General features: G+C 42.6%; 4 protein-coding genes across 10 annotated transcripts; 1 reads left to right on the forward strand and 3 right to left on the reverse strand.

Annotated features, from left to right (window-relative positions):
- Positions 1 to 10175: 10175 nt before the first annotated feature.
- Positions 10176 to 28302, reverse strand: LOC135515927 (death domain-containing protein CRADD-like). The gene is made up of 2 exons (XM_064939794.1): positions 27664 to 28302; positions 10176 to 13958 (listed from the first exon to the last, which is right to left on the reverse strand). Exons 1-2 carry the CDS (start codon positions 27968 to 27970, stop codon positions 13663 to 13665), a joined length of 603 nt encoding a protein of 200 aa, XP_064795866.1. The 5' UTR covers positions 27971 to 28302; the 3' UTR covers positions 10176 to 13662.
- A 3959-nt stretch (positions 28303 to 32261) lies between these two features.
- On the reverse strand, positions 32262 to 41325 carry LOC135515928 (suppressor of cytokine signaling 2-like). Of its 5 annotated transcripts, XM_064939798.1 has the most exons (4): positions 41063 to 41325; positions 40778 to 40841; positions 39378 to 39639; positions 32262 to 35846 (listed from the first exon to the last, which is right to left on the reverse strand). In XM_064939798.1, exons 3-4 carry the CDS (start codon positions 39502 to 39504, stop codon positions 35368 to 35370), a joined length of 606 nt encoding a protein of 201 aa, XP_064795870.1. In that variant the 5' UTR covers positions 39505 to 39639; positions 40778 to 40841; positions 41063 to 41325; the 3' UTR covers positions 32262 to 35367. The 5 variants fall into 5 exon arrangements, with proteins under 5 accessions (XP_064795870.1, XP_064795871.1, XP_064795869.1 ...); XM_064939799.1 differs by lacking the exon at positions 40778 to 40841 and having other exon boundaries at positions 41174 to 41325; XM_064939797.1 differs by having other exon boundaries at positions 39378 to 40841.
- Positions 41326 to 43449: 2124 nt separating this feature from the next.
- LOC135515929 (condensin-2 complex subunit H2-like) lies at positions 43450 to 54520 on the forward strand. 2 transcript variants are annotated; one of them, XM_064939801.1, is made up of 19 exons: positions 43450 to 43591; positions 43875 to 43995; positions 44229 to 44330; positions 45112 to 45173; positions 46184 to 46262; positions 46412 to 46480; positions 46628 to 46707; positions 46872 to 47038; positions 48129 to 48271; positions 51669 to 51770; positions 51879 to 51942; positions 52064 to 52165; positions 52252 to 52296; positions 52384 to 52454; positions 52561 to 52756; positions 52964 to 53013; positions 53120 to 53221; positions 53364 to 53513; positions 53740 to 54520. In XM_064939801.1, exons 2-19 carry the CDS (start codon positions 43882 to 43884, stop codon positions 53905 to 53907), a joined length of 1866 nt encoding a protein of 621 aa, XP_064795873.1. In that variant the 5' UTR covers positions 43450 to 43591; positions 43875 to 43881; the 3' UTR covers positions 53908 to 54520. The 2 variants fall into 2 exon arrangements, with proteins under 2 accessions (XP_064795873.1, XP_064795874.1); XM_064939802.1 differs by having other exon boundaries at positions 52970 to 53013.
- LOC135515930 (protein SCO2 homolog, mitochondrial-like) lies at positions 54303 to 56395 on the reverse strand. Of its 2 annotated transcripts, none has more exons than XM_064939803.1 (2): positions 56334 to 56395; positions 54303 to 55801 (listed from the first exon to the last, which is right to left on the reverse strand). In XM_064939803.1, exon 2 carries the CDS (start codon positions 55783 to 55785, stop codon positions 54832 to 54834), a length of 954 nt encoding a protein of 317 aa, XP_064795875.1. In that variant the 5' UTR covers positions 55786 to 55801; positions 56334 to 56395; the 3' UTR covers positions 54303 to 54831. The 2 variants fall into 2 exon arrangements, with proteins under 2 accessions (XP_064795875.1, XP_064795876.1); XM_064939804.1 differs by lacking the exon at positions 56334 to 56395 and adding an exon at positions 56219 to 56311.
- Positions 56396 to 64445: the final 8050 nt, after the last annotated feature.

Raw genomic sequence — 64445 nt, forward strand, 5'->3', positions numbered from 1 at the left:
ACCAATGTCTGGGTCTGAGACAGCTCATTAGGAATGGAATCAGCGCTCCTGACTGAGATGTTATGTGGTGGCGGTTATGTCATAATGACATTAGATTATGCCACAGGACTAATCCCGTGGGTCACCTCACAGAAAGGCCAGTGAGGTATGGATTCATCAGTGGCCCACTTACAATCCCCCAGTAGTTCCAGATTTCCACATGGCGTTCCCAGTTCAGGGAACTCAGCCGGGGGAAGGAGGTCCATCGGCAGCCAGGCCAGCGGGGGTCCAGCCTCCTCAGCGAGAGAGAGAGCGAGAAGACAACTCTCATCCTGACCCAGTAGAGAAATCCCTCTGCTGAGAGACAGCTGCTTCCAATAACTCCACATTATACCTGTAATTGCCAATGGGGCTGAGGCAGGCTGGGGTAGCCTGCTGCTTCTGAGAATAAGGGCTACTGGTCAATGATTTCTCTTCCTTTCCTTGCTGCTCTGCTGCAGTATTTCTCAGATGTCGCTGGCACAGGACTAGGGATTCATTATTCACTTACTGTAATTTAGATTTCCAAATTTCCCTTACACACACACACACACACACACACACACATTTTTCCCCTGCTGAAAGTACACAGCCTCAAAATTGACCTTCTTCAGATGCTCTGAGGTTAGGGTTGTTATCAATGCTGAGCTGTGTGACCCACTGACACACAGCATCAACATTGGTTCTCCTCCAGTTACAAAATCTATAAATGAGTGTGTGTGTGGTGTGTTTGTGGATGTCGGTGTGTGGTCTCATGCACTTGTCACCTTTGCATAAGTTTGGATTTGTGTATGTGATCATTCTTGTCTGAGTGTCTGTTATGTATGCACAGTACTGTATGTCTGTGTGAGAGAATGCAGGTTCAATTATGCATATGAGCCCGCCGGTCAATGTGTGTGTGTGCGCGAGGCGGAAACATGGGAGTGTAAAACAGTGCTCTCTGAGACGTAGTTATCCCTGTGGTGTGTGTTGTCAAGTTGAAGAGCTGAGTAAAAGATTTGCTTCCTCCTCTCGCTACGGCACTATATGGAATATTTTCTTCTTGTATAATTCACCCCTTTCCCATTTAAATCAGAAAACATAGTCATAACACAACATACAAGAATAAATAGACACTACTAATACCTGGCTAATGGGCTTGCCTGTGTTTGTGTAGCCTATGCTAAGTGCCGTGTATATCGTACACACTAGACTACTAATACTCTTACCCAGGGGATAAGGATTCTTTATAATACTCTTTTTCTCCCCAATTTCGATCTTGTCTCATCGCTGCAACTCCCCAACTGGCTCGGGAGGTGAAGGTCGAGTCATGCATCCTCCAAAACGTGACACGCCAAACCACGCTTCTTAACATCGGCCCGCTTAACCTGGAAGCAAGACGCACCAATGTGTCGGAGAAAACACCGTTCACCTGACGACTGAGGTCAGCCTGCAGGCACCTGGCCCACCACAAGGAGTCGCAAGAGCGCGCTGAGCCAAGTAAAGCCCCCCCCCGGCCAAACCCGGACGACGCTGGGCCAATTGTGTGCCGCCCTATGGGCATCCCTGGCAGTGCCCTCTTTATTATACTCCTATTAGTGTTTAGTATCAAGGTGTACCCCATCATTGACCCCCATTCACAGGGGACAACCAGAGGACTGAGGGTTTGTCACCGTCTGTCACTCTCTGTGAAGATAGGGTGGGTGTGTAGCCTAAACAACAAATTCATAGATACTCATAGAGGTTCTTGGGACTGTTGTGATCGCACGGACTTAACTGGGCCATGCAGATTCCAGGAGAACATTTTAAGAGAAAATAAGAAAAGAATGTAATTGAACTGGGACTGTAAAACTATTTATCCGAAGGCAAGCACACTTATCAGGAGTCGTCTCTACTGCACAATCAAGCTAACTCATTCAGCTGGATCACTAATCAGATAGTAGTTCATCGGACTCTTTTCCAGATACAGAAGGAACTGTTCCCTGAAACCTATCAGGATAATAAAACCTGAGTTGGAAAGCTGGCTAATTCGGAGAAAACATCCCGTTGGGATTTAAACAGATGAGGATGTAATTACACACTGAGCCAACCGTGTCTAACACGCAGCCACTTTCCTCTTCCTCCCTCTATTCATCCCCCCTCTCTCTTTTCCCTTTCCCCTCGGGGTCAGGGAATAAGGCCAGGAGCCGACAGACGCACCAATTAAAGCGAGAGCTTGTCTGGAAGCCAACAAACAGGTTTTTACTGACGTTCAATTTAAATCTCAATAATTCTCCATCACACCTCATAGGGTTAGATCCTTCAGAGCCCTTCAATCTCCTGAACAGGGAGAGTAAGAAAGGAGGAGGAGGGAGGGATGCTTGAGTCTACCTTGTACACAAAGAACAGATGGAAAGAGAGAGAGAAAGAAGGGAAAGGTTTGGAGGAACAATGGGATTGATGAATGCCAAAACCAAGACACATGAAGTGGAGGAGACAGGGAAGTAGACAGAGGATATTAAAGTGATTAGGAGGAGAGAGAGAACATGAGGGACGGGAGAGACAGGGGGACAGGAAAGAGAACACAGTATGAACCGATTCATGACTAGCCAAACTCACATCCAGCTTTAATATATTGTTTATCTCTAAAAGGAAGGAGGAGAAAGAGAGGGCAGGGAAAAAAGGAGAGAGGATAATATCTGTGTCCCATCTCAGTGAAATCCACTGCCACACATTCAGAGGGAAAGGCTTGTGGTATCAGGTACCTCAACATGGCCTGGGTCCAGCTAACCTAACCACTCATCTACAGGGAATTGGCCTATTTACATTTAAATACACTACCTTTTCAAATGTTACCTTTATTTAACTAGGCAAGTCAGTTAAGAACAAATTCTTATTTACAATAACGGCCTACTGGGAAACAGTGGGTTAACTGCCTTGTTCAGGGGCAGAACGACAGAGTTCTACCTTGTCAGCTTGGGGACTTGATCCAGCAACCTTTCGATTACTGGCCCAACACTTACTGGCCCTACACGCCAGACAACCTACACCTAACGCACATCACATGTAAACATACCTGGCTAATGTGCTTGACTGTGTTTCTGTGTACACACTAGACTACTAATACTCTTACTCAGGTGATAGGGATTCTTTATAATACTCTTATTAGTGTTTAGTGTCATGGTGACCCCCACAGGGCAGAGAGAGAGACATGATTGGACTGCGGATTGTCACCGACTGTCTGTCTGTCTCTGTGAGGTTAGGGTGAGTGTGTGTGATGGCGATGTGTGTGTTCATAAATGATGCAAATGTATGAGTGCATTTGTGTGTGTGGGTGGTTGAAAATACGTGGAATCATGTATGATTTAATGCGTGTGTCTGTCAGAGTGTGTGATTTAATTACTGTGTGTGTGTGTACGTCCTAGCTGCAGCACGGCAGCGTGGCCTGTGGATGGATTCTGGCTGGCTGGCACTTTGCCACTTTCCTCTAATCAGGCTTCTGGGAAAGCCGTTTCCATGCGCTGACTGGGGCATTCTGGGAAGTGGTCGCTAGGTAATCCCGCTGAAATTCCTCCCATGATTTCTGGCCTCCTTCAGCACTGTAAGGAGACTCCCTCTCCTGGCCTGGGTCAATCAATCAGACAGCGGCGTGTGCATGTGCGCATGTATGAGAGGTAGAGTAGGTGTGTTTCAGTCTGTACTGTTTGAGTGTTTCTATGAGCGTTTTATGTGAATGCGGGTGTGTGTGTCAGGAAGTGTGTGTGTATGCATGTATATGTGAGGGGGTGAGTGTTTAAGAGACTCTGTAGCATTGCTGCAGCACAAGGTTTTACTGGGAAGGCAGATGCTCTTCTGGGAAGCTGGGTTCGCGGTGGCATGGGACCAGAAAACAAGCTTTGAAGACAAAACAAGATTTCATTTACATCTATTCTGCTGCTTCTCTTGGAGATCTAGAGTCCTCGCTGAAAACGGGTTTCTCCCCGTCCATGTCGTAAATCCGTGAGGAAACATGACTGAAATTACTGCATTATTTGTTTACGTAAACAGACACAACAAAGCAAATTTTTATCTCCATTTTTGGGCATATGCTCGGTCATATGGCCCGAGGTATTGTACAGACTGAGTGTGCTCACTGCTCGTTAAACACATGAGGAGATCTGAAGAGGTGTTGCGTAACATTTCTCCTAATTCCTTCACCCATCCCCCTCTTCTTTGTACTCTCCCTATTTTTCCTTGTACTTCCTGGGTTGGGAGGTTTTAAATATAGCCTCCAGCTTTGAACAGATTAGAATGAATATCCGCTCAAAACAAACCTAGTCCCCTCTGTGTGTGTTTGGTTATTGTATGACTGCTTATAAACCGTCCTGAACTGTATACACACCGTATACGACGCAAAGTTCATTGAAGTCTAGACTTCATTCAGGCCTTATGTGTGGAGTAGAAGGGGTGGGGAGGTGCATAAATCATGAAGAAAATCTTCAACAGGTCTAATGTATAGAAAATAACAGTGTCAGTGGACGACTATGATTTAGACGGCAAATTTAGAACAGAGTGCACACCAGCGGGAGCCGCAGTCGTAGACTGATATAAAGCCGTGCCACTGAGGGAGGGACGGGTAATGGAGGGAGTGGATGAGTTCTTCAGAGATGGGAGATATGCTCCAGGGAAGAATTCTGGGCTCACACAAACACACGGCCACGTGGTGGGGTGACTAGAGCTAGGTATTCAGAAGTAGAGGAATGAGTTGTGGGGTGACTAGAGCTAGGTATTCAGAAGTAGAGGAATGAGTTGTGGGGTGACTAGAGCTAGGTATTCAGAAGTAGAGGAATGAGTGGTGGGGTGACTAGAGCTAGGTATTCAGAAGTAGAGGAATGAGTGGTGGGGTGACTAGAGCTAGGTATTCAGAAGTAGAGGAATGAGTTGTGGGGTGACTAGAGCTAGGTATTCAGAAGTAGAGGAATGAGTGGTGGGGTGACTAGAGCTAGGTATTCAGAAGTAGAGGAATGAGTTGTGGGGTGACAAGAGCTAGGTATTCAGAGAGGAATGTACTAGAGCTAGGTATTCAGAATGAGGAATGAGTGGTGGGGTGACTAGAGCTAGGTATTCAGAAGTAGAGGAATGAGTTGTGGGGTGACAAGAGCTAGGTATTCAGAAGTAGAGGAATGAGTTGTGGGGTGACAAGAGCTAGGTATTCAGAAGTAGAGGAATGAGTGGTGGGGTGACTAGAGCTAGGTATTCAGAAGTAGAGGAATGAGGTATGAGTTGTGGGGTGACAAGAGCTAGGTATTCAGAAGTAGAGAATGAGTTGTGGGGTGACAAGAGCTAGGTATTCAGAAGTAGAGGAATGAGTTGTGGGGTGACTAGGTATTTCAGAAGTAGAGGAATGAGTTGTGGGGTGACAAGAGCTAGGTATTCAGAAGTAGAGGAATGAGTTGTGGGGTGACAAGAGCTAGGTATTCAGAAGTAGAGGAATGAGTTGTGGGGTGAGGCATACCCTTAAAAACCTCACACACACCGAACCAACACTCCATTCAGCCAGTCTCACCCAGAACTGACACACACGCGCCTTATGCAGAACAGAGACAGAGACGCACACACACACGCACACACACACACACACACACATACATAGCTAAGTGTGTGCATTGTGTGTGAATGAAGCGTACAAAGCCTCTTTTCATGAGCTACTTCATGAGGTACTGTATTTGTTATTTGTCCAGTTGCTGAATTGCACCTTGCAGTGTAAAGCAAACATAAGTGTGAACAGGTGCTTTGAGAAGAGCAACGTTGGCGTCCATGTGAGAGTGGCACAAATGTCGAAACTTCACTCTGGACATTTGCCATGGTCTACAATTTGAGCCGGTTTAGCTATCTTGTTTGTTTTTGAGCCGGGTCTGGTTACACACATAGATACTCTCACTTTTCCTCTCTCTCTTGGTTCGGGTCTTATTTCCTGTTATTCTAGTGCTGTGCTCCATGTTGTTTTCTCTCTAATTACAGGGTGGGGAGAACTAAGGTTTCTCTCCTCAGCTTCGTAAGTGTGGCCTCTGTGTGTGTGTGTGTGTGGGTAGTTGACAACTGATCCAGAGTACGTGGATGTGTTTCAGTGTGTGTGTGTGTGTGTGTCCACATGATTTCCCTCTCTGTGAAAGGACCTTTGATACCCGTTGAAGCTTGTGTCCTCAAATGAACTCACACGAAATCCTTGTCAATAAACACATCAAGGCACAAGTCCTAACTTGGGATTAGGGACAGCTTGAAATGTACTGTGGTGTGGGGGTTGGTCCAAAATAAGGGACAGTTCTCTAACTTTTTTTTGCTTTTGGGAGGGTAGTGCACTTTTCTTCCCTGATTTACATTCACCATTTTTCAGGTTTTATTAATGAAGGTCTTCCATATAGAAATATTTCCTCATCTGCTTGCATACTTCCCTTATGCACTTCACTTATTCATGCACTTACAATACTAAAGGTTAATATGGTCTACCAGTAAACTGTCTCTCCTACCATCTATCCATAGTGACAAGTGGTAGGTGGATCGTTTGTCCAGATCTGCAATCATACCACACATACAGTGCCTTCAGGATAATATTCAGACCTGTTGACTTTTTCCACGTTGTTATCTTTCAGCCTTATTCTAAAATGTATTAAATCGTTTTTTCCCCTCATCAATCTACACACAATTCTCCCATTCGTCTCCGGAGATCCTCTCAAGCTCTGGCAGGTTGGATGGGGAGCATTGCTGCACAGCTATTTTCAGGTCTCTGCAGAGATCGGGTTCAAGTCCAGGCTCTGGCTGGGCCACTCAACGACATTGAGTCCCGAAGCTTCTCCTGCGCTGTCTTGGTTGTGTGATTAGGGTTGTTGTCCTGTTGGAAGGTGAACCTTCACCCCAGTCTGAGGTCCTGAGTGCTCTGGAGCAGGTTTTCATTAAGTATCTCTCAGTTATTTGCTCCGTTCACATTTCCCTCGATCCTGACTTGTCTCCCAGTCCTTGAATCTGAAAACATCCCCACAGCATGCTGCCACCACCATGATTCACCGTAGGGATGGTGCCAGGGTTTCCTCCAGACATGACGCTTGGCATTCAGGCCAAAGAGTTCAATCTTGATTTCATCAGAACAGAGAATCTTGTTTGTCATGGTTTGAGTCTCCAAGCGGGCTGTCATGTGCCCTTTAATGAGGAGTGGCTTATGTCTGGTCACTCTACCATAAAGGCCTGATTGGTGGAGTGCTGCAGATACGGTTGTCCTTCTGGAAGGTTCTCCCATCTTCACAGAGGAACTCTAGAGCTCTGTCAGAGTGACTATCAGGTTCTTAGTCACCTCCCTGACCAAGACCCTTCTCCCCGGATTGCTCAGTTTGGCTGGGTGGCCAGCTCCCGAAAGAGTATTGGTGGTGGTTCCAAACTTCTTCCATTTAAGAATGATGGAGACCACTGTGTTCTTGGAGACCTTCTATAGGTGCAGACATTTTTTGGTACCCTTCCCCAGATCTGTGCCTCGACACAATCCTGTCTCGGAGCTCTACGGACAATTCCTTCAACCTCATGGCTTGGATTTTGTCCTGACATGCACTGTCAACTGTGGGACCTTATATAGACAGGTGTGTGCCTTTCCAAATCATGTCCAATCAATTGAATATACCACAGGTGTACTCCAATCAAGTTGTAGATACATCTCAAGGATGATGAATAGAAACAGAATGCACTCGAGCTAACTTGAGTCTCATAGCAAAGGGTCTGAATACTTACGTAAACAAGGTATTTGTTTTTTATATATTTGCAAAGGAATAAATAATACAAAACCTGTTTTAATTTTGTCACTATTGGGTATTGTGTGTATATTGCTGCGAATTATGATTATTTTTATCCATTTAAGAAAAAGGCTGTAACTTAACATTTGGAAAAAGTCAAGGGGTCTGAATACTTTCCGAAGGCTCTCTAAAATCATTCAAATCTGAACCAATTTTCTATATAAATACACAAGAGAGGAATAGCTGATAGGCAGCGGAGGCCAGATGCTTCATTGTGCATTAAAGAACAGTTGAAGATACGCAGCTCAAAATGCTCCCCTATTGATCTCATTTAGGGACCATGACATGATCCTACCTAGACTACCCAACAACAGCACAATCTAATTAAGAAATTGCATTACTTTTTTTCAAGTGAGTACAGTTGAGTAGGCTGTAAACTGCAGTGAAAATTACATTTGTCATACGGTTCTCTCTGCTACCGCATGGCAAAGGGTAGTGATGCACCAAGTCTGGAACCAACAGGACACTGGCCTGAACAGCTTTTACCCCCAAGATTGCTAAATATAATGAGCAAAAATATAAAAACGCAAACATGTAAAGTTTGTCCCATGTTTCATGAGCTAAAATAAACAATCCCAGAATTTTTCCATACACACAACAATATTATTTCTCTCAAATTCTGTGAACTAATTTGTTTACATCCCTGTTAGTGAGCATTTTATCCTTCATCAAGATAATCTATCCACCTGACAGGTGTGGCATATCAAGAAGCTGATTAAACAGCATGATCATTACACAGGTGCACCTTGTGCTGGGGATAATAAAAAGGCCACTCTAAAATGTGTTTTGTCACACAGCACAATGCCACAGATGTCTCAAGTTGAGGGAGCGTGCAATTGGCCTGCTAACTGCAGGAATGTCCACCAAAGTTGTTACCAGAGAAATGAACATTAATTTCTCAACCATAAGCTGCCTCCAATGTCGTTTTGGAGAATTTGGCAATACGTCCAACCGGCCTGTGTGTGTTTCCCTACGCTCCCAGTAGGCCCAGCTATTCAGGAAATCTTAAGTTCCGCCTACTTTCAGATCAGAGTGGCTATTCCTCGACCTAATGTTCAATATAGCCTAAATATTTGTCATTTTACTTTGAAAATGTATTACCTTTTGTGTGGCATTAACACAACTAGTCAAAATGTTTTCATCTGATTGGGCTACTTCAAAAGTCTTATGTAGGCTACCTGCTCACGCTCATCCACTCCACTCAAATATAATTCCAGCATCCAAACTGCGCAACTGCCATTCGATTAATCTGTTACAAAACACCAACAAGTTTAATGACATTCGGAGACTGTCAAACCAAGTCTTTAATACTGAGTAGGGAGGGATGCATTTTCTGTTGGTCGAGAATGACATACAGTGGGGCAAAAGTGTTTAGTCAGCCACCAATTGTGCAAGTCCTCCCACTTAAAAAGATGAGAGGGGCCTGTAATTTATCATCATAGGTACACTTCAACTATGACAGACAAAATTAGATTTTTTTTTCTCTCCAGAAAATCACATTGTAGGATTTTTAATGAATTTATTGGCAAATTATGGTGGAAAATAAGTATTTGGTCACCTACAAACAAGCAAGATTTTGGCTCTCACAGACCTGTAACTTCTTCTTTAAGAGGCTCCTCTGTCCTCCACTCATTACCTGCATTAATGGCACCTGTTTGAACTTGTTATCAGTATAAAAGACACCTGTCCACAACCTCAAACAGTCACACTCCAAACTCCACTATGGCCAAGACCAAAGAGCTGTCAAAGGACACCAGAAACAAAATTGTAGACCTGCACCAGGCTGGGAAGACTGAATCTACAATAGGTAAGCAGCTTGGTTTGAAGAAATCAACTGTGGGAGCAATTATTAGGAAATCAGTCTCCAGATCTCAACCCCATAGAAAATCTGTGGAGGGAGTTGAAAGTCAGCCCCAAAACATCACTGCTCTAGAGGAGATCTGCATGGAGGAATGGGCCAAAATACCAGCAAGGGTGTGAAAACCTTGTGAAGACTTAGAGAAAACGTTTGACCTCTGTCATTGCCAACAAAGGGTATATAACAAAGTATTGAGAAACTTTCGTTGACTTATTTTCCACCATAATTTGCAAATAAATTCATTAAAAATATCCTACAATGTGATTTTCTGGATTTTTCTCTCTCATTTTGTCTGTCATAGTTGAAGTGTACCTATGATGAAAATTACAGGCCTCATCTTTTTAAGTGGGAGAACTTGCACAATTGGTGGCTGACTAAATACTTTTTTGCCCCACTGTACTCAATTGTGGGATTGACATACTTGATTGTGATGTTGAAACCGCAAACCATAATGAAAGTTCAAAGTCAGTAATTGGTATGTATTGCTTATTGGTTGTGTGGTGCATTGGCACATAAACCTGCTGGTGGAAAATGTGTTTTATTTATTATATAAATATAGCCCATGGTTGTCTGCAGCTGGCTCTGATGTAATGTAATGATACAGGCAGGGAGAGAGTGAGCAAGTCCGTGGTGATCGGCGATCCCTCAACCTTCTGTTCCGTTAGCCCAGTGTGGCATCAACAGTCTAAAAAAAAACATGCTGAAATGGTAAAGTCGATATCCACAATTATAAACTCAGGGTTGCTACAATTGTTATTTATGATGGTACTATGTTAAAATGTACTCTGAGGGGGGAGCAATTTTTTTTTTACAGTACCTTTCACATACTGTATGGGCCACAACACTCCTCACAAAGGCACTATAGACAAAATTGTAGTAACATGCTCATGCTGCTTTGTGACAACAGCAGCCAAAACATCTTCCATTATTCAACACTCCCATCTAACAACTCCCCCGCAGAGAGTTACCCAACATCCCTCCTCCTGTTCAGTCTAAACTGACGAAAAAAGTCAAAGGCAAAATGCTTGGCTGGAGTGATGTCAGCGTGCAGCGTTCCAAAGAGCATCCGGGAATGTCTTAGACACAGTTGATCCCTGGCCTGGAAGGTCACCGTGGCTTTGTCTCAACCAACCAGGAGAGGGATTTACGCTCAGGCCATGTGGTTCACGGCCTGTGATCCTCTCAGGGGGTCGTGATGGTGACAGCGGACAGGCTGAGAGGGGTCTCTGACCTTTTCCTCCAAAGCCACCACTCACCAACCATACCAACAGATAGCGGAGACTGTGAAAGAGAAAGGGATGGTGATGTAGATATCTCAAAGAGAAGGACTGCCACACAACTGGGTTGTAGTCATTAGGGCACACCAAAAAACAAGTATTTATTATTGGACAAGTTCAGGGGAGGTAGTCCCTCCCACTTTCAGTCTGATGCCTAATAAATACAAAGGCAGGGGTAGGTAGACTTTCCTCTCCCCCTCTAGCCTTGCCCAGTGACTAGTGTTAAGTAAAAAGTCACAGAGTACATCCAGTTTGATTGGACTGCTGCCAAGCTGCAGTCACTGCACCCTACCTGTGCTAGCCTAGTTTCCCTGGCTCGGCGTTTCTGGGGCAACCCAGTCAATCCACAAAAACAGATGTGTAAAAATCCCTGCAGCGAGGTGTGTACGTATGAGAGTCACCTAGTTGTACTTCAAAGCTTCCCAGGAACACCGTGGCTTTTCATTCACAAAAAAAAAGAAAAAAAAAAAGTCAACTGTAACTGACACTCACTTTGTGCATGTGGCTGTGCTATGAATTACCTTAAAATTAATCCTAATAACAATTATACTAGCATTGGCTGAGGTGCAGACAGAACTCACACGTCGTGCATGTCAGAGAAGAGCAGGTTCTTAAAATGTTCTTACATTTACTTAGAGTAGTTAAGAGAATTTGTTTGGCATTAACCTTGTGGTCATGAACAGCAAGACACATGCAGATGAAACAGTATGGCTTGTGTTTTTACAACTGTAAACATTTGGAAAGGAAACATTTTGTAAAATAGCCCTACATGAAGAAACGCCAACCTGACATCAAGACCAATAAAGCACTAAATAAGAGGCAATCACAGAAAAATACAATCATTGTAATGCCATTTGAAGAGAAAAGAACCTGTTCCAGTTCCACCTTTAAACAAAATAGGTGGCCAAATAGAGAATGCTTTTTCAAGGCAAATCATAGGCAAAAAGTACAAGAATATAGTTCATGTACAAACTCTAATTTCAGCTCCACTTAAAAAATAAAATAAGAAGTGGAAAAATCCTGGAGAGGTCTTGTTGGGCATGCAGCCTTGACCTTGTTGAGGCATTTCGCTTTTCTAAAAACCGAGTGCAGCGGTGCTCAACTATTGTTACTGGCCATAAATGTCGCTGATTCATTGTGATGTAATGTTACAACAATATGTTGTGAAAATAAGACTAGATGTTACGTAATTCCATGGTCCACTTAATGGACATGAAAGAAGAAAAAAAATACTATCAGAGAATTTGTTTTCCACAGAGTGAATGACGCAACGTCGTGTTTGTTGACTTTTCAGGGTCTGAGTCACTGAGTTTCCAGGAGTGTGTGTAGGCCTGTGTTTTCGAAATCGGCTTATTCTAATCTTACAGTAACAAATCAGTGTCCTCTGTCCTCCAGCCTGGCGTCAATCACTATGAAGATCAACAGATACGAGAACAATTCATAACACAGACCATCAACCAGAAAGAGGTTCTCCAAATAAAAACACTGTAAATCACGTGTATTACAGAACGAGAAAACAGAAATATGCTCAGCATTGTGTTAATTACTCTTTTCTGAATATTAACTTTATTCATCTTAAAATTTCTCCATTTCAAAACACACAAAACAGGGCCTGGCCAATGATGCATTGCGCTCAGGGTTTCCGTTAGCCGGTAATGGACGGCTTTTGGCCTATATTTTTTTGTTGATAAATAAAACATTGGCCCTGGCCAATTGTCCTGGAAAAGAAAAATATATAATATATATTGCGAAATAATGCCTTTTAGCCTCTTCATTGATGGAAATACATTTGACTGGTCATATTTATCATTCTATTAGGTTATTTTACATCATTTAGTGGAATTAAATTGGCAAATGTGTAGGCTACAGTATATTTGTTATGCATCTTATTTATCATACCCGTACAGCATAGAGCTTTTGAGAAGATAATCTGTCAAAGAATGAGAGCTGCTGTTGGGTCACACACCACTTTGCAATGAGCTGGAGGCAGTAGGCTATGCATTTCCTTTTAATACATGAGGCATGTCTTACCTTTCTGGAAAGTAGCCAATTAGATCTCTAAATTTCTAATGGACATTTTCATCTCCGTCACATGAAACCTCTCAAGTGTGTGGTGGCCTTTTGACAACTGCGTTTTCCCGCTAATTGCATTATGGAACAACATTTGTGAGTAGCCTACTGCCTTCGCTTAGGTGAATAAATAGTTTATTAACATTTTAAACTAAACGTTCTGTTGCGTCAGACTCATTGCTTTTTAATGTTTTTATTTCATGTAGCCGAAGCCTACTGGATGTATGAATTTAGGCTCCATCGTCCCACGACTGTCCTGGAGTCGGTTTGGAATAGAATTTTTCAAGTTGACCAATAGAACGGGTAAACTTTTGTACTATGGGGGATAGTAGATTGACAGGCTAGTGATTCTGCTGTTAGTTACTTGTCTAGCTGGCTGAGGAAAAGTAAACTATAGACAGTTATTCTAGCTTTACCGTTGCATCCTCGACTTTTCATATTCTGTTACTATGAATTACCATAATCTAAATGTGAGTCGTCATTGTGAGCACCGTGGGTGGACACTAATCAGGTTACACACCCAATGCACACGGGATCGGCAGATTACACAAATGTCTGGTAAAAAAAAATGTTGCTGGTTACATTTTCCTAACGGAAACTCTGGTCTGGCTGAGCTAACGACTGTCATCCATTCAGCATTTCACCCACGATCCAGTGTCCGCTCCCCTCACTGGAACACCTCGTCCAGGGTAGAGGGGTGGACGTCAGTGGCCTGCAGGCTCTGGAGGAGCCTGTGGACTGTAGCACTCCTCCCCTGGCTCTGCCTCCACTGGATCAGCCCTGCTAGCACCTGCCCGTGCAAGCTCAGAGGATGGTCGGCACGGCAACGGTACAGCGCCCCCGTGGATAGGCCCAGGTCGAGGAGAACCGACTCCCACTCCGACCCGATACGGGATGCCAGCCGGGACAACTGTCTGTCGGACGGGACCTCTCGGAGCTTCACCTCTGGAATGTTCCACTCATCTTTGGAAGGGAAGGAGGGAAAGGTGGTGGGTATGCATGGAAAGAGGGAAATGCAGAGAAAAGAGATGGGAGGAAGAGAGGTGGAGTAAGGAAAAGGTGAAGAGAGAGAGAGAGATTATCAATATCCATTTAAGAAAAACATGTTGCTGATTCATTGTGATGTAATGCTACAACAATGTTGTGAAAATAAGATTAGATGTTATGTAAATCCGTGTCCATTTATTGGACATGAAAGGAGGAGGAAAAATACTTCCACAGAGAGTGAACGTCACAATGCCATCGTGTTTGTTTACTTTTCAGGGTCGAAAGAAAAGGCGTGTTTAGGAGTGCGTGTAGGCCTGCATGTTTTCAAAATCAGCTTGTCTGATAATGACCCCCGTTTAGGAGAGAGGGAGCGATAGTGAGATCTTGTGGTGTTTTTTTTTTTTTTTTTTTATCTGAACATGTTGCATAACAGAGGTGGGCAGACCAGGAACACTGTTCCTGGAAACCACTTTTTATAATAGAGTCAGACCAAAACCACATCAAATACCAGGTCACCGTCCCCTGGCTGAGAGTGGGGAGATGGAGAACAGAGCAGGCAGGTTTTCAAGTATATTTTTTCCTCCAGTTCGTAGACCTAGGCTACACACCCCTCCCCCCTTTTAAATGTCTTTCTCCCTCTTCTTTCAACACCAATCTTCTCTCCACAATATCCATCTATCACAAAATTTCCATCCAACCTTTATGCGAATAAAGTACGGAAAAAAAACATTGGTTTATGCAGATTTTTGAATATTTGCATGAAACTGTCGTCAATTGGATGGAAACCAAGCTTGGAAAGAACGGTTTTGAATATCCATTACCAATCTCGCCCCCCCCTCTGGCTGAAGGGAATGGGATATCGTAGATGTGGCTTAAGTGCCGCAGTCGCCTCGCCTCAAAATACAGTCAGTTGTTTGTCACAAATAGGATAGTCTTCTTGCCCAGCCGGTAAGGGGCTGAGGGTAGTAGAACAACTGTCCTTGGAGAGGGTATCAAAAAGGGCGCACACATGGAGGTGACAGGGTTTGCATGGTAAACAGACATGCTTTGGGGACAGCTGTATATCATGCATTGTATGTATAGAGCAGGTCAAGGTCCAGCCACATTCAGTTCAGTAGGTATGGTGGAACCAAGGACACAGATGGATGTGGGGCTGTTATGAGACGGTATAAGGAGGTGTACGGTCCGTGAGTTCGGGGGCAGTATGGTGATCAAATGGCCTAACAGTGGTCTCTCCTCCCTGCTTAGGCCTATATCCTCAATTCCCGCTAGTCCCTCTGCCTCGCTCTCTCCTTCCCTTCCACAATTCAATCTATCCTCTGTGCCTCCCGCTCTAGTTTAAGGTAATCTTTCACTCTCATCCCTCTCCCTCCACTCGGTGCTGATAGTGCCAGTTGCTCTCTTGAAACCTCAGACAAAAGAGATCACTGTGTCAGCCTGTGTTACTGCACTCCGAGCCCCCATACAAGACAAAGGATTTCATAACCCTGCCCAACTCACAGATTACGCATGTACACACACACACGTAATAGGGATGTTCCAGGTGAACTAAAGTAGTAACAAAGTAAATCAATGTGGTTTAATACAAGTTGCAACAGGGAGACACCTCCAGCACAGAAGCAGGCCCCTTATATTCTCGTCTCACTCCACCAAATGTTCTTTAAAAACCCGCTGAGAGGCTTGTAGGAAGTCACAACATCAGCTGCTACAGAATCACACTGCCCCAGAATATAATAACAATCAGTGTCCTTGGTCCTTGTACCGCCAGTCTGGCGTCAATCACTATCAACAGACATGAACAATACATAACATTCAGTATCAAGTCTAGTGACCAACTACTACACAAATGAGTGTCTCAAATAAAACACTGGACATCATGTGTATTGCACTAAAGGAAAACATAAATAAGCATTGTGTCAATATTAATGAGAAAATTCCCCACACACACACAGCCCAGCGCGTGTTTACACACGTCTGGAGAGCTAATGGTTGGCATCCAATTAAGTGGCAGTTTTGAACTCACTGAGGCGCGATGAGGGCCCCCCCCCCCCGCCATCATCTGCTTTGGGAATCCAACATACTGAGAGAAAAAACAGTTTGAGCTTATTAAAAAAAACAGTTTGAGCTAATACTGAGAGACGTGAGGGGCGGGGGGAGTAATTGTGAGAGTCTAACTCCTATAAGCTGGAGGAGGGAGTTCTGGGTCCAAAAGGTCATGTGTCGAGTTCCCAAACGAGTCGCTGACAGAGAACTGCCAAACATGACACTGACGTTCACTGATTCAAAGTTAATGAGAGTAGGCGCTCTAATGCTCCCGTGACATAGCTCATTAATTTATGAATGCATGGCAGCTGATAGTGTGTGAGCCACTTTCTTTTTCAAAGATCTTTCATTGGTCAACATTTCTTACTATTGAACAAGACCCATTATGGGATAGCTAGCAGCTGACACACTAGCAAAGCAACTCAAACCTGGGTAACAACTCCCAGAAACAGTGTCATAAATAAACCCCCCACAGAGGAGGCAGTAGGACTCTGAAGTACATCATGTTCCCTAACGCATGCCAAGAACGGTTCGGCCCAACCAAGCCAGGCCTTCATCTGTTCGCTAACAAAGGGGACACACTCAGAAACGCAGAGGGAGGGCACACTGGGACAGGGCTGTGTGAGAGTAAACAACTCCTTTTTCCTTGAAAAACCCATTTTCTGAAAGGTGCATAGGCTAATAGTTAAGATTCTGGGAGCTTTTGACAAATAGGCCTTCACTGGAGAGAGTGGGGGAGGGGGCGAGCGAAAGAGAGTGGGGGTCGAGCGAAAGAGTGGGGGTCGAGCGAAAGAGTGGGGGTCGAGCGATCGTAACCAAATAAGGAGCTGTGGGAGACAAGATAAACTGAGGAAACTGAATACTTTACTAGGAATTGCCTCTTTGAGAAAAGCAGGCGTCAATCTAACCTTCTCTCACACTGATGAGGGGGCAGGGCATGCTGACATGTCACTGAAATAAGAGTATTTAGAAGGGTATATGAGGCCATTGGACAGTTGTCCCGGTAGGTAAAGGCTGTGTAGCGATGCCTAGTTTATTCTAAATAGCAAAACCCGAAAGAAGAAACCAACATCACCATGCTGCTTCCATATTTTAATAACCAACTCATTCAGATCCATTCATCTAAGTTCCAACAGTTCCATTAATTTCTGTTCAATTCCACTTTTATCTCAGTTATTAGCGCTTACACTGCAATGTAATAACGAAGGGATGAACGATGACTAAAAGCCTGAACCCAAACCCTGAGTAGGCAAAGAAAACAATCCAAAAAAGGTACAGGACTCTCGCCAAACTACCTTGTTCATGGCTAAAGAGACCGACAGAGACAAAGTGAGTGGGAGTAATGTGTGTGTGTGTGTGTGTGTGTGTGTGGGTGTGGAGGCCTAAAATAATCATGATTTTTCTCCTCTTGCGCCGAGGGCTTTTTCCAGGAAAGTTTGTGTCCTCATGAGACTCTGGTGTCTTGTCGGAACACAAATGTTTGTTTCTGCCTTTGTAAAAATGTTTAACTCAAGTACTTAAAATGACTTCATTGAAGCCAGTTGGGCACAGTTGGCCATTTAAACTTGCTCTGGCCGTACAAGCAGCTTCTTAAAACAATTCAGCACAATGTACTATATGCTTGTACCAACTGCACTTAAACGTAGCCTCCACAATAATGTAAAAAAACAACAACATTCTTAATAAAACATTTAAACTGGTCCTGGCTAGGGCTGTTGTGGTGACCGTATCACCGCCACACTGGCAGTCATGAGTCATCATGACCGCAGTGACATTTCCATAATTCATTGAGTGACATTATCTTCAGCTAAACAGAATCTCTCACCACCATGCATTTACATCTCCTCCTCTCTCCTTTATTCCTTTCTTGAGCACCGCAGTATGTTTCGCTGCGAAAACATCTTACTATTGATGTTCCCGAACAGATTTAAGAACTGGGTAGCTGCAGGAACAAGGTTGGAGAGCCCATGACGTACAGAGTTTGGGTGGAATTTCACCAGTTGGGCAGCGAGAGCATGCTCCTCAAACAGTGGTTGGTGCGCGGAGTGAAATAAATGTTTTATATTTCTCAGCTGCTCACATGCTCTGCTATAAAACTGAAGCCTACAAAATGGTCCAGTCGGAAAGAGCAGAGCCTCCATTTACTATTTGAGTGCATACAGATGACACCGTACAACTGGCAACAGTGTCAGCGTGCATGCGCCCGGCCCAACACAGGAGTCACTAGAGTGATGGGACAAAGACCTCCCGGCTGTCAAAACCCTCCCCTAACCCAGATGACGATGGGCCAACTGTGTCTCCCGGTCACAGCCTGCTGCGACACAGCCCGGGATCGAACATGGGTCTGTAGTGACGCCTCAAACACTGCGATGCTGTGCCTTAGACCCCTGCGCCACTCAGGAGGCCAAATGATCACTTTCACACTCAACACAGGGAAAGGGTGATACCTAGTCAGTTGTACAACTGAAAGCATTCAACGGAAATACATCTTCTGCATTTAACCCAACCCCTCTGAATCACAGAGGCGCAGGGGAGCAGCCTTAAAAATCAACATCATCGTAACCCAGGGAACAGTGGAAGGACAGATTTTTACCTTGTCAGCTCGTCAATTCGATCAAACAACCTTTCGGTTACTGGCCAAACGCTCCTATCCGCCCCACAGCCACTTAATACGCGCACTCGCTCCGTAATGGGAAAAATATCATCCCTTTTTAAGTCAACTCTTTCTGTTCACCTGAAACACATTTTCTTCATTACATCATTTCTCTTTAGACCCGACTAAACTAATGGATTTATTGTGACGGTGACTTAAAAAAAAAGTAGGTGTACCAAAGGCAGCTTTTATGAATAGAGGCCTGGCAACACTAAACCTGTTTATGTTAACTAACGGTCCATTAACCTCGAGATAGGAAGTCTTTTGCAGGACAATAACCGTCTGACAAAAATGTCATGACCGTCACAGCCCCAGTCCTGGCCGTGCGATTGGTCGCCTGGCTACCTGTGAGCAGAGCAGCCAGCCTCTGACTCGAATGCTTCACCGTTCGAGCGGGAAGACTCCTCCTGCCAAGATTCCTGGAAAGCAGACGGCAGGCACTACCCTTGGCAACGCACGGACAAGGAAAACAAGGCAGCAGCACACGGCACTCTCCCTCTCGGTCTGTACCAGCATGAATTTACTGCTCTTTATCAGGACACAGCCGCACCTCTACTCCCAGTCAGGGAAGCCTCAGACTACGGCCTCAGTGTTAACTCACTATACAATGCCTTACAAGTTTACAGCTTTAACTCACACTATCCCCTCCATGAGACAAATAAATACACTTAAGAACAAGCTGCAATGAAGAATACAGTTTAAAAAAACTCACTTAATTATGCCCTGGCTAAACGTGCCAAATAACCTAGATACGGTCCTTTTAAGAACAAGCTACGACTTAGCAAGAACATATTTTTTACTCTCACTTTACAATGCTCTAAACATGACAAATAGATAAGCTCCTTCTACGAACACACTACAATCTGTTTGCTGGCCAGGGTTGTACCACTAAGTTGTCGTCTTGATAAATCGGTGTATGATATTAACATGTTTTCAACCGCACAGGAGATAAAATAAAATGGACCATCTAGATTAGATAATGTTCCTGACGGTCATATCTGATCATCATGGCAACAGATGACTTTGTAACCGTGTGAGAAGAAACGTTTCAGTCAAATCTGCTCCCATTTCAGCTATAGCCTCCTGTACATGATAGGGGTAGGCGGCAAGGTTTCCGTTAGCCGGTAAATGCTGGCGTTTGGCCGATAAAAATAAATAAATGAAAAGCCGATAATGTTGCCGGCCAAATTGTCCGGGACAAGACGAAAAATCCATTACAAAATAATGCTTTTCATTCATTGTTTGAAATACCAGTCCATTTACCCCAACTTCACAGGCAAATATACTAATAAAATCCTCAAGCTTCTTGGAAATTAGTGTCGAGAGTGTGTGCTTCTATTTTTACTCAGGCAAAAAAGACACAAGGTCCTCATAAGGGACTTCTGCTAAGTGGATAACAATTTGTGAATGTGTTGATTATCCCTGTTTCCAGTATACCCGCCGAGGGGATTCTTTCTCAAAAAAAAAAGTAAAGATTACCTCAAGAAGGCGCATTCTGAGGACAGAGTAACAAGGCTGATGCACATCACAAGCTGCTCCAAGGAGTTGGACAGTGTTGTCTTACCAACTGCAGCAGCTCACTTTGAGCAGGACAAGGTTTGGCACAAACGCAAGTAAATTTGAGGCAAATTGTGTTTGGCCTGCCCTATCCTAGCAGTTCTGCTGCCGCCCTAGGCAAAATCATCAAATGCCGCCCGCGTGTCAAGTATATGTATTGAGACTAGAATAATGACGTGCGTCATGCGCAATCGGTGCACTCCAGTGGAGCTTATTCAGTAGCACTTGGTAACAAAACATTGTTGCCAACTATTCACGTCGGAGAGTTGCAATTACTAGGCAGCCGACATTAGAAAACAGTTATCATTAAGCCACGTACACAGAGTATACCAAACACTAGGGACCAAGGTGTTCCAAGGGGATGCTGGCCCATTTTGACTCCAATGCTCCCCACAGTTGTGTCAAGTTGGCTAGTGGTGGACCGTTCTTGATACACATGGTAAACTGTTGAGCGTGAAATATCCAACAGCGTACCATACCTCATTCAAAAGCACATCAATCTTTTGTCTTGCCCATTTACCCTCTGAATGGCACACACAATCTATGTCCCAATTATCGAGACTTAAAAATCCTTCTTTAACCAGTCTCCCCTTCATCTACAATGATTCGAAGTGGATTTAACAAGTGACATCAATAAGAGATCATAGCTTTCACTTGGATTCTCTTGGTCTGCCTATGTCATGGAAAGAGCATGTTTTGTATACTCGGTGAATATCACACATGACATGAGTATTTTACCACGATATTTAAAATTATAATAATCATTACATCTATCATCATCCAGAAGCACTGTAAAAAGAGAATGAGCTTTGGAAACAAGTGCTTGCATAAATGCATGGCATGGGCCTCATTTCACAGGAGCGTCGTAAAACAAGTGTTCTCTCAATGAACCAGTTAGTCTGAACTAATTCGATTGCCGGTTTTATAATTTCTTGACTTTGTTTATTAGGCCTAATTAAAATGTTCATGCCTAGGCTAAATTAAATGAGGCCTAGATTGTAATTTAAAACAGCTGTGTTCATGTTGAGAGGACATATTGTACCAGCATCTATCCAATCAGGTGCTGACAGGAATCCCTTACTGGTGGAGACCAGAAACCATGGTAACCTGTAAACTGATTGAGAGATGCATGTTTTCTGTGTCAATCTGCATGAGCGGAGGAGCAGGGAGTGACAGCATATGTTCCAAACAAATACAGTGGTGGCAATAACACTTATTTAAGACACCCGTGTGTGTGTGTGTGTGTGTGTACTGGGCAGCGAGTGAAGCAGGGACGAGGTAAGGGTTATTGAAAAACAGATAATACCATCACATGGTTTCCAAGGCAACCCACCAATGTCATCATAACAGGAGTGGGGGAAGCAGGGGATAAAAATCACAAAGCACATCCATACATTTGTGAGTTAAGCCAAATGATTCAGTGAGAGGCCTGTATAAAAGAACACATGAAATCCTTTTCAAGGCTAAATGATCCTTTTCAGACCGCCAGACTCTCCCCACTGTGTTCAATCAAGTAGAATAAAAGCCTTTAGAAAGTGAAGGCTCTCGTCCTCTCCTCCACCTGAAACACTCTTCTCGCACTCAGTTCTCTACGCTGCTTGCGCTAGGAAATGTGAGAGCAGATTCTTTTCACCATCCTCGTCCATCCCCCCACATCCATTTATTACAATCTGTACAGTGGGGGGGGTCCAGCACAGGAGGGCGAGAGAGCGAAATGGAGAACAGACAAATGGCTTTGATTAAATATTTTTCCTAGAAAGGAGGATGCAGTGTGTGCCTGACCTCAGTGCTGCGAATGAAAACAGCTGTCAGGGAAACCAGGCCTTTGAGACTCGACACACTCACAACCTAGACAGTCCTAAAAACAGACTTCTCCCCTCGCCATTTCCCCTTTCCTTTACATCGGTAGACTGTAGATTCAAAATAAATATTAAGGCTTCCAGTTACACTGTATATGCTTATGCCTACAAGTGTTCTACATCACATGTTGAAATGTCTAAATGTTTAGTATCTGCCAAAGATAGTTAGGTTTTGTCCACAAAATTCATACAAAAGTATAGATGGGCGAAATGGCCCAAAAAAACATCTCCATTTTTACATGTCGTATATGTATGTTGATTTTGTAAATGTTCTGGCTAAATAAGCTTTGTTGCACAATTAAAAGATCAATACACTATTTCAAGCTGTCAGGAATAATCAAATCAATTCAGTGCTTGTGAAAGTATACCTAATAACCTGCTTATAACCTGCTTCTTTTTCAGGCTTTCATAAAAACGCACATTTTGTAACAAATTTTACCAGAACCATGCACATCCACTAATAATTTCTTGTAGCAGGCATTATAATAAAAATTAAGACTCTCTCAATTGATACTCTCATTTTAGTAGGGTCTGCTCTGTTCTACATTTTGGTAGTTGAGACATAAAAAGGGTATCATTATCTATTACAGTCAAATAATGTCTGAGAGTTTCGGTGTCGATATCACCGATACTGTTGGACCAAACCTCAAATGCAAAAAGCGAGTTTAAACTGCTTGTTGTGAGAGAGGAATTCGTTATCTTCGTATTTGTTGTGAGTGGCAGGGGGAGAGGCTTGGTGTCAGTGAGAGTGGGAAGGTACACAGTGCACACAGCACAGAAGGAGCCAAAAAGAGACAGAACGCTCAAAAAAATTAACCTAGATTCTTGTGATACAATTGGAACGTCGCACTAAAACAAATTAATTTAATACGTCACCCAGCCCTACAAAAAAAGTAGTAGGGGCCCTCAGTCCTCTGATCCTCATTACTGATGGGGTGAGTAGTCTGCAGGCATTACAACACAGTCGACTAACGTCATTAATGGCAGTAGCTAGCTGCTACTGGAAACCACGTAGTTTTAATTCCATGAAATAGAATTCGGGATTTAAAAAAATATATATTCATGAACAGAATTGATCAATTATGAATAGTTGGGGAATCCAACAAGGCATCGTTTAAAAACAACAATATTTTACTGAATGAAACCATGGTGTTTTGGTTGAATTGGTGGCCTTCAGATAAGGACACGCACGCCAGTGACCTCCAGGCTGGTTTTCTAATGAGTCTGACTTTTTATTCACAAAAAAAGTTGCATGTGAGAGAAAAACATGATCGATTTAATAAAAACAGAGCTAGAGTCACCGCTTGCGTCACCGCTTCGTATGGCAACTGCTTGGCATCCTTTCGCAAGGAACTATAGGGTAGTGCGTATGGTCCAAGTACATCACTGGGGCTGAGCACCCAGCCACCCAGCACCTCTATACCAGGCTTTGTCAGAATCCCCTCAAAATTGTCAAAGACTTCAGCCACCCAAGTCATAGACTTCTCTCTGCTATCGCACGGAAAGCAGTACCGATGCATCAAGTCTGGAACCAACAGGACCCTGAAAGGCTCTACCCCCAAGACAGAAGACTGCTAAATAGTTAGCGCGAAAAAGGTCAATGCAGATTTAAACTTTGTGACTCATCACATATGCTACTGCTTCTGTTTATTATCTGTCACTTTATTACTACTTATTACTGAACAAAAATATAAAAACGCAACAAGCAAAAATTTAATTTTACTGAGTTACAGTTCATATAAGGAAATTAGTCAATTGAAATAAATTCATTAGGCCCCAAGCAATGGATTTCACAAGACTGGACAATGGTCTGCGGTTGTAAGGCCGGTTGGACGTACTGCTAAATTCTCTAAAACAATGGTTGGAGGCAGCTTATGGTAGAGAAAGGGCATTCAATTATCTGGTAACAGCTATGGCGGAAATTCCCGCAGTCAGCATGCAAATTGCACACTCAAAACTTGAGACGACATCTGTGGCATTGTGTGTGTGTGACAAAACTGCACATTTTATAGTGGTCTTGTACTGTCTCCAGCACAAGGTGCACCGGTGTAATGATCGTGCTGTTAATTCAGCTTCTTGATATGTCACAACTGTCAGGTGGATGGATTATCTTGGCAAAGGAGAAATGCTCACGAAATGGGATGTAAACAAATTTGTGCACAACATTTTAGAGAAATAAGCTTTTTGCGCATATGGAACATTTTTGGGATCTTTAATTTCAGCTCATGAAACATTGAAACACCACTTTATATGTTGTGTTTATATTTTTGTTCAGTATAGTTATATTTATACATCTCATTGTTGGGAAGGGCCCGTAAGTAGGCCTAAGAACTTCATTGTTAGTCTTAGGGCTGTGACGGTCTTGGATTTTTAGGTTAAGGTAAAAAAGGGGGGGTAAAAAAGGGAGATGACAATTCTGTTTGTACTCTTGTTTACATAGATATGCATCTTAATAAAACCTTATTTGTAACAAGCCATTACACTTCATTATTATGATTCAGGATATTAAGCATAAATATTAAACAAATTAAGAAATGCCAGATTGGCGAGGAAGTCGCATTTTCGTATTGAAACGACATTTCATATTGACACTACAATAAAGATTTGCCTACCTTGTCAGCATATAAATTTATTTATTACAGTCCTATTTCATTCAAACCAAGTCTGATGGATTCTCCCACTTTTCCAGAATTATTTGCATAATGTCACAAACCCTGATGCTGCAGTCATTCGAAGGACATGGCATTGGCATTTGCTCTTCAAAGAGAAGACGTCGTAATGAGAGAACTAATATAGCCTAAGCTACTGAAAATCAGCTTTTTACAAGGTTAAATCATGACAGGAGAATTTGATTGCTATTTACATTTTTTTTTACATGTAACCTTTATTTAACTAGGCAAGTCTGATCTGATAATTTATCACTCCAGTGTTAATCTGCAATATTGTAATTATTCGCCTACCTCCTCATGCCTTTTGCACACAATGTATATAGACTCCCCTTTTTTTTCTACTGTGTTATTGACTTGTTAATTGTTTACTCCATGTGTAACTCTGTTGTCTGTTCACACTGCTATGCTTTATCTTGGCCAGGTCGCAGTTGCAAATGAGAACTTGTTCTCAACTAGCCTACCTGGTTAAATAAAGGTGAAATAAAAAAAAATAAAAAAATAAAGTCAGTTATGAACAAATTCTTACTTACAATGACTGCCTACACCGGCAAAACCCAGACGACGCTGGGCCAAATGTTCGCCGCCCTATGGGACTCCCAATCACGGCCAGTTGTGATAAAGCCAGGATTCAAACCAGGGTGTCTGTAGTGACGCCTCTAGCACTGAGATGCAATGCCTTAGACCGCTGCACCACTATAGGCCTAAATTAAAGAGATGGAGTCCAGACAGGTTACTTTAGGAAACTTTCAGAATGGACATATAGGCCTACAGAGAGAATCAGTGAACTCACATACACACCCCTGAAAAGCACCCGTCAATCAAAGACAACAGCATGTGTCAGACGCAAGAGCAAATATGACCAATTTCCTTCAAACTTTTTTTTATATATATATTTTTTTAAACGAGGCCTACCTTAGGCTTTCTGAAAGCAGGCTAATGAGTTGACAAGGAAAATATGAAGGGGACGAGCTATGCTATAGTATAAAGATGAAATTGACCATCATTCAAATAGAAACAAGTCAACGACCATAGCCTATTTATCAGCGACAATGATTATCAAGGGGGAATGTGTTAGAAAGATTTTTCAAATACTGTGAGGAACTATTATAATTTCAATGGTTGTAAAAAATAAAACATGTTTTTAAAGACTGAGAAGCCCAACTTTTTAGTGGTGGTGAGTTAAGACAATGGGCACCTTCCTACATTTGCAGGCTAGGTACTTCTATACATGCTCAGGTGCACACGCTCCATCAAAATTAAGAGGACAGAGAAACCAGATATATGCTCATTGCTCACGTCGAGCACATAACTGATGGTATGAAATAAACCCAAACTTGATTCTCACAAGCGTAGCAGGTTGTGAACTCTACAAACAATGCTTCCACTCGGAGAATAACGGCAAATGACGAATTAATACGTGCATAAAAAGAAATGAAGGTAACCAAATGGCAGGGATTTACCAGTAAATCGCCTGATTTACAAACAGTAGGCTACCAAAATGGGCATTCATAAAAGTGCATTGGGGGCCTGACACTGTATAGCCTAGGCTAATAAGCCTAGGCTAATATTCTACTTTGTAGGAGGGCGGAAATTCGGCCGGGACCAGGCCTGATCCGCGTTGATTAGTCTATAAATTAAGAAAAGATTCTGTGTCAAATTATACTATGCCAGGTTGGAGAGAATTGGCGCATTGTCCATTTGACACAACATGAGCACATTATCGGCCTCAGACCCAGAACAACCTTGCCGACTGCAGACGAATCCAACCTTTCTTAAAAGAATACCAATTTATTTACTTACTAGCAAGCAATGAAAATGTGCATTGTATAAAATAGTGCTATAGCCTATTGCGCTCTACACCCCCCTGCGCATCAAAGCACTGTTGGAAAGAGGAGATGTAGAACTTTTAAAGAGTAACTTAGGTAAATAATTGCTCATAATTGCTCATAATTATCAGTGAAATCTGCTATTAGGTCAAATGCATCTACATGAAAATAAATCTTAACTTTTTGGGGGTTTCTCCTAAAATGAACGTGGGCCTATTTAAAACAGTAATGGTCCTCAATTAGTGTCACAGCCCTAGTTAGCCTTCAACTGTTTATAAAGCATGTGACAGATAGAAATGAGATTTGGAGCGACATTCAATTCCAAAGCTATTTTGTATAGTTTCTCAGAATACAATGGATTTCTGTTTTTAAGAGTTAGAATTTCAGAAAGACGCCATGTTGACACCAAACCAGAATGGTGTTGTTATGGAATGTTTGTGCAAAGGAACGCCACATTTTTTGTGTGTACTATGCAGACATATTGCAGTTATTGTGCAGATATATTGCAGGGCAATAGGCATAAAACTGCCAACAAATGTTAGAACCATAGAATTGTTGGAATTAAGAGCCTTTTCCACCCACGCACTATGCCTTTGAAACTCCCTGACAATCTCAGGGCTGGTCAACATGTTGGTGCATTTAAAACAGGCCTTTAAGACTAATCTCTATCGGCTGGCCTACCTTTCCTCCTATCTAATTGTTGCTTTCTTTATATGGTTAAATATTTGAACATTTCTGTTCTTTATATTATCAAGTTGACTTATTACATTTTTTTTGTAATTGACCTTTAATTTGATACACTTTTAGATTATTGTATAGTAAAAAGTTCATTATTAATATGAATTCTTTAGAGTAATTATATTTATATGGTTACAACCATGTTCTACTGCTCGAGTTCCTGCACGTCTTATAGAATATTTGCACTAAAGTATTGCAGAGTACAAAAATAAACAGTACGTACACTCAAAAATAAGTACCAGCACTGGTTTGAACTTTTTACTGTACAAATGAAGAGCCACTGACAATCTAGCCTATAACGTTAGTTTGACGTCAAACACTTGGCATCAGACTCACCTGTTGGACTTTGCACAGGTACATTGGGTTGCTCCAAATCCTGGAGTAACTTGTCTCTCACCCAAGTAAACTCTTCCTCTAGGGAATTCAGAAATGTACCAAACGCTCGCGGACCTCGGGTGGGAAGGATATCCAGCAGTCTCAACGTCTTCTTCTTGTTGCTTATTTGGGACTGAATCTCGTCCACCTGGCTCTCTGTTAAAATGTTCTCCTGGTACAGGAAGTGAACTATGGTGTCCTCAATTAAAATTTGGTCGGACAGGTCCAGCCGGTGTTTCCTGAGTATTTCTTTGTGCCTCGGGTCCATATTTGTCGTGAAATAACTAGCTAGTCGTACCTAATGTCTATAAACATTTATCTCGTTTAAATATGATTGAATATGGCGGGTTAGTTTTTGGCTAACGTTAGCCATTTTACATTAGCTTGCCAGCTAGGTCGCCTTCATGTGACGTTTGGTTTGCTGCTAACGTTAACTGCAGCATATACGCAAACGTCTTGTTGTCTCAACGTCAACAAAAACTAACCTTATTACATGATTCTTGTCAACTGTCATTCCTCTTGTTTTACAATTATTTTCGGCACGCGCATCTGCTTACTTCTTCTTTGGGGTTGGGTTGGCGGCTCACACCCAACTTTTAAGGCGCATACATCGCCACCTATTGTAATGGAGTGGGAGGCCAGTCACGTCCTAACTACATAAAATGATCTTAATTTGTCCTGACATAGAGCCCTAGACACCACTTTCCTCCCCCCACTGCACCACTCAAACCCCAACCCCGTCCAGCCTCTAACCATTTCACAATCTCTCACTATCTACATCATACAATTCACAAAATAGCAACACATACTCTACATTTCCTCCACTAAACACTCATCACACAGGCCTGTTTCGTGTCTCCCTATCATCCACAACCAGACTGTAATCTACTCCACACATCATCCTCTCTCTCCACCTCTTCCTTTACTGACCCATGCGCAAGATAAAATTACCTCCCATTACTACTAGAATCCCACCCCTTTGCCAAAAATTGAGCCCTTTTGCCCAGAACAAGGACTTCACTTCACTGCGGCCCAACGGGACCTGAATATTTACAGATACTGAATAGATACTTTTGTACCGGTTTCTTATAGTATCTTCACAAGGTCCTTTGCTGTTGTTCGGGATTGGTTTTTGCACTTTTCACACCAAAGAATGTTCATCACTCGGAGACAGAACGCATCTCCTTCCTGAGTAGTATGATGGCTGGGTGGTCCCATGGTGTTTATACTTGCATAGTATTGTTTGTACAGATGAACATGGTACCTTCAGGCGCTTGGAAATTGCTCCCAGGGATGAAACAGACTTGTGGAGGTCTACAATTGTTTTCTGAGGTCTTGGCTGATTGATTTTAATTTTCCCATAATGTCAAGCAGAGGCACTAAATTTGAAGGTTAACCTTGAAATACATCCACAGGTACACCTCCAATTGACTCAAATGATGTCAATTAGCCTATCAGAAGCTTCTAAAGCCATGACATCATTTTCTAGAATTTTCCAAGCTTGTTTTAAGGCACAGTCAACTTAGTGTATGTTAACTTCTGACCCACTGGAATTGTGATAGTGAATTATAAGTGAAATAATCTGTCTGTTAGAAAAATGACTTGTGTCATTCACAAAGTAGATTGTGAAAACCAAAACTATAGTTTGTTAACAAGAAATTTGTGGAGTGGTTGAAAAACGAGTTTTAATGACTCCAATCTAAGTGAATGTAAACTTCCGACTTGTAGCTGTAGCTGTGACCCTGATGAGGAAGTAAACGGGCTGGCAATTGCACTGGGGAACGTTTGCTCTGATGACTCTTTCCAAAAATATTCTGTTTGTGACAGAATTAGCCTGTCTCATGTTTGTCTTGTAAACAATGCACCCCAGAGATGAATTGTTTATTTTTTACATTAATTTCAAACAAATGTCCACATTTTTCTTCTAGTTTTAAAAAACAAAATTGCTGCTGGATCTATTAGGAAATAGATGTAACTACAAGTATTTGTTGCTTTTATGGCTGCCTGTTCAATTCTAATCTTTTGCCCAAAAGATCTGATCTGATTGGTCAAATACCAGTTATTGGGCAAAAGATCAGAATTGGGTTGCCTGTGTAAATAAACAGCTTTAGACGGATTTATTTGTCAACAATAAAACAAAACAGTTTTCATTCTTATTAAACTAATAACACTGTAAGTTGTGCTTGAGAGGTATAAGGTGAGGGAGCCGAAGCCTTGAGTATAATTCCCTGATGGGATCCCATGTGACACCAGTTAATGAAATAAACCCATGTTGACAGGCAGGCCTCTATGTCATCATTGTCATGTTAATCTGACCTGCCATTTTCAATTACAGTTGCATCTGAAACCTCATGTCCCATCCGCGTGGCAATGTGCTGTGTCAGTGCAACTCTCAGAACAGTGTCCAGTCTAAAACCTATACGGCTGCAGAGCCAAGCCAACATAATTACATGAGAATGCGAACAGAGACAAAGGAACATCTCTGCATCTCTGGTGCTTAAGGTTGTTTATAATACTACAATAATGGAGATGAACTGCACAATTAATATAAAACTTTCAAATGTGTCTAGTTGCACCCAGTTCTGCATTACTGAACCATGTCCCGATATAAGATCAGCTCTGACTCTCATGTCCCAACTGATCTGTTGAGGCTGTTACCAGGCTTCATATTTGCATGGTAGATTTGGATATGAATGACAAGAACAAGGATGCTGCATTTGCCTTTTAAATATCCCAATAATAATAACGGATACCAGAACAGGTTGGACCAGTGATTGATAACAGAAAGCGACTGTAAGACAGAAACATGTTTACAGTGGAGGAAAAAAAAACCCTGGTGACCCAGTGAGAGCTTTGCATCCAACGACACTAAGGCATAAGCTCTAGTAGCTTCCCTTCAGCTCAGCAGGGGAAACCCTGACCCTAACCCATGGTCGATATGACAATTGACAGCCTTGAACCTTCTTCCATATCTTCTTCCTATTCAACCGGTCATCAATCAAGTCTTATCTTTTGAGTCCTGATTGATTTAGTAGCTCTTCCTCTTCAGCCATTACAACAAGGGTTTGTTGAAGTCTGCAGTTGTCTCGGATTTTGAAAGGAGGAAACAATGTGGAGTGAAATTGACCATTTCTGTGAAACAGACCTGTTTTATAACCTGTTCCTCTGTCATGTAAGGAAGGAAGTGTTATGCCTCTAAGTGATCTATTATAAAATTAGTTGACAGATGTGCTTTGCAGGTGACTTGAGGAATATAACATGAAGAGACAAAGCACACACATCATTAAGATGTAATTGGTTAGCAATCAGCTATGATTGCAACACATATGGACATATTCCAAAGCTGCCTCTCCAATAGCAATACTTGGCCATTAACAAGGTTTGTTCTTGGACCCGGTGGATTTCTCAGAAAAATGCTTTCTGATACACTATCTGCACACAAAATCAGACCATATTGAGTGTTCAGGTGGGTTTTCCAGCCTGCTAAATTCAAACCTTTCTCCTCACTTACGGGGGGTAATGTTGTTTTTAATTAATTAATTTTTTTACCTTTATTTAACTAGGCAAGTCAGTTAAGAACAAATTCTTATTTTCAATGACAGCCTAGGAACAGTGGGTTAACTGCCTGTTCAGGGGCGGAACGACAGATTTTTACCTTGTCAGCTCGGGGATTTGAACTTGCAACCTTCCGGTTACTAGTCCAACGCTCTAACCACTAGGCTACCCTGCCTCCCCGGACTGAGGAAGGTGAGAACCTGCAGGTACAGCAGAACACATCCCTACACTACCGGCCTTTGCATCATGCGACCGCTACAGAATGAACAGTCCCTATAGAAAGTGGAAGCATGGGCACTGGGATTTAAGTCTCATTCTGCTCCACAAGCAGAATACAATCTAATACCCAGCCTGATCTCAACAACCAGCACTAGCTAGGATGGCCCAGAGATACGCAGGCTGCAGCCGCTGTGCCCCAAACATAGTGTGTTTTCTCAGTGGGTAAGCCACAAGGATGGATCCAACAAACACTACATAAAACTGAACAATGCTGCAGGTGGAATTTGAACATATAGCCTACTGAGGCACTCAGTTATTTGATTCATAGGAAATTGCTTCAAGTCAGTCTACTCCAATCTGCACCTTTCAACAGTATTCTGCATCTGCTGCTAACAAGGGGCATATTATACAGGACAACACTACAGAACACTAATTTAAAGAAATATATTCTGCAGGACACGATTACTGATTCTCTGCATCAAATTGTCTGCCCTGGCCTAGTCTAAATGTCCCATCCTGCTTTAGAAGCTGCAGGAATGCAGCCAACTAACCCAGAGAGACCAGAGCTGTGTGTGCTGGTGTTGTTGCTCGCCAAGCCAGGTCTCAGTAGCAGGAATTGATTGTTTTAGTGGCCGGTGGGTGGGTTCTATTATGTTTAATTTCAAACAAAAACAATATTGACTGGTGCCTCATCCCTGTGCCCCCTCGACATCGACCCAACCTCTTGCCCAGAGCCTACAGCTAAACGTAAACTGAAAACCGTCACACAGAGATAGGAACGAGTCTTTGATTCCATTCTTTTGTTTTATTTTTCTGGTTTCCTCACAGAGAAAAACACTAGACACTTGTATTTAAGCACCATATGAAAACAGTAAATGTCATGATCATGTATCAAGAGTGAATTCTGGAATATTCTGCAAGAATTGTTCACACTGAACCTTATGTACTGAAAGTGGAGAATGAGTCAAACAATACACATGAGCACCATGACACCCCTGCATCACATTCATTATTGCCTCCCAAATTGCAGAATAGAGGCGATGATAAAGCATGCTTTCAGGTTTTATTTTTGTAACTTATTTTTCTAGGAAATACAGTAGCACAATCAATAAATACTTAAAATATTGATTAAAATCAGATTCACTTGGATCCAATGAAAACCCCTGGCCGAACATCTAATATGCTCTTGGAAATGTAATTCCTTCTTTTAGTATTAGCTAGATGTTAGATACAGCCTGTCTGTCTGTCTAACCAAGGTCTAGTTCTGAGGTGTGAGCAGCGACTTGCTCAAGGGCATTTTCTATCGAAGGAAAATGCAGTGATGAAGTATTGAGGTGTTGCACAAAAGTGATGCGTAGTGGGAGGAACATCCAGGATTAAGAAGTTCAGAAAATCTCTTACTTTTAACCTCTTAGCAGGAGGCAGAGTGAGACAGTGTGAGAGAAACCGACGCAAGATTTGAAGCCTGTATATTGCTTGTGCTTTATCACAAAAAAAAAAAAATCAGAAGAGTGAAAATAAATAATAATCCTCCCTTCTCAGTGTTGGGGAAACGACACTGAAAATAGTTTACCAAGATACCAATTATTTTGCACTGGAAGAAAATAAGCTACACTTATAGCTTACTTAACACATTTTTCAAAATAACTTTAGTTAACTACATACAGACTACTACGTGAAATTCTTATATCTAAATCTGAAATGTCAGACTACAAATTGCAAGTTAGATCACCCTGGCCCTATTAAAACACCAAAACACTTTCAAGTAGAGGTCGACCGATTATGATTTTTCAACGCCGATACCGATTATTGGAGGACCAAAAAAGCCGATGCCGATTTAAAATCGGCCTATTTTTTAACATGTATTTATAATAATGACAATAACAATACTGAATGAACACATATTTTAACTTAATATAATACATCAATAAAATCAATTTAGCCTCAAGTAAATAATGAAACATGTTCAATTTGGTTTAAATAATGCAAAAACTAAGTGTTTTTGAAGAAAGTAAAGGTGCAATATGTGCTATGTAAGAAAGCTAATGTTTCAGTCCCTTGCTCAGAACATATGAAAGCTGGTGGTTCCTTTTAACATGAGTCTTCAATATTCCCAGGTAAGAAGTTTTAGGTTGTAGTTATATGAATTATAGGACTATTTCCCTCTATACCATTTGTATTTCATTAACCTTTGACTATTAGGTGTTCTTATAGGCACTTTAGTATTGCCAGTGTAACAGTATAGTTTCCGTCCCTCTCCTCGCTCCTCCCTGGGCTCGAACCAGCAACACAACGACAACAGCCACCCTCGAAGCAGCGTTAGCCATGCAGAGCAAGGGGAACTACTAGAAGGCTCAGAGCGAGTGACGTTTGAAATGCTATTAGCGCGCGCTAACTTGCCAGCCATTTAACTTCGGTTACACCAGCCTCATCTCGAGAGTTGATAGGCTTGAAGTCATAAACAGCGCAATGCTTGACGCACAATGAAGAGCTGCTGGCAAAACGCACGAAAGTGCTGTTTGAATGAACGTGCCTGCTTCTGCCTACCACCGCTCAGTCAGATTATATGCAACGCAGGACACGCTAGATAATATCTAGTAATATCAACCATGTGTAGTTAACTAGTGATTATGATTGATTGTTTTTTATAAGATAAGTTTAATGCTAGCTAGCAACTTACCTTGGCTTACTGAATTCGCGTAACAGGCAGTCTCCCTGTGGAGTGCAACGAGAGAGAGGCAGGTCGTTATTGCGTTGGACTAGTTAACTGTAAGGTTGCAAGATTGGATCTGACAAGGTGAAAATCTGTCGTTCTGCCCCTGAACGAGGCAGTTAACTCACCGTTCCTAGGCCATCATTGAAAATAAGAATGTGTTAACGGACTTGCCTAGTTAAATGAAAGTTATTAAAATCATTATTTTTTAAATAGTAAAAAAAAAAAAAAAAAAAAGATTGGCAAATCGGCACCCAAAAACACCGATTTCCGATTGTTATGAAAACTTGAAATCGGCCCTAATTAAATTGGCCATTCCGATTAAAATCTGTCGACCTCTACTTTCAAGTGACAATTAAGTAAGTCTGAGGTTGAAAAATAAGTTGCAAACTTGACAATTAAAAAAATAAAAATAAATGTAATGTTGTAGTTCGCTACACAGCAAAAATAGCAATTAACTGAAAACACTACCAATATTTGAATTTAGTTCAACTACCTCCAAGCTACTGAAAAGGGTAGTTAAATGACTAGTTGCACTACATGTAGTTCACAACACCCCAGCACTGCCCCTTCTTGATTACAGTACCAAAAAAATAAAATATAGAATATGAACAAACTCAAACATAAATCAGAACAAAAAATAGACATCGTGTCAGATGCTCATTTCTCAGACATGAGGCAGAAAAAGCAACAACAAAGAGCGTGAAATGAGAAGCAAAAAAAAAAAAAAAGTTGAGTGCCAACTGCCATCCCTCCTGGGTCTCGTTCAGAAGGTTTCCGAAACCCTGTTTACCTGAGCTGGTCTGCAGGCAGGGTATACCACTTCGGCTTGAAAACATTTGCACCCGTTTCAGAGATTATGTACATGACCCAGGTCTGAAATCAACCCTTAGCTCCAACTCCTAAGCCCTTTTTGATGAACAACTGTAGCACTAAAGGAACTGGAAGGGTGTAGTAATATGGGAGAAATTCCACCTAGCTTCCTGAGGATTAGATGACTGACTTGGCTCTATAAGCATATTGCTCAACAGCAATCCTTCCAGAAGTACGGGGGCCGTCAAGCCGTGTCTAGTGGTTGGGGCTAAAGACTGACTTCGGACTGGGTCATAGTCTGACTGCCACTGAATGGCAGGTGCACTGCTCTCTATCCCAAACCACATCTGGGATTTGCGGTCCTACTATACATTGTAGCTGTAGTCCGTCAGGTAGTTCTTTAGCCTGTTGGGTAAAGGCAGCTCCTGCACCTGCCTGGTGGCGTTGTTGATGGCGATCCGGGACAGGTGCTGTAGAGAGGGTGTGGCAGTGTACACAGGCTTAGTCAGTAGCAGCTGAACCGTGCCGTTGGGTGGGGCCAGGGACTGCGACGCCCCTGACGATGCACCTTTACTGGTAGTCCTGGACAGCTGCACGTAGTGTTCCACCAGGTGCACCACACTGTCAAACTGCTTGAGCTTGGGCTTGATCAGCACCACCGAGTCTAGTTTAAACTTCCCCTCCTTGTACTCGATGCGCAAGTTAGTTGGGCCGGCGGAGGTCATGGCAGAGATGGTGAACAGGTAGTCCCTCTGTGAGCTGTCTCGCACCAGGAAGGTGCCCTCTGATGCATCCTGGAGAATCTCTTTGGCTTCGTTGGCGGTCAGGCTGCCCCAGTACCAGCCTGTTAGGAGAGAGAAACACACGCACGCATTAGCACAAGGAGACAACATTGGGTTATTCAAAGAAAACAAGATCGCTTTATGAGAAGACGGTAATCCAAATCAAAATCTCATGCACGAACGCACACAGTCAGAAATTATGAACATGAAACATGAACATAAACCTGAATTTAAGCCTTAACCCTAAAAAAAAGTCCTTCATACTCGTCCACAGGAATTTTAAAACAAATTCCACTTGGCCTTAGAGAGAGTGGGTTAATAACATTCTCACAATTTTTAGTGCTTTTTTAGTGAAATGAATCAGAGGAATCTCTGCAGTTAATGTACACTGCAGCAGCGACTGTCTACCCCCCTTCATTGACCCCCTCAACCCAAAAACTAAGTTTGACTGGATTTGTGGAGGTTAGACATTTTCCAGTACTTTTGTACACTTTTTAGCCAGTAGTTCTGAAAGTAGCACTCACAAGCTGGTAGCCTTTTACTGCAGGGTTCCCCAACTGGCAGCCCACAGCTGGTTTTATTTGGTCCCCCAAGTAAGTACTTAATTAAAATAAATAAATAATAATAAACGTCCCCCTCTCACACTGCATTCGAAAAGTATTCAGACCCCGTCCCTTTTCCCACATTCTGCTAAGTTACAGCCTTATTTACATAAGTATTCAGACCCTTGGCTACAAGACTCAAAATTGAGCTCAGATGCATCTTGATTCCATTGATCATCCTTGATTGGACATGATTTGGAAAGGCACCACCTGTCTATATAAAAAGGTCCCCAGTTCACAGTGCATGTCAGAGCAAAAACCAAGCCATGAGGTCAAAGGAATTGTCCGTAGAGCTCCGAAACAGGATTGTGTTGAGGCACAGATCTGGGGAAGGGTACCAAAATATACCTGCAGCATTGAAGGTTCCCAAGAACAGTGGCCTCAATCATTCTTAAATTGAAGAAGTTTGGAACCACCAAGACTCTTCCTAGAGCTGGCCGCCAACCAAACTGAACAATCGGGGGAGAAGGGCCTTGGTCAGGGAGGTTACCAATAACCTGATGGTCACATTGACAGAGCTCTATAGTTCCTGTGGATATGGGAGAACCTTCCAGAAGGACAATCATCTCTGCAGCACTATACCAATCAGGCCTTTATGGTGGAGTGGCCAGACGGAAGCCACACCTCGGGAAAAGGCACGACAGCCCGCTTGGAGTTTGCCAAAAAGCACTTAAAGGACTCTCAGACCATGAGAAACAAGATTCTCTGGTCTGATGAAACCAAGACTGAACTCTTTGGCCTGAATGCCAAGCGTCACATCTGGAAGAAACCTTGCACCATCCCTACAGTGAAGCATGGTGATGGCAGCACAAGGCTGTGGGGATGTTTATGAGCAGCAGGGACTGGGAGACTAGTCAGGAGAGGAAAAGATGAACGTTCGCAAAGTACAGAGAGATCCTTGATGAACACCTGCTCCAGAGCGCTCAGGACCTCAGACTAGGGCAACGGTTCACCTTCAACAGGACAACAACCCTAAGCACACAACCATGACAACACAGGAATGGCTTCGGGACAAGACTCTGAATGTCCTTGAGCGACCGATTAGGAGTCCGAATTTGAATCCGATCGAACATCTCTGGAGAGAGCTGAAAATAGCTGTGCTGCGTTGCTCCCCATCCAATCTGACAGAGCTTGAGAGGATATGCAGAGAATAATGGGAGAAACTTCCCAAATACAGGTGTGCCAAGCTTGTAGCATCATACAAGAAGACTTGAGGCTTAATCGCTGCCAAAGGTGCTTTAAAGTACTGCATAAAGGGTCTGATTACTTATGCAAATGTAATGGCTACGCCCCTGCCCATTCATGTGAAATCGATAGATTAGAGCCTATTGAATGTATCTCAATTGACTGATTTGCTTAACTGTAACTCAGCAAAATCTTTTAAATCGTTGCATTTATATTTTTGGTTCAGTGAGTGTGTATAAATATACACACACATATGTAAATAATATTTTTAATTTAATTTGTGTTGGACATAAAAGACCAAAAACGGGAAATCAGCAAGTGATTTATTCCCACGTATAATAATGAAACAAATGTAAGCGAGGTTTGAAATTATTATGTTTTATTCAAATATCTGTTTGGGCTTCTTGAGGTCAATTTGCAGTAAACTAATATGTAATTGTGTTCCGGCCCCAGACCATCCGCTCAAGAAAAGAAAACCAATTACATCGGCTTGCAGCTGAATCTAGTTGATGATCCCTGCTTTAGTGTGTGTACTTTACTGTATTTATACTTGAGATATCGCTTTTCAACAGTAAAAGTTGGCACAGCATCCCCACGTAGTTGAGAGTTATGAGCTTTGCTTAGAAACATTGTGCTTTTCTGGGAAATTAGAAGGGGAAAAAAAGTGTCATCATCTCCAACACCAGCCCAACATCAACATGTGAGAATTGCACATCTATGTTTTGTAGTAAATAAAGATAATTGTTTCCAATTACATCAACCAGTTAGTAAGCAATGCCTACTAATAAATTGGTGATGTCATTCATTAGAAACACTTCTCACATCTTCATTTTTTCATCTGTTGATGTTGCTAGAGGATGAATAAGAAGTTACATTTTTAATTTCCCTTTAATGATAATACATGCCTCTTAAAATACATTAAGGAGGCTTGATCTTTGAATAGCCCACAAATGTTTACCTAATAAAATGACCACTTCCATTTTAAGATCACAACATTGGACAAGCTCTCCATGATCCCACCTCTCCACAGCATTCCAATAATGGCAATCCTATACATAAATTCACTCTAACAGCATTTGAAGTGAAACATACATTTCATTAGAACTGTAAATTAACACAGGTCTTGTGAAAAATGTACATCAATGCCAAACATGTGATTGAAGGCACATTGTATGAATTCATAGACATGTTCTGAACATGTTATTTGAATGAGTCTAATTGTAAAAAAAAGAAAAAGAAAAAAGTATTCCAACAAACTCACAATAACCTAGAACAAAACGTCCTTATAACATCCTGCGACTTAAAAACAGTAACTCATGCACGAATTACTACGAAATTCAAGAGAACAAACCCGTTACTGTCCAGGATAAATATGGGTGAAATGCATTCATTGAACGATGAAATACCAAGTGTGCTTTGTTTAGTTGTCATTTTCAACCATGCATAATGAGTACAGAAAGTGCGTACTGCATGACCGCATGCATATCGCGCTAGATAGGGGCACGAGCATGTAGATAATGTTACTTTCAAACTAGTTTGCTTTACAATCACTCGTTTTTTTCAGGGCCATAGAGATACATGGTCTTGTTTTAAGTTTTTATTGCAAACAAATATTTAGAAAGTTAGGCTATATCGTTTATTTGTAATTCAGAAATGCTTTGACATTCTAAGTCATGCTCGTATGTATATAACAGTATTGGGTACTGGTAAAACTACTAGAACGCTGAAAATAGGAACATTTAGTAATCATGTCGAAATGTGTGTGTAGAGGAAAACTAAAACTATAAAATGAGGACATGCACCGACCTGTATTTTTAAGGTCTTTCATGGCTTGACCGATGCGAGTCTCATCGGAGTCTACAACTCGCGACTCGGTATCCGTTCTTCTCTCATTTTCGATGGTCTCGGTGGATTCGGGTGAGTGGCAGGTCATTGGGGAACAACCCGAAATTGCCCAAAAGACATCCGACAAATGCAAAAATATTCCCAAAAAGACAGGCAGTTGCACCTCAGTTGCAAAACCAGTTTCTTCTGCAGGTTTCTTCTCGAATTTGATAAATGAATCGTCCTGTAAATTAATAAATAAAAAAACACGTAAATGAATTAAGTTTAACCACGGGCATTCGTGCTAGATACCAGCTAACGTTACATTGTGACATATCTGTTATGTGCTTGACTCCAGCCACCCGAGTCATAGACTGTTCGCTCTGCTGCCGCACCGCAAACGGTAGCGATGCACCATCAGGACCCCGAAGAGCCCCCCCCCCCAAGCCATAAGCCTTCTAAATAGTTAACCGGACTATCTGCATTGAACCACCTTTGCACTAACTTCCGACAAAATCACAAAAACTGCTGCTAACTGTTGCCTCGTCATTTTACCCCTACTCTTAAGTACACATCTACCTCAATTACCTCGTAACATCAACTCGGTACTGGTACCCCTGTAACATAGAAATATACCTGTGTGACAACCCTAACACTATAAAGGCGTGTAGTCATTTAATTTCTCGCTGATATGAAATATTTTTCCAAAAAATCGTATCGCAAGTGATACGTTTTAATGTTCAGCACGAGCGTCGGGGTTCTAACTCCCTTGCCAGAAGATACTTCAATTGGCGCTAAAGGTAGTTGATGTATGTGAATTGGGTTACCTTTGCGCAAACTTTAAAAAACAACATGGCAAGTAAGGGGGCACGAAACAAGGTGAACACTGAAAAGCCTAATTAATTCGCTTGATAAATCTTCAATAAAAAATAAAATTAACTTAAATGCTCGAGGTATTACAATTGATGAGTGGAGATTAAAGATTATGAAACGTTTTTTTATGTCTGCATTAAAAAATAAATAAACAGCTTAAAGGCACGATCTGCGAAATCGACTACTTCTCGGAAATTGCAATGGCAGTTTAAACTCACTATATGCAGGGCGGGGGATACTGAAAACATAAATCACCATCAGCCCTGTTCGGTGTTTGCAACTTGTCTATTGTAGCTGTTTGATTATTTTGTGTAGGCTACATTAAAGTCTACATTGAGGTCGTGTAAACGTTTTTAAATAACCACTGTTCCAAAGCCAATAAAGCACGTGCCATCGACTATCGCGTATGTTCAACACATTTCTAACATTACAGTTTAGCTATCGAATGCTGACTAGCTAGTTTACAAAGTAAATATACTATGAACAGATAGTTATGAATGAAATATCACCTATTTGCGAGTGGATCCTGCACCAAACGACTCAAACGATGACCATTCAAATACACACTTCTCCCTAAAGAAAAGGGGACTAAGATGAATAAATAAAGCACGAAACCGCTCGTTAGCTACACACTTCCAGGGAACCGCTAGCCAGTGTAACCATGTCGATCACATTGAAAGATGACAGATTACATAGCTAGAGTTTTCCATGTCGTATTATTTATCTTCTGACGGGCTAATCAATCAGTTGTCATTTTGGCGAGGTGGCAAACAAACTCAGAATATTTTTCCAACCCGTGGTGCAAAACAGGCGATGACAACGTCTCGCGACCGAGGCAAGTCGACTCCGCACGACTCGCTTGCTGCTGGTAATGTTAAGATTTAAAATATAATGCAGAAAGTCACCAAACCACGCTTGTCTTGTTTTTGGTACAGATCCCAATGACAGTCTTTTCTGCGACGTTGAATCCCCTTCCTTCGGTATGTGTTTTGAATAACCAAATCCCCATTAAACCCACAGCTATACACAAAAGACCGATTTCCAAGAACTTTCCAGGAATCGCGTCACGTGGTGTAGAGCGCAACCATTTTTAAGGTAGTGCCAAGCCAGCTGCACCTCATATGTTTGCGTGCTCATAATGTATATGCGTGTGCGTGATAGAGAATGAGAAAGAGAGCGAATTTTTTACAAAATTCCAAGAAAATACTTTCGACGAAACCTGCATTTTCATGGAAACCATGAAGTGTCTAGTTCCCTGAGCGCTGCTAAACCCTAACCGGTCTGCTGCTATAGAATACAATAAACACACAAATCCCATGTTATTAAATGCGATTGTGCCCGTAGAATTAGTCTAACTCACTTTTTAATTAACCACCTTATTTGTTTGGCTTTGAATATACTGAGTCTTTGTTGGGGACACACACGTGCTGTTATGTAGGCCTAAAATGCATTAATGATGGTCATTAAAGATCAAGGGTCCAAGTCAAAACGGGCGCGCTGTCCGCTGGGGCTCCCGCCCCAGAGAGAGATGGTTGGGGTGCGGACGCAGCGGGAAAGAAGAGCTGGTCCAGGGCCTCAAATCACTTTACACAACAAACAGCATGCTATTTGACAAATGTATGACCTTACTTAACAATTAGACCTGGATCATTGATAGACTTTGGCAAATTAGTCTACTGCTGGCTTCATCTGCAAGGGTCAAATATGCAATAGGCCTAGGGAAGCCGCAGAGTGTCAAGGGTCAAATATGCAATAGGCCTAGGGAAGCCGCAGTGTCAAGGGTGAAATATGCAATAGGCCTAGGCAAGCCGCAGAGTGTCAAGGGTCAAATATGCAATAGGCCTAGGGAAGCCGCAGTGTCAAGGGTCAAGCCTGAAAGGAGAATTTCACCCACATAGACTGTCATGAAGGCGCTGAAGGGCTTCACTATATGTGTGTCGGAAAAGGTATTATGGTTATTTGGACAATGTTTGAGAATAATAGGCTAGTCTAGACTATCACTATCACCTGGGGGTATGCTGGCAGTCCCTATATCAAGTAGTTGAAAAAGGTTATGAGTGGTATTATCCACTCTCTGTGCTATGTACAGAAGTACGGGTTCAAACACTAATTTCTGCCCGACGCAGAATTCAAAGCAATTCAACATCGGGTTTCCAGGCAAGGGTTAACAGTGTTGGGGAGTGGCGATGAGCGAACTACATGTCGACTAGTTCAACGAGTAATTTCACTATATTTTGCAGTCGCTTGGTGCTATTGAACCAAGTTCAAATCGTAGTATTTTTCAGTAGTTAATTAGCCTACTTTGTTTGCCGTGTTGCGGTGTAGCTAACTTATGGAACTACACAATACTTCTTTTTGCAAAAATAAAATATGAGTGAAGAAGCAAGAATTGTCTTACTTTTTTGGCATCAAACCGGCCAAACCGGCCAAATTCTCACGTGAAACATTCTGTGAACAGCTGACTCTGAATTATCTGTTCTTGTAATTTGTAGTCTTTGACATTGCATGTTTAGAAAACATAATTTTTCATGAAGTAGTTTGAATGTAGTGACTTTAGTTAACTTCTTGTAGTGTGAAGTAGGCCTATTTTCAGAATAGTTTCCCCACCACTGGTTAAAAACGAAACCACATTAAATGCGTTTTGATGTATGGTTTATACGGCATGTAAACTAGAGGCAAAGTCAAATAACATTGTGCGAATTAGGCCTATATGCAAGAAAAGTAGAAAATATGTTCAGCAACTGGAAAAGTTTAGCATAAAACGATATGTTGCATTGCTGATATTGGTTGATGTTTTGGTATTTCGATAAAACATCAGAAGTGGTTAATATGACACACAGCTGCTCATTTGATTTCTAAATGATAACTAAGGCTGCGTTTACACAGGCAGCCAAATTCTGATATAAACATTGTTCAAATTATTGACAAGATAATTGATCTGATTAGGAATAATATCAGATTGGAGCTGTCTGTGTAAATGCAGCCTAACCTGGCCACAAGCATCGAATATCATCACACTTATTCAATGATGCCTTGTAAATATAAATTCCAAGTGCTTCCATCTTTCGGTGAGATGGGTACAGGTTGTATTTTTAGTGGTACACCCGCCAGTAGATGGCAGCAAAGCGCATAAGCCCTGGCTCTGTTGACGTCAGAGCGGAAACAGTCGGCGAATAAGAATATCTCGCGCGAATATAACATAAAATAAAATGGTGGACGCGCGGTTCTTTTGAAAGTGCTCCAAAGTTTATTATCACATCTTAAATATTTGGCTCACCTTCGTATTTCGTGAATCAACGCCTACGGTGATTGGAAATCATTTGGTGAGTGTAATAGCATTTCATGAAGGTCTGTATTAAAAAATGTTGGTAGCTGGCTAGCTAGCTAACGTTACAGGAATGGTGTAACAATACGTCAGTACTACTAGTAGGTCAGTACGTTAGCGACTATATTAACCAAATATACTTTTCTGTGAACTTAAACGTTCGCTAGCTAGATAGCTAAATGTAAACCAATCTATTTTGTAGATAGCTACTGAATAAAGTGTTATCTTTTCTAAAAATCACACCAATTCAAATCTGACATGATTTAATCTTTAATTTTAAGAGGAGCCATGGTCATGGACACAGTGGAGACTCGATTCGCCCATTTGTTGCAGCCTATCCGGGAGCTCACGAAAAACTGGGACATTGATGTGGCCTCGGAGTTGGCAGATTATCTAGAGGAGGTGGGAATGAGCCCGTGACATGCATTATGGGGGAAATCATGTCACCAAAATAGACTTAAAGTACTGTATTAAAAACATTGTTGTGTGTCAACACACACACAGCCTTGTATTAATCAATGGAGACACCAACTGGGTTGAAAATCACACAGTCCAAGGCTGGAGTAGACTTAAGAAAGCTTGTCCTCTCACAAGTTCATATACACTTACCCCTCATATTGTCTCTGTTCTGGCAGTTGGATGAGATGTGCATCTCGTTCGATGGGGGCAAAACCACTCTGAACTTTGCAGAGGCAGCGCTGCTCATCCAAGGCTCAGCCTGCATTTACAGCAAGAAGGTGAGAAGTTGTTTGGTAGAAAATAACATTAGGCTGGTTTCATATAATATTCCTGACTTGTTGTCCAAAATTAACTGTGATCCACCACAATTCATTTGATCACAACTGTGGTATAACTATGATATTGTTAGCAGCTTGAGTTTTTGAAATGCGTGTTAGAGATCAAATGTATTATTATTAGTTTCCCTTTGGATTGGGGGGGGGGGGGGGTTAGCAGGTGTGGCCAACTGCGGCCAACTGCACCGTCTCTGACCAACATTATTTAGAGGCCCTCAATGGGGCGGAGAGAATTTTAGTTTTAAAATGAGTTTCCTGCTTTTTGTCAAGGGGCTCACTGGCTGAGAGAGATTACATTCAGTTTAAAGCTAATTTCCTTAAAGTCTTCTACACATTTTGCCATGGGGCTGAGAGAAATTGCTGTTTTAAAGCTAATTTCCTACAATTCTACAAAAGTTTCCATGGCTTAATGCATGTTCTTATGCTATCTATCTGAGTGACTCAGACATTATAACAAAATCAATGCCATGACTGTCTAGTTTTTATTTTGGTGATTGTTAGTTCTCAAGAATCTTATTTTAAAAATATATAGGTCCATTATCATTTCTACACACTTTATATCTAGCTTAAGTGTTTTAAGTTTACACTGAAAAAATTTCAATGCCTCAAATAATTTATATATATATCATTCTTTTATCATGGTTTTTTGGTGGTGGCAATGATTTAGCAGCCCACTGCTGCAACACTCTATTAAAATGTATTATTTTGTTATTGTTTGATTCAGGTGGAGCATTTGTACAACCTAGTGTACCAAACTCTGGACTACATCAATGACAGAAACAAGAAGTAAGTGCAGTACTTTCAGAAAGTATTCACACCCCTTGACTTTTTCCACATGTTGTTGTTTTACAGCCTGAATTTCAAATGGATTAAATTGAGATTTTGTGTCACTGGCCTACACACAATACTCCATAATGTCAAAGTGCAATTGTGTTTTTAGGAATTTTTTACAAATGAATAAGAAATGAAAAGCTGAAATGTCTTGAGTCAATAAGTATTCAACCCATTTGTTATGGCAAGCCTAAGTAAGTTACTGAGTAAAAATGTGCGTAACATGATTTTTTTAATGACTACCTCATCTCTGTACCACACACATATAATTATCTGTAAGGTCCCTCAGTCGAGCAGTGAATTTCAAACACAAAGACAGTGAAAAAGAAGGAAGCCTGTACAAAATCTAAATATTCCATAACATGGAATATCCTGTTTGCAATAAGGCACTAAAGTACAACTGCAAAAAAAAGTAAAATAAATACTTTAAATAAATAAACTTTATGTCCTGAATATAAGCGTTGGCCTAGTTATAGTAGACTTAAATTGGCTTGAAAATCTATGGCAAGACCTGAAAATGACTGTTAAAAAAGTATAAAATGTGAAAATATTGTACAATCCACGTGTGCAAAGCTCTTAGATACTTACCCAGGAAGACTCACAGCTGTAATCACTTACAAAGGTGATTCTAACATGTATTGACTCCGGGGTGTGGATATTTTACATAAATGAGTAGCTGTATTTAATTTTCAATACATTTTCAAAAGTGTCTAAAAACATGTTTTCACTTTGTCATTGTGTGTAGATGGGTGGGGGGGATGGGACAATTTAATACATTTTGAATTCCGGCTGTAGCACAACACAGTCGAATAAGTCAAGGGGTATGAATACTTCCGCAAGGCACTGTCCCTGCCTCGCTCCCTGTGAACGCACACAGCACCACTCAAACCACCAGTCTTCATGGTGCTCTGCTTCTTCACCTCCTTTCCCATTGAGTTTAAGGGATTTGTACCTGTCATTTTCAGGAAAGATAAACAAGCATTGACTTCTGGAGAGGATGGAACGGATGGGGCCTCATCCAACAATGCTAATGATGACGACGGGGTAAGAGTGTGGAGCTGGGTGGGGGGTGGGGTGTGACAGTTGGGCTAGGAGACATTGACCAAAGAGAGCCATAGGGGGTTTGTAGCAGGCTTTAGTTCCGGCCCAACACTGTTGTTACCTGATTTTACTGATGTTTGTTGTTCCCCCAGTTTGACTCCTTAGACCAGGATACAACAGATGTCTCCCTGCAGTCAGAGATGAAGAATGAGGCCAACACGGTGAGTGTCCACCTCTGGAATCATTTAACCCTTTATAAATGCCCCTCTGAAACACCAATCAATATTGTACATTCTAATCAGACGAACTGATTTGTGTGTGTGTATCCATGATTCTCTGTGTAAATGATTGTCCTGTGTGTTCCTTAGAATGTGGACGTGGCCCCTCTTCCCCCCGAGTCTCTGATTCCTCCTGAGGCGTTTGAGAAACAGAAGCTGCTTCTCGTCAGGTGGGTGCCAAGTCCACGGCCTAAACCGCCCTCAACATGATGAAATCTTCTGTAGAATAACTATGGAACATTGTCAGCCTTGCAATATGTAGATGCCTTACTTTCTGGTGGAACAAATTTCTGTAGAGGGCTGTCATATCAATGTTTGTGTGTGTGCCCTGCAGTCTGAAAGGAGAGGTGCTGGGCAGCTGTAAGGACTTTAAGATGAACACGTTCACTCCGGACTCCCTGGGTATCATCCGCCTCTTCTTGGCCTCCTCTCAGTCCCACTTCCTCAGGGATGCCCTGTCTGATGCACCCCTGGTCCCCGTCACCCTGTTCGGGCACCAAGGTAGAGAGGCATTTAGAGATTGATACAGTATATCGATAGTTGTGCATTACTGTGTCTCGCTCTATACACTTTACACAAGCGTTTTTGGCTTGACTTTACCTCAGCATTCAACACCATAGTACCCTCCAAGCTCATCATCAAGCCCTGGGTCTGAACACCACCACCCTGTGTAACTGGGTCCTGGACCCAGAGTTCCTGTCTTTTTTTTTTACCCATCTGAATCTTTTTATTTTATTGGCCAGTCTGACATATGGCTTTTTCTGTGCAAATCTGCCTAGAAGGCCAGCATCCCGCAGTCGCCTCTTCACTGTTAACATTGAGACTGCTGTTTTGTGGTTACTATTTAATGAAGCTGCGGGTACCATTTCATTTGACCCTGTAATCGAACCCACAAATGCTGATGCTCCAGATACTCAACTTGTCTAAAGAAGGCCAGTTTCATTGCATCTTTAATCAGGACAACCATTTTCAGCTGTGCTAACATAATTGCAAAAGGGTTTAAAAATGATCAACTTGGATTAGCTAACACATTGTGCCATTGGAACACAGGAGTGATGGTTGCTGATAATGGGCCTCCGTACACCTATGTTGATATTCCATAAAAAATCTGCCGTTCCCAGGTACAATAGTCCTTTACAAAAAAAATGTTTCTCTTTCATAAACAAGGACATTTCTAAGTGACCCCAAACTATTGAACGCTGTGTGTATGTATTTTCTTTATCCATTCCTTACTTAGATTTGTGTATTTTGGTAATATATTGTGAAACTGTTAGATATTACTACACCGTCGGAGCTTGAAGCACAAGCATTTCACTACACCCGCAATAACATCTGCTAAACATGTGTATGTGACCAATAAAATTTGATTTGAGGAAACACCCCAAAGATTTGATTTCTCTGTGAGCGGGTTGGGAGCGTTTGTGATGTGTTTTGCCTCCAACAGAGCACTAAATAAAGGTTAAATAAAATGCATTAAAAAAAATCCCATACCATGTTGCCAGGACCAGCTCAAATGGAATATATGGTTCTTTTATGTGTATTTCTAAGCTAAGGCCGGGTGCTGACATCCTTATTGTTGTTGTGTGTCCAGATGACGCAGGCTTTGCAGCAGGGGATGCCGTGGCGGGCGTTACCGGGGACGATGGTGATGCCGGTGCGGACAACTTTCTGCCCCTGGAGGACAACGGGATGGAGATGGACCAGGGTCCTGAGGAACATATTGACAGACACCAGGTGGGAATGTAGAAATATCTCTCACTCTCTCTCTCACTCACTCTCACATGCGCATGTAAACTCAGCAAAAAAAGAAACGTCCTCTCACTGTCAACTGTGTTTATTTTCAGTAAACTTAACATCTGTAAATATTTGTATGAACATAAGATTCAACAACTGAGACATAAACTGTACAAGTTCCACAGACATGTGACTAACAGAAATGGAATGTGTCCCTGAACAAACGGGTGGGGGTCAAAATCAAAAGTAACAGTATCTGGTGTCGCCACCAGCTGCATTTAGTACTGCAGTGCATCTCCTCATGGACTGCACCAGATTTGCCAGTTCTTACTGTGAGCTGTTACCCCACTCTTCTACCAATGCACCTGCAAGTTCCTGGATATTTCTGGGGGGAATGGCCCTAGCCCTCACCCTCCGATCCAATAGGTCCCAGACATGCTCAATGGGATTGAGATCTGGGCTCTTCGCTGGCCATAGCACAACACTGACATTCCTGTCTTGCAGGAAATCACGCACAGAACGAGCAGTATGGCTGGTGGCATTGGCATACTGGAGGGTCATGTCAGGATGAGCATGCAGGAAGGGTACCACATGAGGGAGGAGGATGTCTTCCCTGTAACGCACAGCGTTGAGATTTACTGCAATGATGACAAGCTCAGTCCTATGATGCTGTGATACACCGCCCCAGACCATGACGGACCCGCCACCTCCAAATCGATCCCGCTCCAGAGTACAGGCCGCGATGTGACGCTCATTCCTTCAACGATAAATGCGAATCCGACCATTACCCCTGCTGAGACAACTGCGACTCGTCAGTGAAGAGCGCTTTTTGCCAGTCCTGTCTGGTCCAGTGACAGTGGGTTTGTGCCCATAGGCGACGTTGTTGCCGGTGATGTCTGGTGTAGGCCTGTTGTAAGGCAGATCCTCAAGTCCTCAGTCCAGCCTCTCACTGCCTATTGCGGACAGTCTGAGCACTGATGGAGGGATTGTGTGTTCCTGGTGTAACTCGGGCTGTTATTGTTGCCATCTTGTACCTGTCCCGCAGGTGTTCGGATGTACCGATCCTGTGCAGGTGATGTTACACATGGTCTGCCACTGCGAGGACGATCAGATGTCCGTCCTGTCTCTATGTAGCGCTGTCTTAGGCGTCTCACAGTACGGACATTGCAATTTATTGCTCTGGCCACATCTGCAGTCCTCGTGCCTCCTTGCAGCATGCCTAAGGCACATTCACGCAGATGAGCAGGGACCCTGGGCATCTTTATTTTGGTGTTTTTCAGAGTAAGTAGAAAGGCCTCTTCAGTGTCCTAAGTTTTCATAACTGTGACCTTAATTGCCTACCGTCTGTAACCTGTTAGTCTTAACGGCCGTTCCACAGGTGCATGTTCATTAATTGTTTATGATTCATTGAACACTCATGGGGAAACAGTGTTTAAACCCTTTACAATGAAGATCTATGAAGTTATTTGGATTTTTATGAATTATCTTTGAAAGACCGTGTCCTGGAAAAGGGACATTTCTTTTTTTGCTGAGTTTATATAGATATACATTGTCTTCAGAAAGTATTCACACCCATTGATTTTTTTCCCACATTTTGTTGTCACAGCCTGAATTTAAAACGCACAATACCCCATAATGTCAGTGGAAGAATGTTTTTTTGAAATGTTAACAAATTTATAAATAATGAAAAACTAAAATGTCTTGAGTCAAAGTTTTCAACCCCTTTGTTATGGCAAGCCTAAATAAGATCAGGAGTAGAAATCTGCTTGTCAAGTCACATAATAAGTTGCATGGACTCAGTCTGTGAGTTTGTTTTTAACATGATTTTGGATTGACTACCTCATCTCTGTACCCCACAATTAACTACAAGGTCCCTCAGTCGAGCAGTGAATTTCAAACGCAGAAAGACTGTGAAAAGAAGGAAGATTCAACCACAAAGACCAGGGAGGTTTTCCACTGCCTTGCAAAGAAGGGCACCCGTTGGTAGATGGGTTAAAAGCAGACATTAAAATGTCCCTGGTGAAGTTATTAATTACACTTTGGATGGGGTATCAATACACCGTCACTACAAAGATACAGGTGTTCTTCCTATTTCAGTTGCCGGAGAGGAAGGAAACCGCTCAGGGATTTCACCATGAGGCTAATGGGGACTTTAAAGCAGTTAAGAGTTTAATGACTGTGATAGGAGAACACTGAGGATGGATCAACAACATTGTAGTTACTCCACAATACTAACCTAATTGACAGAGTGAATAAAAGGAAGCCTATAGGGGATAAATATTCCAAATCATGCATCCTGTTTGCAATAAGGCACTAAAGTAATACTGAAAAGAATGTGGCAAAGCAATTCACTTTTTGTCCTGAATACAAAGTGTTATGTTTGGGGCAAATCTAATACAACACATTACTCTCCATTTTTTTGAACAATAGTGGTTGCTGCATCATGTTATGTGTATGCTTGTAATCATTAAGGACTGGGGTGTTTTTGAGGATAAAAAATAAATGGAGGACAACCTGGTTGTCTGCTTTCGACAAAAAATTGGGATATGAATTGTCCTGCTGAAAGGTGAATCTAAAACACAAGGCCAAATCTACACTGGAGTTGCTTACCAAAAAGACATGGAATCTTCCTTCGTGGGTGAATTTTACTTAAATCTTTTTATTTTTTTAAATTTTTTTTAACCTTTATTTTACTAGGCAAGTCAGTTAAGAACAAATTCTTATTTTCAATGACGGCCTAGGAACAGTGGGTTAACTGCCTGTTCAGGGGCAGAACGACAGATTTGTGCCTTGTCAGCTCGGGGATTCGAACTTACAACCTTTCGGTTACTAGTCCAACACTCTAACCACTAGGCTACCCTGCCGCCCCAGACAAGAGTTGAAAATGGCTGTTTAACAATGATCAACAACCAATTTGACAGAGCTTGAAGAATTTTGAAAATAATTATTGGCAAATATCAAATCAAATATTGTACAATCCTGGTGTGCAAAGCTCTCAGATACTTACCCAGAAAGAAGTACATCTATAATTGCTGCAAAGGTGATTCTAACATGTATTAACTCAAGAGTGTGAATACTTATGTAAATTTGATCTTTTCAATACATTTGAAAAAAGGAAGCATGTTTTCACTTTGTCATTATGGGGAATTTAATAGATTTTGAATTCAGGCTGAAACGCAACAAAATGTTGAATAAGTCGAGGGGTCTGAATACTTTCCAAAGGCACTGTGCATGCATGCATACGTACAGAGGAACCGTTGGTTTCACACACACCTAGTTCCATTATAGCTAGTAACCCATTTATTATAGCCCTTTTTATGGGACATTGTTTTGAATTGTGTATGATTTGTATTACCATGTGGTGTTTATTGGTGTGTTCTAACTTGTTCTCTCCCAGGCCCTCAGTGAAAGGAGGGTGTTGAGGGAGAGGGAAGGAGTCCAGCAGCTCTCTGAGGAGGAGCAGAAGAAACAGAGGATGGAGGAGGAGAGGGCTCAGATGGTACGGTTACCCGTCACAACCACCGACACATTTAGAGACGGAAAATAACCTTTCTAGTATGCACGTTGTTTCTTTTGTCTTTGTGATGTGAGGATTGTTGTGATGCAGGCAAACATGTGGAGGTTACATGACCTTTATGATACAGTCGGCGAGGACAAGCCTCTGAAAACAGGTGAGAACATTTTCCTATCGATGACATGCAGTCCAACTGACTCTTACTCACTGAGAGGGTATCGCAATATGTTTTCTGTGAGGGGGCCTGTCTGTGTTAAATGTGTGTACTTTCGCCATAGGAAAATGTTATAAGGTTCCTCCGGGTCTTGATGATTCTGGGAAGCGGAAAAGGAAAGGCCCGGCTGCGCTGCAAGACTTCTGGACCTGGTACACTGGCACCTGTAAGTTGTGCGTAAACGCGTGTTGGTGTGTCTGAAGACTATGAATAGGATGGAATATACCTGACAAATGCCGCCTCTTGTTGCAGATGACCCCCCTGAACCCAGGCTAAAGAATGGACCTACGTATACGGGTAAGGGTGGATCTCATCTCTATCATTTAGTTTTCTTTTGGACCCTCTACTATTTGGAGCTTACAGCAAATGGTGTTTCTGTTACAGACTTGAACTACATCTATATGAGTAAAATGAAAGACAAGCTGAAGACCCGGAAAAGGATTCTTAGAAACACGGTATGTGCTTGTACTTCTATGGGTCATGCTGCAAAGAGCATTTGTTGCTGTTTTTACTGTTGAGTGTATGAGTATGTACTGAACATACAGCCTTGTGCTCTTACAGGGTGTGTTTGTGTCTGACGAGGAGCTGAGAAGGACGTACCTGCAGCTGGACGAGAGAGTAGAGAGGGAGGAGGAGTTAGAGGGCCTCAGACACCACGACCCCCTAGGCCTGCACGATGACCTCTCTGACAACGAACATGACCCTTTGACTGATGAAGCCCCGGCTGACTTCCTGAATGGACAGGCTTTCATACCTGGTAGACACTGTCCTGTCTGTCAGGTCTCCACTGTGTGACTGTAGAGTTAGACTAATGTATTAGTGTCACTCCACAATGATGTGAAACTTGACAATACAAAACACTGATAATAAAAAACAAACACATTGTTGACCACTCAAAGTTTTAAGACACTGTAGGCAATCCTAGGCAAAGATAGTATGTTTACAATGTTTCTGTTGCTGCCAGGGGCAGACATGGACGGGCTGAGTTACGAAGACCTGGTGAAGAAGAGTGTGGTACGTATACACAGGCCGGTCTCAATAGCCATGTTCCAGCAAGAAATACTACGGGGTTCTGTGTAGCTAGTCACTGATGTCCCACCCCACTTCCTTCATATTTCAGGAGCAGTTCTTGGTGAACTCCCAGGGTTATGCCCAGGAGACGGCGCTGTCGAAAAGAGTGAAGGAATGGGAGGACAAAATACGACCGGAGCTCACCTATCAGGTAAGACTCAATAACATTTTTCTGTAGATCAAGTATCTATTCTAATAAAAATATATCATTGTTCAGCCTGTTGATTTCTAGTTTGGTGTCATGTGATCTGTTGGCTAAACTTCCAGACACTCCTGACCCCATGTCTATGCAGGAGGAGCGTGCTACCTTTGACATCCATGACTATGGGGACAGGATCGTAGCCGCGTTGTGCAGTGTGGGCCAGAGGAGGACCTTCGCCTCTGTAGTCCACGGCATGGACAACTTCGAGGCCTGCAAGTACATGCTGGCTTCCCTTCAACTGGTGTGTGTGTGATTTTAATACATCACAATCTAATCGAGCGTAATGAGCCACTGTCTGGAGTTCAGTCTTGACACTGAACACTTGATATTTAGAGATGCTTGATTTTATTGTATGACAAGTTGGTTTAATAGCTCCTAGTTCAAGGTGTATTTGTCTACAGTAACTCCATTACTCTACCATCAGGACACTGTGCCATCAGGTTATTCTCATTCTCTCTCCTCTTCAGGCCAACGATTACACAGTGGAGGTGGACAGGAGTGAGGGTCTTGAGGAAAGCATCGACACCATGGGACTCACTCTGCTCAGCAAACACCGGGCCAACCAACGATTCAAGAAAGCCCCCGCATCAACCTCTGACCCAAATCACCCAGACCCATTAATCTCCTCAACCTGATCCAGTGGGTGTGTGAGTTCTTGCCTCCTACAGACTCAGTGGGGACTAGAGACCCATTACTTTGAAACGTGGTACACACTCCTGTGTGTGGCGCCACTTCTGCCTACCGGACCACTAGTACTAACCTGCTCTATCAACAGGACCTGGCTGCACCCATTAACTTGCTCATGCACTTGCTCTTATTTAACTTCAATCTCTTCTATGGTTTTTATCTTTTGTGTCTGTGTATTCCTCAGCTTCTTTCTCTCACATAACCAATTTTTCCCCCCTTTTTTTCCCATTCACCTGCATTTACACAATATATTTACCAGATGTCGCACTTGGGGTATGTTGTGGTGTGTTGACTGACACACTAACATCAATCTTTTCACAATTTTTGCCTTTGTATCCATGACAATTGTATACGTAGCTTTTTATTTGCATGTTTGTCCAAGTGGTGTAGAACTCATACATTTTCTATATAAAATGAGAGGACTTTTTAAGAAAAACTTGATCATTTTTCTACTTTCATTCAAGAGAATAACCTAAATTGGGAAATTGTTTAATTGGTTTGTAAGGGAAAATGTTTTTTACTATGGCCAAAAATGTGTATAAAATAAAACATGAGCATGTGGATTTTACTAAGATTATGTGAAGACACTTAATATTGCAACACCTACTAGTGATTGTCGTGCCCTTGACAAAATAATAGTTTCAAGACAATTTCATATCCATATCATTATTGTTGGACAAAAAAACTTATTGCACACACAGAATCCGCATAGCCTCGATGAAGTGTCCATATTGTTGTGGTTCAGTCGGGTCTGGGAATAATTTAACACAGGGCCTAATTTCTGATGGAGATTATCTGGACTGGGTTCAGTTTAAGTGTGACATACCATGGGTCTTTGATACAGTCTTGTTGGTATGGTTATAGTTATTCACTCAGAGTTTGGCGTAGCTCTTCATATGGTTCCTGATGCTCTCAGCAATCTGCACGTCGTCCTTCATCCTGTTGTAATAGTCCAGGAACAGCCCATCTGGGTTGACCAGGTAGATGAGGATGGTGTGGTCCACTATATAGTCCCCGTCCTCATCCTTCGGTCCAGGGCTGGCGTACACCCTGTAGTCCTTCCCCGCCACCTTCACCTCCTCTGGGGTACCCGTCAGGCCGATCAGCCGGGGGTGGAAGTCCTTCACGTATCTCTCCAAGGCCGCCACGTTGTCTCGTTCCGGGTCGACTGTCACAAACAGTGGTTGGACCGCGGGGAGAGACCGGTCCTTGTCCAGGGCGCTGACCACAGCAGATACCTTATCCAGCTCTTCGGGGCAGATGTCAGGGCAGTGGGTGAAGCCAAAGTAGAGGAGCACCCAGCTACCCAGGAAGTCTCTCTTGGTCCTGCGGTGCCCCCTGTGGTCGAGGAGGCTGAAGTCTCCCTGGCCCAGGGCCACCTTTTTCAACTGCTCTATACGCTGCATTCGGTGATTTTGCCGCTTCTCGTTACGCACGTACCACCAGGTGCCAAGCAGACCCCCGCCGAACAGCAGGGTGACGACCAGACGCGTTCGCAACCTGATCTTGGCTGTGGAGGTATTGGGTCCCTGGGAGAGGGTGACCCTCTGGGTGAAAAGGGGGAGGGAGAGAAGGCCACGGGAACTCCCCAGTGTCTGCTGCGGGTGTGTAAAAGGCCCATACAGGCCTGTCCTATGTTTAGGGGTATGGTGTCCACAGAGTGGTGCCTGTGAGGAGAGCCACACCCTCTGGGGGTGGTGTGTGGAGCCAGAAGTCTGGACTGCTGAAGACCTCACGGTGCATCTCAGGAGTCTTCCAGACGTAGCATGGAGGTCACCCCCAATGAAGCCTACAAGTCCCAGCATCCTTCTCTCGAGACACAGCATACTTCCCACAGAAAACCTTGAGGGGTTGAGAATAAAGGGTTGTCACTAGTCACCGCAGCCACAAAGTTATAAACTGTCTATTTCTACAATTTATCTTCTTGAAATGTGAGTGTTAAACCTAACCACATTTTTAATGCATTTAAGATGGAGACCATTTTGACTTTGGCTGTGGTAACTAGGGGAAACCAGAAAAGTGAGAATGTCAGCAAGCTGTGTTCCAAAGACATACCAGCCCATTCAGTCTAATAACACCACAGGATTTAGCTTTGTAATTGTCCTGACCCTGTCAAACCATACCACAATCATCAGCAACACAGCACTACCACAAAGACAATACAGGTTTAGAAACTGACTAGTAGGCGACTCAAGCTAAACTGCACCATTCTTACGTCCAACTTGAGTGGCAAGCTATCTGGTTAAGCCTACACGCTACCTGGTTAAGATGCAGACGTTTTTATGAGCAATGACTGAGCTCTTTCATACAACATGCAGGTTCTTATAATATCCCATTATGATAGCAAAATGGATAACATAGCTAGGCTAGCTACCTCAACTTCCTGGCTGGTCGACCTTTACGTGCACACACTGCTCGTGTGATGCTGCTGTTACATGACCACCTTCTTTTCAGATATGTATATTCGACAATACCGATATGTAATAAATAACAAAACAAAAACTACTATTATGAACGAGGCAACAATTGTTAAATGTGTTTGACAATTGTGTTACAAAAGAGTTAGAACAATTGTCTTTTACATGTTGAAGTCACATCGGCAGATTCGTGTATATCTCTGTTTGTGTCCTATACCTTCCAATGGGTGGTGCTGTTGTCTCTCCTACATGCTGCGGAGTTCACCCAGAGTCCAAATGTATATGAATTCCTTCAGTTTAGGTTTTTTCTTTTACGTGTAGGTAATTTGTTGGTGCTGGATATCAAATGATTTCATCAGACATTTCTGCATGGTTAGATACTTCCATGGTTCAAGAGATCATGGGAAAATGGAACAGATAAAAGCAAAGAAAATATAGATAAAAAAATCAAACAGGCTCTGAAAAGGTAAGCTCCATTATATTTATCTTGCAACCTGCTCCCTCTCTCCAATCTTGCTCCATTATTGATCTGATAATGAAGGCCTACACAGCTATTTGGGTTTGGGGTAAATCCATCCCAATCAATGAAAGACAGAATATTTCTTTTTTTCTTTTTACCAGGCCACAGATTATAGACTTGATCTCTATGCACTGGTGTAGCTTGTGATTTTGGTAGGGAAATCATTGATTCACTTCAGCGACTTCCAGTGTTTTTCCATTCTAATAGTAATGGTGTATTTTTATACCACGTTTGTGCGAGCGTGTACCAGTGGATGAGTCATATTATATATACTGTCCATAATGTCTATACACACCATCATATACATATACTGTATATTTTAATTTCCGGTCTCCGACATTGCTTGTTCGAATATTTACATATTTCTTAATTCCTTTATTTTTCTTTTGGGGTTTTGTTTTGTGTTAGGTATTACTGCACTGTTGGAGAACGGAACATAATCATTTAGTTTCACCCGCGATAACATCTGCAAAATACATATGTGTATGCGACCAATAACATTTTATTATTGTAGAGTTACTCTCTCACCCCCCCCCCCCCCCCCCACTGACCTCTGGCCCATATATATTCTCTCTCTCTCACACTCTCTCGAAATCAACAACGCATGAGAGAACTTTTAGTTTGTTTGTCAATTAGGGTGTGCAGCGTGAACGCGGGGTCTATCCTACTGTCATTTGGTAAAAAGCTTTGCTCAGTACATTGTTTTCACTGAGGAAATGTGCAGGTCTGCCTTTAATGATAACGCAGAGGATTTTCCCAAGGCTGCCATTGACACATATCCCACGGTAGTTATCTCTCTCACTCCATCTCACCAGTTATAATCTGTTCCCCTCTCTCTCTCTCTTTTCATCTTCTTCACTGGAGTTGTAATATATGACTAAGGCTGTTTTTCATCTCTTTCTTTTCCCCTGTCTCTTTCTCATGAGATATGTTTGCCTTTCAAATTGAAACAAATTTGGATATTTTTTACCAATGTAGTAGTGCATAATACAATGTATGCCTTATAGTAAGATGCATTGTTTTGTTCTACTGTAATAAGTGCAAATGTAAATGCCCCAAGCAGTACCCAGCCTATAATAACTAGATACGTTTGATGTAAATTGTGTCTGAGTCTGCTGATGAATAAAAACTAGTGTGGTAGGGTTAATTTGAGTTAAGCAAAGCTGGGTTGTGTAGTCTCTCTAATGTTTTAGTGTTTTGATATTATGATTTTAGGTAATTACTGGGCTTATGTTAGCGTTTTGTTATGAAGCCATTTCTTCTTAGAAGATGTCGGCAGGCAATATGTGGTATAGCTGCATAGTTGTAATGCAATGAATGTGGTGATTATTATGTTGCACTGTTATTAGTGTGCTGCTTTAAATGTTAATGTTATTCAGGGAGCTCTGCCTTGGTCTCTGGGGCGGAAACACACACACACACACAATGAACAAAAGCAGCCCAGACCCCCTACTAGAGCATCAACCACCCAAACTATAGATGAGACAACTACAGCCGTGAGGACCAGTGTTAGCCCAGACCCAAAAACGTGTGTGTGTGTGTGTATCTGCTGTCTCTTAGCCAAAGGTGAAAACAGCTTAGATAAATCCCTTCACCCTAATCTCCTGCCCACCCATGTCCCTCCCACTACGGCTCTGCACTCAACATACATCTCTTATCTAACTGTCTCCAGTTGTTTTCAACAGCTCAGATCATTTGCATGTTATTGTATTTAAAGTGATATTACAGTGCTTTGGAGGTTTTTTGTGACATTCAAGGGAAAAATGTCCTCTTAATGTCCTGTGAGCTCACCATCAGGAAACAGGGGGTGTGGTGGTATTGTATGTAAACACAAATGGACTAGTCTGTTTTAGTTTGGAAAATGAAGTCAGATCTGGCTTTTAGAAGTCAATGTAGGTGCTAGTGTGTGGGTTCGGTATTGTCCGTGTGTGTGTCTGTGCGTGCGTGCTGTGCATGTGCGTGTGTGTGTGTTCTGGCCTTGCTGTGTTGACAGTAATAGGCAGGCTCCCTATTCCAGACCACTGTGGTCACTGTGGAACAAGAACAGTAATTACATCTCTCTTCCTCTTCAATCCTTTTCCTCTCCTCTCAATCTCTCTCTCCCTCTCTCCATCAACACCATCCCTGACTCAATCACCTCATCTCACTTTCTTGCTCCTTCTCTCTTTCTATCAGTAAATACTCCTTGCCTCCCCATTTTTCTTCTTAATTTTTTTTTCATTGACTCTCTCTCAGTGTAAAACATAAGTTTCTCCCTGTCTATGGTTTCCATGTTTAATTAATATGCTGAACAGACTACAGGGCTGCAGTATCCAGGTCATTTCACAGTCTGTTTCGCACTCCCCTTGCGCTAAACTTGCTAACCATATTAGCCTATTCTCGCCAGAGAAGCCAAGCCGCATCACCTCGCTCCCCCTATGCCTCTCAACATGGCTGGACCTGGAGGAGCAGCTGTAGGGTCAGGGCACCTCTCGTTTCTCCAGATCTGGGTGTGGCCAGGTCCGCTGCTTCTCTCTCTGGAGGAAGAGGGGGAGGCAGAAAGGGGGACACTGCCATTCTGACGGGCCTCTGTTGGGCTCCCGCACGTCCACTAGCACGTAATACTGGATGTCCTTCAGCTCCAGGCAGTCTTTGGCAGACTGGTCCCTTGGTCTGGAGAGGACAGAGGGAGGACATCCAGGCTTCAGGCACCTCCCCACACCTGAAGGCCCAAATGACCTCCTCTCGTACTTCACAACATGGACAGCTGAGGGCAGCAAGCCAGGGCGAAGCGGGATGTTTTCTATATTTTCCCTGATAAACATGCAGAAACCTTTTGTTTTGTTTGCCAGTGTTTTCCTTCCCCTTAAGTGCACTAGATGTTCTGTAAATGGATTTGGGCTGAAAAGGCCCACGCCATAAATAAATCAGAAGAGAAAATGCATTTCTGGGCCAGTTGATATTATTATTGTGTTATGAACAACAATGCTTTAATCAACAACAATGCTTTAATCAACAACAGCAGGCAGCACAGCAGGCCTTGGCTAGGCTACTACCCTCTCTTTCTGCAGCACTGAAGTTTGCATACACAGTGTTGACTGTTTTTTATCAATGGGAAAGGAAAAAATAGAGGTCTGGGTTAAATTTCCACTACAAATAAATTAATATAAAGATGAAGATTGTTTGGGTTACCTTGCCTGATCTCTCTGCAAGTGTAGGGAGAAAATCGGCACACCTGTGCTAAAAGCCTACCACACCTGAATAAATGAACCTTCTGAATACAGCAAACACATTATCAATATCTTTTGGTCTTTATATGCAAGTGTGACTCCAAAAGTGGGCACAGTTGAGAGGTTAAATATACCCTAAGCAGGAAATTTGTTGAAACAAAACGAATAGGTTAGGCTACTGTCCCACCTTTAGACGCATAAGAACAAGTTGTAGGCATAGGCAGAGCCATGTATTTAGAAAGTAAGGGCCAATGCAGTTTCTGCTTCATTTTTCTCCGAAAATAGATTGTTATACATTTTTTTTCAGATTTGTCAGGCCAGCACCCCTACATCCTACTATGCATCCAGGTACTTGTGGTTGCAGGTGCTGGAGTGATAGTTGAAATCATCTGGAGGAAGAGGGGGCAGAAAGGGAGACACTAGCATTCTGAGGGGCCTCCATGTTGGTCTCCCGCACGTCCACTAGCACGTAATACTGGATGTCCTTCAGCTCCAGGCAGTCTTTGGCAGACTGGTCCCTTGGTCTGGAGAGGACAGAGGGAGGACATCCAGGCTTCAGGCACCACACCAGAAGGCCCAAATGACCTCCTCTCGTTCTTCACAACGTGGACAGCTGAGGGCAGCAAGCCAGGGCGAAGCGGGATGTTTTCTGTGTTTTCAAAATAAGACAGACTAAAACTATTATATATATATATATATATAACATATATATTTTTTATATTGACTTCCATTTTTTCACAGACAAACTTTACTTTTTTAAGTAAAAAAGCCTTACCTATCTCACCTAGCATTTTCTGGATCCTAGCCAAATGCTGGGAAGATTTCTTAAGAGACATTGTCATACTTACACATGTTTACTCTATGATTTCAGTTTGTGTTATGAAGTTTAGGGTGTCTTTTTTGGTGAAAAGCGCATTTGAGCGTTCTGTTACCCGGCATATACACTGTCGAAATTCTAGAATATCACAGGACTTTATTTATGATATTATCGCCATTTTCAGCAGAAATACAATGGTTGTATCAGTGTTCCTAGATGTAACAAGTAATGACGATTATGATGCTTTAGCCTACAGCAGGTATCAGGTAGCCTAGCAGATAGAAGCATTGGGCCAGTAACCGAAAGGTTGATGGGTTCATATCCCTGCGCCGGCTAATTGAAAAATCTGTTGACGTGCCCTTGAGCAAGTCACTTAACTCTAATTGCTCCAGGGATGCTGTCGATAATGGTGGATCTCTGATCCCACTCTTCGAGGGTGTCTCAGGGTGTCCAATTCACACTTGTACATGTGTGAAATAGAACTATTGCCAGGCTTAGGCCTATAATGTAATGCAGTTAATGTTGTTTGTTCCACTGGATGTCTTTCAAATAATATTACACAAATGGACATTCATGTTAATGCAGTGTAGCCAATAGGAAAGGGTTGCTCTGCTCTGTAAAAAGTGTGTGTGTGGTTTGGTTTGTGTTGACTCTCTTACCCTCAAGGAGAGTGAGCTAATACTCTTTGGGGGGGACATGGGAAGGGAACACCACTCTCTAGCCACACGCACTCACACACATTTGGTAACATTCTATGACAAGATTTATAGTGTGTTATGACACTAACTATAAGCGTCCATAATTCTCCATTCTCATAAGTGGTTACATTAGGGCTCCCGAGTGGCGCAGCAGTCTAAGGCACTGCATCGCAGTGCTAGAGGCGTCACTACAGACCCTGGTTTGATTCCAGGCTGTATCACAACCGGCCGTGATTGGGAGTCCCATAGGGCGGTGCACAACTAGCCAAGCGTCGTCCGGGTTAGGATTTGGTGGGGGTAGGCCGTCATTGTAAATAAGAATTTGTTCTTAACTGACTTGCCTGGTTAAATAAATAAAATAAAAACATAATAGTCTGTATGATGTTTTATGGATTATGAACTAAAATTACCTATAAGACTATAGTGCATAATGTATTAAAGCCATGCTGGTTTAAAACACAGAACATCTACTTATAACACACATTAGGCCAACCAAATATTTTTCCACGTTTTTTTAACTGCAAGAACCTCCTTAGGTACAATAATATTCCTTCACCTCACTATGGTACCAAGGCATATTAATACGGATATATAGTATGGAAACGGTGTTGTAATGACACTTCTGTTGATCCCAACTCTGGCCCAGCTGTGTCTTAACAAGATCACAATGTCTTTCCGACAGAGTGCTCTGCCTTGCGCCCAGGGCAACCACGCTCCATCTGGGAATACCCAGTTTCACCCTCTCCCATGCTAACTGGGGCACCTGACTGTAAACTGTTGCATGTGTTTTGAGATGGAGCAAATCTGTCAGCTGCTCTGATGGCTGGTTGGAAAGAGGAAACAAAAAACAATTAGGGCATATGCCTTTTTTATGGTGTTGATGTTTTCTCCGAGCCACAACTTCTTTTTACCAAATGGACTTGCACATTGTGTATGCCCGGACTGTTTGTGTGTGTGTGTGTTATCTACACCCTGGCTTAATGGCAATGAACACACTTAATTTTCCTGCCTGTTTAAATGTGAATGCCTGTGTTACCCAGAGAAGTGATGACAGGAGAGACTGGGAGATCCAGTCTTAGCCCATGGCGAGGTTAGGGCAGTGATGAGAGGAGAGACGGGCAGATCCTGTCTGAGCCCACAGCGAGGTTAGGGCAGTGATGAGAGGAGAGACTGGGAGATCCAGTCTTAGCCCATGGCGAGGTTAGGGCAGTGATGAGAGGAGAGACTGGGAGATCCAGTCTTAGCCCATGGCGAGGTTAGGGCAGTGATGAGAGGAGAGACTGGGAGATCCAGTCTTAGCCCATGGCGAGGTTAGGGCAGTGATGAGAGGAGAGACTGGGAGATCCAGTCTTAGCCCATGGCGAGGTTAGGGCAGTGATGAGAGGAGAGACTGGGAGATCCAGTCTTAGCCCATGGCGAGGTTAGGGCAGTGATGAGAGGAGAGACTGGGAGATCCAGTCTTAGCCCATGGCGAGGTTAGGGCAGTGATGAGAGGAGAGACGGGCAGATCCTGTCTTAGCCCATGGCGAGGTTAGGGCAGTGATGAGAGGAGAGACGGGCAGATCCTGTCTTAGCCCATGGCGAGGTTAGGGCAGTGATGAGAGGAGAGACGGGCAGATCCAGTCTTAGCCCATGGCGAGGTTAGGGCAGTGATGAGAGGAGAGACGGGCAGATCCTGTCTTAGCCCATGGCGAGGTTAGGGCAGTGATGAGAGGAGAGACGGGCAGATCCAGTCTTAGCCCATGGCGAGGTTAGGGCAGTGATGACAGGAGAGACTGGGAGATCCAGTCTTAGCCCATGGCGAGGTTAGGGCAGTGATGAGAGGAGAGACGGGCAGATCCAGTCTGAGCCCATGGCGAGGTTAGGGCAGTGATGACAGGAGAGACTGGGAGATCCAGTCTTAGCCCATGGCGAGGTTAGGGCAGTGATGAGAGGAGAGACGGGCAGATCCTGTCTGAGCCCATGGCGAGGTTAGGGCAGTGATGAGAGGAGAGACGGGCAGATCCTGTCTGAGCCCATGGCGAGGTTAGGGCAGTGATGAGAGGAGAGACGGGCAGATCCTGTCTGAGCCCACAGCAAGGTTAGGCTAGTTTTCACAGCCTGCTTGTCTTTATACCAGTGTGTGTTTATGTTAGTTTGTGTGTGTGTGTGTATCCATGTGTGTTAATAGACTGTACGTCCCCACTTACCTCCTGATGATGGTAGCATGGCGTTCATAGCATCTCCCATATGATAGCACACAGCAGAAACCTCCACTCTGTGCGCCACGGTGGTGGGAGCAAAACCTATATGTGTTGCTAGCTTATTCAATTCGACTTATGCAATTTGCCATAATTCTGGGTATACTCCCTTCCCTCTTCCTTTCAGACAGTAGTGTTCTCTCACTCTCTGGTCCTCAGAAAGCCTGCCTTATATAACTTCTGCTGCAGTGTTGCACAGCGATGCACAGAGGATCAGTCACACTCACTCACTGTAGTCAGGTTTACTGATTCACCGTCTGATCGAGAGAACCCACAGGGCAGAGGACACCAGGGTGTTCTGGTAGAGATGAAAAAATCCTTCAAAGTCAACTTTGAACTTTTGTAGTCTTTCCTGAAACTTTCATCATTGGCTCGTGAGGACCATCTATTTCAACTAATTTATACATTGAGGTTTGACTGTTAAGAATGTTTCACTTATCTCGGTAGTTTTGTTTTCAGCTTGAACAATTTGCATCTAGCCTATTTCATGTGATGCGGTCCGGTGGACTTGGTTGCCTAGCAACCCCTACACCTCCTTGTGTGATGCTCTGATCACGTCGCAGTTCCATTTTTATAACGAGAGGC

This window comes from Oncorhynchus masou, chromosome 27 (assembly GCF_036934945.1).
Source record: "Oncorhynchus masou masou isolate Uvic2021 chromosome 27, UVic_Omas_1.1, whole genome shotgun sequence".
In the NCBI taxonomy this organism is placed as follows: domain Eukaryota; kingdom Metazoa; phylum Chordata; class Actinopteri; order Salmoniformes; family Salmonidae; genus Oncorhynchus; species Oncorhynchus masou.

Excerpts from the sequence above, each read along its gene's own strand:
- LOC135515927 (XM_064939794.1), bottom strand. The coding sequence starts at position 27,970 with ATGGACCCGAGGCACAAAGAAATACTCAGGAAACACCGGCTGGACCTG. Across the intron at positions 13,959-27,663 it reads ACCTGTGCAAAGTCCAACAG|ATGAGTGGAACATTCCAGAG; the intron begins GTGAGTCTGATG and ends TCCCTTCCAAAG.
- LOC135515928 (XM_064939799.1), bottom strand. The coding sequence starts at position 39,504 with ATGACCTGCCACTCACCCGAATCCACCGAGACCATCGAAAATGAGAGA. Across the intron at positions 35,847-39,377 it reads GAAAGACCTTAAAAATACAG|GCTGGTACTGGGGCAGCCTG; the intron begins GTCGGTGCATGT and ends CTCTCCTAACAG.
- LOC135515929 (XM_064939801.1), top strand. The coding sequence starts at position 43,882 with ATGGTCATGGACACAGTGGAGACTCGATTCGCCCATTTGTTGCAGCCT. Across the intron at positions 46,481-46,627 it reads TGAAGAATGAGGCCAACACG|AATGTGGACGTGGCCCCTCT; the intron begins GTGAGTGTCCAC and ends TGTGTTCCTTAG. Across the intron at positions 53,514-53,739 it reads TGCTGGCTTCCCTTCAACTG|GCCAACGATTACACAGTGGA; the intron begins GTGTGTGTGTGA and ends TCTCCTCTTCAG.
- LOC135515930 (XM_064939803.1), bottom strand. The coding sequence starts at position 55,785 with ATGCTGTGTCTCGAGAGAAGGATGCTGGGACTTGTAGGCTTCATTGGG.